We start from the raw sequence: 72,089 nt of genomic DNA on the forward strand, positions 1-72,089 counted from the left end.
TTAATGACAAAAATTACATATCTCAATTAGCCAATTGTCAATAATCTCTCCCTTTGTCATTGATGGCAACAAAATATGGAAAATTGGCTAAGTTACAAAAAAAAACTATCAAAATAAACATTACATCTATTAAAACTTTACAAATATGCTACCCCTTACAATATACTTCATACTACACATGTATCTCTCCCTTTTTCTATCCAATTTTTTTGCTTTCCAATTTTCTTTTTCTATTACTCCCCCTTTGACATCAATGACAAAGGTCTCAAAATGTTAAGATTTTGTTCACAATTGTCAAAACTGCTTGTCCTTGCCTTTATGCTAAAATAATCTTCAAACAATCATCAAAAATAGCATTCAAATTATCCATACCTTTGTTCCATGTTTCTTTGGTAGACTTTGTTGATGTGAGAATTGCACATAATGCATATGATGCAATCTCAATTGCACTTAGATCTGAATACAAAAAGTTTGTATATGTGTCTTTGACCTTGACACATTCTTCTAATTACTTTTCAACAGATGATACCTTCAGATCAATAGATTCTCTAAAAGTAGATGTTCTCTTCAATATCTACTCTTTTCAAACTTCCAATTTCCTAATCTCCCTATGAACACTGACAATTTGACTCTCAATGTCATTAGCTTTACTTGATGGGTGCTAGATTAGGCTGGATAAAGCCTCTAACTCATTCATATTTTCCTCTAATTGACTATCCAAATCCTTAGTTAGTTTGTATGCTAAGGATTACTTAACATACACAAATTTTCATTCCTACTAACACTTTTGAAGTTCTTTGATGCATGTATCAAGGTTGACTAAGTCATTCTTGATATTCTCACAGATGGTGCTAAACAAGTTAAGATAATGAAAAATTAGAGCTTTTTCCTTTGCAATATTCAACACATTTGCAAACTCTTTGTCAAAATATTTTAGTACTTCTTGTGCTCTCAATTCAAGATCTGACTCAGTATGTTGTATTGTCAAAGTATTGTACAATCTATTAGTTGCTTCCATCAATGATCTCTGCAAACTCTTCACTATCTTATTTTTCTTTAGTAGTTTGGATAAGGATGAAATCATATTAGTCTAATCATCATCATCAGTGGCCAAATGAGCAAGAGAGGGTGGAATAGATGAGCTAGATGGTTAAGTCTCATCCTCTCTTTATTTCTTTATTGCTTCCTTTTCTTTCGTCTCTTCCTCTTTTTTCCTTTCCTTTTCCTCTCTCTATTTATTCTCTTCTAATATTTACTTCTCTTCTTCCTCAGATTTATTTTTCTTTTCTTCTTTTATAATTCTCTTATTATTTTCATCTTCCTTTCTTTTTCTTTCATCCTCAAGCAATTTTTGCTTAGCTTCCTCTATCTTTTGCTTTTCTATTTCTATTAGCCTCTTTTCCTCCTCAATTTATTTCAACTTATCTTCAACATCTTTAGTATCAAGTACATTTGGTTTGGAACCACCAAATAGATTGGTATCATCAATGTTGATTGTAACATTGGTTTGATCAATATTTATAGTATCACCACTAACTGATATGTTCACAGTTCTAGGAGCTAGAGGAGTTGCTATTTTTTATTCTAACAACATCTAACTAATGTTTTTTGTTGTCTCCTTCCTCAACTTATCCTTCTCACCAACCATAAATTAGAATAGCCTCAACTTATTTCTCAAGTATGGCGCGAGGATATGTAGCAATCTCTTAATCTCATCTTCATCATCAGTCTTATAGATTGTCCTTAGCATAGACTTTTGAAGTTCATGGTCTTCTTCCCTTGGTAGTGTCTTCTTCTCTATAAGTCTCTCATAGAATTTTTGGTTCACTGCTCCTTTTATATCCTTCATACTTAAATCATTCACAATGATATGTCTTATAGTAGATATATCAAAATTATTATAAAGATAATAAAATTTGTTCATCTAAGCAAATTTTCCTTCATTGGCAATCATTGTGTTAATCTTCTTGATCTTTGACTTCCATGGTTAACAAGCTTTTCTTGTTGTTGTTTAGGTGGAGTCACCTTTACAGCTTACTTGATTTCATGTTCCTTAATCTCTTCATTACTATTGGATTCAATTGTCAACAATGCTTTCTGCTTCTTGCCAAGTCTCAAAGTCATTTGTTTGACTCTCTTAGTCTTTATAGGCACTACTTTAGCTAATCTTTCTAATTTTCTCTTATGTTCATTGAGTTGAACATCAAATACTGTTGCATATGGTATACTCTATCCTAAAGTTGTCTCTGCAACTAAAACTGACAAGGATTGAATGTTTAATACACCTTGTTTAAATGTTTGTCTCACTACCTCATACTCACTTTCTGTCATTCTAGCCTTAGATAATAATTTCTTTATAATTAACTCAAATTTCTTGTGAGATTCCTTTTCCAAGGTTGCTTGATGAGCATGCTATGTGATCTTATCAAATGTACCAAATCTATATTATGTCTTATATTTCTTAGAATTTAACAATAAATCTATGTAGACAACTATTTTATCATCAATTATCTCATAGCTCAAAGGATCCAAAAATGGTTTCCAATGTTCTACTACTTGAATGTATGCATAGTCAATATCACCTAAAATACATATGTCTTTCTTGAACCTATCCATAATTGTAGGTGAGACCCTAAACCTTTATTATCATCTCATTTTGGAATGTTCTCATAATCAAATTTTCATTGTCCAATACCTTGTCTGTTGGGTGTCTTCTTCATACCTCTAATATCTTCTCCATAGTGCATCTATCACTACTCATTATAGATGTTACTAAAAAGTTAGGGAATCTCTTTAGCACATGAAAGAATATGTAATTTATTAATGACTAGAATCTAAATACACCATTCTTTGTCCTCTTAATCTTTTCAAGGTTCTCTAAGAGTTGCATTCTTAGAATTTCACTCAAATTCACTTGTTCTTTCTCAACTCAAATCTTGTAAGCTACATATATAAAACCTGTTGAAACTTAATCTATCTTAGAACTTTCACAAACTAAATAAGCTATTATTCTACTAAGAAATCTCACCTCATCCTAGTTGATGGAGCTGATTACCATAGCCTTCCCATTGCAAACTACCTTAGTGCAATTTTCTACTTTCTTCTTAATCAGTTTCTCTCCTATGGGTACATTGTCTTATTTTCTAAGACTAGTTACCTCATGTATAAGGTTGGCAGAAATATCTACTACATTATCTTGCATCCACAGTTTGCCATCATGAATCCTACTCAATATGATTTGAGTCCATTCATCTATATCTAGTTCATGGTAAAAATGATACTTAAACAAGTCCAATTCACTTAAATGTTCAAATCTAGCCTTCATAGTCATGTCATGGTTAAAGACCAATTCCATATCTTTGTTCATATTTTTTCTACTAATAGACTCAGACTTGAAATTCAAATATTTTTCTACATCTTTTGGATAGACTACATTGTTTGGGGTGATAGACAATGTAGAATTAGGGTTTTCATCACTAGGTTTTATGGAAACTATCTTAAACTTAGGTCTATCCTCATTCTCAACATTGTGAACAACTAATATATCCAGAATTATTATCAACAATATCTTTCATTGAATAAGTATTGCAAAAAAATGATAAAATACCTCTTTTTGAAAATAGGGTTTGCCTTGAAATCACTTTAAAAAGTCACTTTAGAATGATCTTCACTTTGAATGTGAAATAAAATAAATTATGTACTCCATTTATGCATCAACTTGAAACTACATTAATTGTGTACTTTGCAAATATGAAAAAGCTACTATTTGTATTATGTAATTAGATAATTGTCGAGAGTCAACTATCTAATCTTCAATCATCATCTGATGTTTACTATAGCCTCCTTCCATCATGACAAACATCCTAAAAACTTTGCATCATGAAATTCTCTACAAAAATGTATTTTTCATTTTCTATTACAGAATTACCCTTTACTATAATACCAATAACTCTAAAGTTCATCATAACTTGTTTATATGAGCTCCAAATCATAAGCAAGCTTAAGTACCATCTAAACACAACTAGATATACCATTTCCCAACTTTGCTACCTCTAATTTGGTCTCTGACTAAAGTTCTCAAATTCTAATGCTATGAACAAGCTTAATTCAACTTTATTGAATCAAACTCAATAACTAACTTTGATCCTCCTGTCTCATCATCATCTAACTTTTCTTTTGAGATATATGTTCCTTTCACAAATGCTTCATTAAGTTCTTCTCAAAGTTCACTAACAATGTTTCTTTGTTCTTCATTGTTTTTGCTAGTTCCAAAATTGCTTTCCTAGTTCCTTCTATCATTTCTGGAGTTTATTCCATCATTCCTTTTGTTCCTAAAGATTCTTCCATTGTTCCTTCTATCTCCAAATTTTTTTTCATAACTAATATACAGGTGCTTTGCTTCTAGGATTGTGTTGATCATCAGGTGCATGACAATTCCAAGAAATGTTTCCTAAGTTGTTATACTTATAACACATGATTTGTATTCTATCATCATAAGATCTTCTTTCTCTTGATGTCCTTTCACTATATCTTCTTCTATCTATAGGGTTAGTATTTCTAGACATTCTACTATTTCTTCTATCATTATCATACTTGGGTTTCCTATAATCAATTGCATTATGACCCATACCATGACAATTATCACAATAAAAGTCCTTAACATGATTAAATGACTTATTAGTACAATCTATTTTCATATGACCTATTTCATTACATAAAAAGAACTTACCTCTAAATTCATACCTAATTTCCTTGGGAGTCTCCACTTGCTTTGGTTCATCCAAGATTTTAACTTCCTTGATTTGCTCAATTTCTTTAGGTTTCTCAGAAAATTGACTTGACTCAATCTTATCATCAAATTTGTCTTTTTCTTTTGGATCTAATCTAATCTTAGGTTTCTTCATAGACAAGTTAATTAAATGTCCAAGATGAGTCTTGTCATAAGAAGGTCTTTGTATAGACATAGAATCATCAAGCTTTTCTCTCCTAGAATAAATTTTCTCAAGTTGTTGTTTACACTATGTCAATTCATCTTTCACAATAGTATTGTACTTATGGAGTTCTTCATGTGATGCAGGAGCATCCTGGGTGCCTTGTCTTCCTGCTCATTTTTGCTCATTTTGCAGTTGGTTCCAAGTTACTATAGCACTCTTTAGGTGTCGAGTTACTGTAGCACTCTTCAGGTGCCGAGCTACTATTGCACTCTTCAGGTGCCGAGTTACTGGAGAATTCTTTAGGTGTTGAGTTCCTATCACACTCTTTAGGTGCTAAGTTCCTATCACACTCTTCAAGTGCTAAGTTCTTGTCGCACTCTTCAGGTGTCGAGCTCTTGTCACACTCTTCAGGTGCTGAGATCCTGTCGCACTCTTCAGGTGCTGAGTTCCTGTCGCACTCTTCAAGTGTCGAGTTCCTGTCCCACTCTTCAGGTGCCGAGTTACTGTAGCACTCTTTAGGTGTCAAGTTACCCAGTGGATATTGAGTGATCCTTCATGTGTCGAGTTAACCAATGTATGCTGAGTGCTAGTATTTGGATGTGATTTTGTGAGCCGACTTGTGAGATTTATTTCATTTGTGACAATTATGTTAAGATCTTTTCTTGGGATGAGCCCAAACTATTTTCGGGTCGGCCCTCCTCTTATGTAATGTTCTAGAATGTTCTATAAGCCATTTTGGCAAGTATAAATAGAGAGTTTAGGCTTAGAGCTAAGTAAGTTTTTTTTGAGAAGAAGGAAAGTTTTGGAGGGAGCAGAACTGAAAGTGGGAATTTGTTGTTGGATCTTTGAATGTGAATGTATTGTAATTGGCCATAACCAAGAAGGCCTCACAGTTGGGCATGTATGAAGATATTTTGATGAATCAATAGAATTATTTTCCTCTTCTCCTCCTTTGGTTGCTGACCACTTGTGTTTTCTTCCATTGTGTTAACTCTTGTAGGGTGGTTTGGATAGCTAGGTGAGCCTTTGGCCCTGGTTATTCATCTTCTTGCCTACATCAATTGGTATTAGAGCTTGAGGTTCATCCTTGTGGAGATTAGATCGTGTAGGACCCTGATTTGGATTTGGTTGTAGGGTTGCAGATCTACAGATTTGACCTATAACTTGTAGAGGGTTATGATCTTGCACGAACCTGATTTGTAAAGATGGTTCATAGTAGAGGAAATAATGTTGATAATGCTATGATGAAGCAGTAGCACCAAACCATAATCCAGAACTTGAAGAAGACCAAGATGAAGAAAGATTATTGAGAGTATTGTTTAGAGTGAATTCAAAGCTTACTGTAGAAGTTGTTCCTTATGATGGAAAATTGGACACCAATGTTGTAATGGATTGGATCTCTGATATGGAGAAGTTCTTTGAGTATGAAAACACTCATAATAGAAAGGTGAAGATTGCAGTCACTAGGTTGAATGTTTATGCATCTCTCTGGTGGGAACACTTGCAAACTGATAGACAAAGAAGAGGAAAGGAGAAGATCAAAACTTGGTTGAAGATGGTGAACAACGTAAAGAACAAATTCCTTCCTGCTGACTACCAAGTTAGCTTGTTGAGAAAAATGCAAAATTTGAAGCAAAAAGACATGACTGTGAAAGAGCATACTGAGGAATTCTATAGACTAGACATCAGATCTGGACATGTGGATGATGATGTTGAGAAAATTGCAAGGTACATTAATGAATTAAGATCTAGAATACAAGATGAGATAATTTTTGTGAAGCTGGAAAGTGTAGAAGAAGCATATCAATATTCCTTGAAAGCTGAGGAGATCTTGACAAAGAAGCATGAACATAGACAAAGAGGTAGAGGTGGTAGATTCCAAAGAGGCAGAGGTAGATCTTATGGAGAAAGTGGTAGATCTGAAAGTTCTATGCAGGATAAAGGCATATTTGAATGGAGGAATGATGACAAAGGCAAGACTGAATGGAAAAGTGGTAATTCTTACCGAGAAGGCACTAATTCTTACCAAGGAAGAGGTAATTCTTGTTCTAGAGGTGGATTTCATGGTAATTGTTTTAGATGTGGCAAAGAAGGGCATAGATCCTTTGAATGTAGATCTTCTGAAGGTGGGCAGAATAATAGAAATGTTGTGATTCAAGAAGATGATGAGGGTTCACCAAGTGGACCTAAGGCTAGAGAAAATTTGATGGTGAGAAGAACCTTATGTAATAAGGGAGGTAATGAGGAACCTATTTTAAGGAGAAGTCTTTTCAAGACAAGATGTAAGATGGCTGGAAAATGTTGTAAAGTGATCATTGATAGTGGAAGTTCTACAAATCTAGCATTAGAAGAGCTAGTTACAAGGTTGTAGTTGTAGAGGCTGAAACATCCCAAACCTTATCATGTTTCATGGATCAAAGATGAGCATAAGATATTGGTAAGTGAGCAATGCCTTGTGAAGTTCAAAATTGGACATTACTTTGATGAAGTTTTGTGTTATATTATGCCCATGGATTGTTGTCATATTTTGTTGAGTAGACCTTGGCAATATGATAGATATGATGCACATGATAGATATGATGAACATAAATTGAATCAAAGACATATGAAGTGGGTTGAGTATTTGCAAAGTTTTACATTTGTGATCAAGCATAAGAGTAGAGTTACTACCAAAGTTGTTGATGGATTGAGTAGAAGACATTCTTTGTTGACTAAAATGAAGGTAGAAGTTCTTGGTTTTGATGAGATGAAAGAGTTATATGATGATGATCCTAATTTTTCTGAGGTGCGAAGAGAGTGCAGAGCACCAAATCTGATAGATCACATAAGTAAGTATGATGAGTATTTTATTCAAGAAGGTATGTTGTTCAAAGGCATTCAGTTGTGTATTCCTAGAAGTCTTATGAGATTGAATTTGATTAAGGAAGAGCATAGTGGTGGATTAGCTGGACATTTTGGAATTGGTAAGACATTGAGTTTGCTGAAAGAGAAATATTATTGGCCACAAATGCATAAGGATGTTCAAAAATTTGTAAAGAGTTGTGGGGTTTTTCAAGTTGCAAAGGGAGTGAGTCAAAATATGGGTTTGTATACACCTATTACTATTCTTGAGAAACCTTGGACTGATATCAGTATGGATTTTGTTCTTGGATTGCCTAAAACGGTGAAGGGGTATGATTCCATATTTGTTGTAGTGGATAGATTTTCTAAGATGGCTCATTTTATACCATGTAAGAAGAAATCATATGCTGAGCATGTTGCTGAACTTTTCTTTAAAGAGATTGTGAGATTGCATGGATTACCAAGAAGCATTATTTCAGATAGAGACAGTAAGTTTGTTGGTTATTTTTGAAAGACTTTGTGGAAGAAGATGGGTACTGAATTGAAGTTTAGTTCTACATTCCATCCACAAACAGATCGATAGAAAAAGGTTGTGAATAGAAGCTTGGGTAATTTGTTGAGATGTTTAGTTGGGAATAAATCGAGCAATTGGGAGATGGTATTGGCACAAGCTAAATTTGCATATAACAATTCTATGAATAGGAGTACAGGGAAGACACCTTTTGCAAAATTTTTTGGAATGCATCCTAGAGGTATATCAAATTTGAGAGATGTTGTTGGTGAAGAAAAGAAAAGTGCTACAGGAGAAGAATTTGCTGACTTTATGGAGTCCTTGCATAAAGAAGTGAAGTTGAGGTTGGAAAAAAGTAATCAGAAGTGTAAGGAGAATGCTGATCAGTCTAGAAGACACCACAATTTTTAAGTTGGTGATGAGGTGATGGTTCATCTAAAGAAAGGAAGATTCCTAGTTGGAACATATAGCAAGCTGAAGATGACGAAATTTGGACCTTGTAAGATCGTGAAGAAGTTTGGTAGTGGTAATGCTTATGAAGTTGAGTTACCTGATGACATTGATATATCTCCTATATTTAACATTGCTGATTTGTATAAGTATCATGAGTCAAAGGATGAAGTTGTTATACCAGATGATTATCCTAAGAAATAGATTGAGGAAGTTGAACAGATATTGGATCAGAGATTTGGCAAGAGTACAAGAGGAAAAGATTACTATGAATATTTGGTGAAGTGGAAGAACAAACCTATTGAAGATGCTTCATGGATTTCTCAATTTGAGTTGGATTCAGCTCAGGTTAGGACATCTCAATGATTCAGGAGAATCATTTTTTCCAACCCCGGTTGTCTGATGCAGGAGCATCCTGGGTTGCCTTGTCATCCTACTCATTTTTTCTCATTTTGTAGTTGGTGTTGAGTTACTATAGCACTCTTCAGGTGCCAATTTACTATAGCACTCTTCAGGTGCTGAGCTACTGTTGCACTCTTTAGGTGCTGAGTTACTATAGCACTCCTCAGGTGTCGAGTTACTATAGCACTCTTCAGGTGTCGAGTTCCTGTCACACTCTTCAGGTGCCGAGCTCCTGTCGCACTCTTTAGGTGTCGAGCTCCTATCACACTCTTTAGGTGTTGAGCTCCTATAGCACTCTTTAGGTGTTGAGTTCCTATCACACTCTTCAAGTGTCGAGTTACTATAGCACTCTTCAGGTGCCAAGTTAGTATAGCATTTCTTTAGGTGCCATGTTACCCAGTGGATGCCGAGTGATCTTTCATGTGCCAAGTTAACCAGTGTATGCTGAGTGCTAGTATTTGGACGTGATTTTGCAAGCTGACTCACACAATTTATTTCATTCATGATATTTATGTTAAGATATTTTCTTGCGATGAGCCTAGACCGTTCTTGGGTCGGCCCTCCTCTTGTCTAATGTTCTAGAATGTTTTGTAAGCTATTTTGGCAAGTATAAATAGAGAGTTTAGGCTTAGAGCTATGTAAGTTTTTTTTAGAAGAAGGAAAGTTCTGGAGGGAGCAGTACCAAAAGTGTGAATTTGCTGTTGGATCTTTGAATGTGAATGTATTGTAATTTTTCGTAACCCAGAAGACCTCATAGCTGGGCATGTATGAAGATATTTTGATGAATCAATAGAAGTATTTTCCTCTTCTCCTCCTTTGGTTGCTGTCCACTTGTGTTTGCTTCTATTGTGTTAACTCTTGCAGGGTGGTTTGGATAGCTGGGTGAGCCTTTGGCCCTAGTTATTCATCTTCTTGCCTACATCATCATGATCTTTTTTCAATGTTTCAAACTTAGATGTTTTCTTTGCCAAACTTGCTCTCAGATCTGCAATTTTAGTCTTCAAATTCATTTCAAATTTGCTAGGATCACTTCTCAAATTCAACCTTAGATTTCTAATCTTTAATTCATGCTTCAAGATTTTATACTTTGTCTTCAACTTTGAAAAATCATCATCAATAGTTCTAGATTCAGTAGATTCAAGCTTGGATTTCAAATGTTCAATCTTTTCTTTCAACTGAACAATGTATACTTTGGAGTCTTCATATCTATCCTTTAGCTTATCTCTTTCTTTAGTAAGGAGATCAATTTGTTCAAGAGCTTCTTTGAGGTTCTTCATCAACTATTCCATATCCATATGGATCTTACTTAAGTTGTTAAGCCTCTTCAAAGTAACTATGCTCTAATACCAATTGTTAGAAATAGAAATTACTAAGAGGGGGGAGGGAGGTGAATTAGTAATATATAAACTTTAGTCACCAATTGGATAGTATTACTTACTTTAAACCATGCATAAAAAATAAATAAAGTAATGCTGAACAATAATAGTAACAATGCACAAAGATAACTCATAACATCATATTTTGTTAACTAGGGAAACCCCGACCAAGGGAAAACCCCAATGGAAATGATACCCACTAGATAATATATTGATATATATGTTCCTTGTTAGAGGATGGACCCTATTAGGAGTCCATGAAAAAATTCAATATAACAGTCCTTGTTAGGAGACTTTGTATCCCTATTAGGAGTTGTAGTGTAGCATATGCAAGAAGAGCCCACTAACTAGACATGCAATTTCAACTACATGAAAAGCTCACTACTCAATCAAGTCATCTACTATTATTTTCCTTTCTTCACTGATCTTTGATCTTCAACTCAATCTCAGATCACCAAATAGTTCATAAAAAACTTTTCATATATTGCTTTCACAAAAATTCACTCACAAGTTGGTACACTTGATACAATAGCATAATCATGAGCACACACACTTCTTATCATAAGAAGTCCATTGCATAAGTACCATGCTTTTACATAAAATAGTATTAGGTTAGCTAATACCATGATTAATTTTTCCAAGTTAGAGTAAATATCTAGAATGTTGGCCATAATTGGACAAGTAGTTGTTTTGCAATGAAAACAATTATTTTCTTCAATTCTACTGTCCTGCTTCATTAAAACATGACTGACTCTAATTTGTACTATTCATACAAAATTATGAGGTTATACATGTCATTACCAACATGTATACTATCTCCATGTAACTTCACTTGTCATAATATGATGTCTACAACATGTTATAAACAAAACAATACACTGTTGTAAACCAATTTCTATACTTAGACAATTCTCTGATAACCAAACACTAAGTATCTTTATTTCTCAGGTTTCCTATCAACATGTACATCATGTGTTTCCATTAATGACAACAATTACATATCACAATTAGCCAATTGTCAATAGTGGTTACTATTTATTGGAACTTGCTATTTTTTGTAAGTTTTCCATACGAGCTTGAAATATTCTCATTTTCTACAGGAAGGTTCGTTTTAGAAATATAAGCCCCATAAAAATCTTATTAAGTATCAGAGATGTTATTATGAATTTTTGATGGAAAAAAATTTGTAAAAAAATTTGCAAGCTCACCATTGGAGGCCTTAGAGTGACTGAATGCAATCTGAAAACTTGATAAAAGGGCACTAGTGCAATTACGACCCTATAGATCAAGAGCAAGTGTTTTTGAAAAGTGCTTATAATAGTCAATAGGAGAAATGGTTCATGAGTTATGGTCTTCTGAAGTTGGACTACCCAAAATTTTTAAAATAATTGTCAAAGATGTATTTGGTTGACTTTATATATTATGTTAGGGTCTGTTGGCCCTAGGTAATAAGTTTGAGCATCTAGAACCTTCCCAGGAAGCATAAAACTACCTATTTAAGAAAGGCCCAAACATTGGCTAGGGTAGCTTTGGGTAATAGTTCATAGCTTGTCTTGCAAATTATTGTACTAAAGGTACCCATGTGGGTTAGCATATTATACTTATGAATTTTGTAATTCCAAATTTCTAGTGCAAATAAGAAGTCCATTTTTTTTCTTGCATTTGTTGTTGTTTCTTTGTTTCTATTATGAGTTTATGGTAATAAGGGGAGCACCTTGCATCAAGTGGTATCAAAGCTAGAGTTCTTGAGTGTGTGTACAGATGACCGACAATGAGGTAGTTCACACTAGGATCGTGGTTTGGGTTGAGCATGTAGATAGATCATCGATTATGAGGCTATTTGCAATCGGGTTTCAATAGAAGTGTGAAAAATGTCTCCATGAAGAGTGCATGGTAGAAGAGCTATAGGTGTTACACCTGAGAGTTATAGAACCCTCCAAAGATAGATGTAAGAATTGGAAGAACAAATGTGTATAGAAATAAATCTTCCTATAATAAATGAAAGTGATGATGAGGATGAAGTAGAAGAAAATTTTGAAGCAAAGATAGTCCTAAACCCAGAGGAAGAAAGGCTTTTTAGGGCCATCTCCAAGATTGGAAAAAGACCTAAGTTTGAAGTTCCCACATTTTTGGGAAATCTTAAATTAAAGGAACTAATCCATCAGATCAATAAACTAGAGGAGTACTTTGAATATGAAGATATTGAAGATCCTAATAGGGTCAAGTTTGCAAAGGCAAAATTGAAGGGACATCTAAAGATCTAGTAGTAGGAGGTTAGTTGGAATGAAATAGAAAGGGAAAGGAAAAATTTCACTAGATGGGAATGGATGGTAGCTAAACTGAAGTGATAATTCATTCTTATGGATTATGAGATTGATCTGTTGAAGAAAATGCAAGGGTTGAAGTGAGCAGGAAAACCTATTCAAAAGTATACCGAAGAATTCTACCAAGTTCTCATTAGAACTAGCCATGCAAAAATGGATAAGGAGAAAGTCACACATTATCTTAATTTGTTAAGGCCAAGCATTCAGGATGAGATGAGTCTAGTTTGAATGAACATTATTGAGGAGGCATGCTATTTTTCCCTAAGAGTTGAGGAGAAACTAAGCAAGAAGTTTGACAATAAGAATAGTAGAATGTCTTATGGCAGTCATAATGATGATCAAAAAAATAAGGATGAGGCTAGAAGTAGTAGTTAGAACCAAAGGGAAAATAATTCCAGTCATTTCCATGATCAGAACAATAGAGATCAAAGAGGAAGAGGCAAAGGACAAGGATATGGAAGAGGAGGCTTCTATGGGAAATGTTTTCACTACAGAAAAGAAGGGCATAGAGCATTTGAATGTGCCTAGTGCCAAGAAAGGATAGATCAAAGAATAGAAGGCCAAGCTAGAGTTACACATGTTGATGAAAATTTTAGATCCTCATATTTTGAAGATGTTGAAATAGGATTAGTCCTAGTTAACCGAAGAGTCCTATTGAGTGGTGAGAATGAACCTAAGCAAAGAAGGAGCTTTTTTCACACAAGGTGTAGATGTGAATATAAGTATTATGATGTGATCATTAATGGTGGAAATATTAACAAATTTGGTGTTAGAAATTATGGTCACCAAATTGAAGCTAAAGAAGTAGAAACACCTCCATCCATACCATATTGCTTGGGTGCAAGATGACCACAAGGTCATGGTCAATGAGTAGTGCTCAGTGAAGTTCAAGATTGGAAGCTACTAGAATGAGGTACTATGTCATATCATACCTATGGACATATGTCATATGTTGTTGGGTAGGTCATGGTAGTTTGATAGACATGTTGTACATGATGAGTGAGCAAATACCTACACTCTAACTAAGGATAGAGCAAAACATAAGTTGAAGTCAATGAGTAGTGCTTAGTGAAGTTCAAGATTGGAAGCTACTAGGATGAGGTACTATGTCATATCATACCTATGGATATATGTCATATGTTGTTGGGTAGGTCATGGTAGTTTGATAGACATGTTGTACATGATGAGTGAGCAAATACCTACACTCTAACTAAGGATAGAGCAAAACATAAGTTGAAGCAAAACATGTGAATATAAGTATTATGATGTGATCATTAATGGTGGAAATATTAACAAATTTGGTGTTAGAAATGATGGTCACCAAATTGAAGCTAAAGAAGTAGAAACACCTCCATCCATACCATATTGCTTGGGTGCAAGATGACCACAAGGTCATGGTCAATGACTAGTGCTCAGTGAAGTTCAAGATTGGAAGCGACTAGGATGAGGTACTATGTCATATCATACCTATGGACATATGTCATATGTTGTTGGGTAGGTCATGGTAGTTTGATAGACATGTTGTACATGATGAGTGAGTGTAATGTCCCCATTTTAGCAGTTGACCAAGTGTGTGTGCGTTAGCCTTGTTCTACATGGTCCCGAGGGCTAACGAAGGGTTTAATGGGATCTTGGAGTGTTTTGGCCTAGTCATTTCTAGTTTGGGCCAAAACGAAGTTGATTTACTCAGTTTCAGGCATACTTACTATTTTTAGTAAGTCGGCAGGACACAGTGTAGGTCAATTTTGGTGATTGGATTCGATACTCCTCGATGAGAGCTTTCCGATGAGCTATCACTCGCATTATTCAGAGTTCGATTGCTAATACATTTTAATGCCTGAAGTTTTATTAAAGTAACGTCTAATTTAATTGTAAAATATTAAAGTGTTACTTTAATATTTATTTTATGGTGATGTGTACCCAAGGGAGACATAAGGGGTATTTTAATATATGTTTTATATTACACATCTTTTATCCCACATTGCCCATATGAGTTGAGCGGACTCGTGGGAATAGAATAAAAGGAAGCATCTGTGGCTTCATTAGGCAGGTTGAATATGAGAAGAAATTGGTATGTGAGTTGCAGCTCAGTTCTTGGCATTTGAGGACGTCTATCCTCTCTTGTAACATTCTAGATGTCATTCCCTTGGGGTTTGGCCTTTGGAATTCTTTGTTTTTGGCTTCATTATCAGGCAGTTTAGTTGCATTTTCGGCTACAGGCAGATTTGATATTTTGCTCATATCTTCTTCACGACTTGTCCGACGCTTATGCCGCTTGGAGGGAATGGTATTATGAAGGTAGTGGATTGATTGGAGGACAAAGTATTGTAGCAGCAAGTTCGTAAGCATGGGCTGGAGTATTATGACAATATTGCAAAAGTAATTAGTGAGTTGATAAATTTGCCATGTATTTGGTTTTATGAATTCTGAAAATAACATTTTATTAACAGTAGTTCATTTCCACTTTTCATATTATTGTAGTTTCTTTCTTGTTTATGTTGTATGATACCAATTCCATGCACGAAACACAACAAACAAATAAATGTTTGATTTCTAGAGTTATAAGGGGTTTTAAGAAGTTGAATGCAAACTGTTTGACATAATTCCTTTCAGCAATTTGGTTTAGTTTTTTGGGACATCCAAGGGTGTCCATTACAGTGGTATCAAAGCTATAAGTCCTGCCATCCTATGGAGGTCTTATAGGGAATTTGGAACAGCCGGATAGAGGGAAAAAGTAAGTAAAAAACACAGGCTAAGCATTTATGTTTGAGCATGTGACAGGGGTCTTATAATTTCCGCGATACCAGAGCAAGACAAAATAGGATTTCAGACTTGCAAAGCAAACAGTCTAGTACATCCGTGCAGGGGGACATTGAATTCAACCATACAGACACAGAGGAGATATTCTATGATCAGGACAATAATATGGGTGATCGAGATGACAGGAATACAAGATTAGGCGGAGGCAGAAATGCTGGTCCAGATCAGGAGGAGGTATTGTTCCGACAGTTATTGGATACATTAGAGCAGGGGCAGTGTATGCAGTAGGAGCAGAATAGGCGAATGGACATGATGTTGCAACTCATGGCTAGACAGATGGGTGTCAATATTAATCCAGGTGATGCCAACAACAGAAACAATAACAACGAGGGAAACAATAACAACGGGGGAAACAATAACCATGAAGGCCAAGGCAACAACAATGGTCCTGAGAATAACATTAATGGTAATAATGGACACAGCAATAATGGGAATGAGGCTGATAACTTTAGACACGTTGCACGCCTAGCACAGACTGCGAGCTCGAGACCTCTTCTACCCACTTTTCCACCCAGAGATCCGGTTCATCTAGTAAACGAACCGCAGATTATCAAGTTACAGGATCAGTTCAGGAGGGACTGGGAGGCTAGTGGACTAGAGTTTTAGGCGGATATTTCTCTTAGAGATTATATGGACTTGAGGATGAGACACATGCCTAAAGCAGGAGGGAGGAATCAAAACTTTGAGCTGAGGAAGAAAGTTGGAAAACTTTCTTTACCTTATTATGATGCTTCAGGGAAGATGACTGCACGAGCTTGGGTGCAGAAGGTAGATACATACTTGTAGCTAAATCCTATGCCTGAGGAGGAGGCTATCAAGTATGCGGCTATGCACTTGGATGGCATTGCACATGAATGGTGGCATCATGGCATGGTGACTTTGGGGCATAATCAGATTACATCCTATGAGGAATTCACTGAAACATTGATTGGGAGATTTGACATTAAGGATCCCGAGTTACATTTCAAGGAGCTAGCACAGTTAAAACAGTCAGGTTCTGTGGATGCTTACATTGCCGAGTTTCAGCGCTTGTCTGTACTTGTTACTGATATCTCTCCTAGGAGATTGGTGGTGTTATTTTGTGATGGTCTTGCTGATCCATTACGAGGTTGGGTGAAGGGACATGATCCACTCACGTTAGCTGAAGCAACTAAAAAGGCACGAGATTTAGCCCCTTCGGTATACAAAGGAAAAAACCATTCAACAGATTCTTCCTACCGCAAGGACAAAGACAAAAAATCATTTTAGAAAGAGTATAGCAAACCCAAAGAAGGATCAAAAGGACTAGACAATGAAACCTTGAATGAACTTCGAAAGAAGAAGTTGTGCTTCCATTGTAGAGAGCCTTGGGACTTATCTCATAAATGTTCTCTCAAGGCTAAGGCAAATCAAATGGAGTATTTTTCAGCAGAAGAGTCAGAGTCAGAAGGGGAGGATCAGCACTCCGATTCAGATGAGGGTAACACTATAGAGGAGAGCAACATTCCTAAGGATGATAGATCATTGGCACGCTTGACAGGGGCCCAAAAGGCAATCACATTTAAGGTCAGGGGTACTATCCAGGGGCAGAAAGTGATATCTCTTATTGACACTGGGGCTACACATAACTTCATAGATACACAGTTGGTAGCCAGGAGAGGGTTACAAATAGAGGAGCATGATGGGTTTAGAGTTATGGTGGCTAACGGTGATAAGTTATTATGCACTCGGAAGATATCTAATCTTCGCATCAGGTTTGGAGATGGCTACGAGTTGGAGGATGAGTTCTATGTTGTGGACATGGGAGATTATGATGTCATCCCCGGCATGACATGGATGGCTTCACTAGTTGAGTTCACACTCAATCTAGCGAAATTGGAGATGAGATTCTAGCATGAGGGGAGAACTGTGGTACTTAGAGGGCTTTTAGATGGAGGTTGCAGAATAGTGTCCTTGAGGAGAATGCAGAGACTTTTTTGTCATGATGACATAGAGTGGGCGGCAGAGTGCCACATTATGCCAACTTCACCAGAGCCACAAGAAAAGAGTCATCCACTAGATGTCCAGAAGATACTCGATAGACATGCTAAAGTATTTAGCGATATTCCTCATGGGGTTCCTCCTGATAGAGGGATGGAACATGTTATTGAGCTCAAGGAGGGAGCCAAACCAGTTATGATTACTCCCTATCATCATCCTAAGAAACACAAGGATGAGATAGAGAAGGCGATTAAGGATTTGTTGGAGATGGGGCATATCAGGCCCAGTAAGAGCCCTTTTGCTTCAGCAGTAGTATTGGTAAAGAAGAAGGATGGGACGATGCGCATGTGCATCGATTACAGGGCACTGAATAAGAAAACAATTAAAAATAGGTATCCCATTCCTAGGATTGATGAGCTGATTGATGAGTTGCATGGGGCATGCTTCTTCACCAAAATTGATTTGCGATCCGGATACCATCAGATCAGGATGAGAGCAAAGGACATTGAGAAAACAGCCTTCCGATGTCACTATGGCCACTTTGAGTTCATGGTTATGCTATTTGGTCTAACCAATGCACCTACTACATTTCAAAGTTGTATGAACCAGGTATTCAGGAAGCAGCTGAGGAGATTTGTCTTGATCTTCTTTGATGACATCTTGGTCTTCAGTAAGACCTGGGAGGAGCACTTACATCATCTAGAGGAGGTGTTATCTATTCTGGAGAGAGAGTCATTATATGCCAAGGAATCTAAATGTGAGTTTGGCATGACTGAGCTCCTTTACCTGGGGCATATCATTAGTGCAGATGGCGTTCGAGTTGATCTCAAAAAGATTAGAGCTATTGTAGAATGGCCTACTCCCACAAACCTTACACAACTTAAGGGATTCTTTGGTTTATGTGGTTTTTATAGGAGGTTTGTTAAGGGATTCTCATAGATTGCTACACCCTTGACAGATCTTACCAGGAAAGGAGCCTTCGTGTGGACAGGGGCAGCACAGAGGTGTTTTGAGCATTTCAAGCAGGTAATGTCTTCATGTCTAGTTCTAGCTCTATCGGATTTCACGAAGCCTTTTGAGCTTCATTGTGATGCATCTGGTGATGGGATTGGAGCAGTATTGATGCAGGAGAAGCATCCCATTGCATTCGAGAGTAGGAAGCTCCGAGGAGTTGAGAAAAGTTATTCTGTCTATGACCGAGAGATGTTGGCCATAATGCATGCATTGGCCAAATTTTGATCATATTTGGTAGGTGGACATTTTGTGATCAAGACTGATCACAACAGTATTAAATACTTCATGAGCCAGCGTGATCTTAATGACCGGCAACAAAAATGGGTGACTAAATTGTAGGCTTATGACTTTGACATAGAGTTTGTCAAAGGTAAGAAAAATGTGGTGGCTGATGCCTTATCTCGGAGACCTCACTTATGTGCTCTGGCAGAGATTTCAGGAGATTGGAGAGATCGGATTATAGTAGAGTATGTCGGAGATGCTTGGGCTTCTAGATTGATTTCAGGTACCATACAGGATGATCGCTATGAGGTGATAGATGGATTGATTAGAGTTCAGGACAAGGTTTATTTGATTCCATCATCACATTTGAGAGAGGCGATACTGAAGGCATTTCATGATGCACCCTTAGCTGGACATCCAGGGGTCTTCAAGACCTACAGGTAGATCCGAGAGCGGTTTTCATGGAAAGGGCTCAAGGATGATGTTCAGAGGTATGTCAGGGAGTGTGTGGTTTGTCAACAGAATAAGGGAGAACACACATTTCCTGCAGGTTTATTACAGCCCTTGCCCATTCCTGATAGGAAATGGGAAAGTATTTTGATGGACTTCATCACTAGTTTACCACGAGTACAGGGAAGGGATTGCATCTCTGTGGTGGTGGACCGCTTGACGAAGTTTGCTCACTTCATTGCTATTCCGTCCACTTACACAGCAGCACAGGTGGCAAAGCTTTTCTTTAAAGAGATATTCAGGTTACATGGGTTGCCCAGATTCATTGTCAACGACCGGGATAGTAAGTTTATGAGTGTTTTTTGGCAAGAGTTGTTTAGGGTGTGTGGTACAAATATTACACCTAGCACTAGTTATCATCCGCAAACAGATGGGAAAACAGAGATTGTGAATAAATGGGCAGAAGGATATTTGAGGAACTATGTAACTACACAACAAAAGGCTTGGATCAAATGGTTGCATATGGGAGAGTATTGTTATAACACCACTTATCATATGTCCATCAAGATGACTCCTTTCATGGCACTCTATGGTTATGAAGCACCTAGCTTCATGGATTTAGTTTTGGGGGACAGTAGAGTGCCCAAAGCCAAAAACTTATTGTAGGATAGTCAGGACATCCTGAAAGTGCTCAAAGAGAATATACAACAGGCCCAAAATCAACAGAAATTGTATGCTGATCAGCACCGAATAGAGCGCAGCTTCGAGGTAGGGGATATGGTTTACTTGAGGCTACAACCATATAGACAGTCATCGCTCAAGAAGAGCGAAGCTGAAAAGTTGAAACCTAGATTTTATGGTCCATACAGGGTGATTCGCAAAGTGGGAAAAGTCGCCTATGAGCTTGAGCTTCCAGAAGGCAATCGAGTGCACAATGTGTTTCATGTGTCTAGGCTTAAGAAAGCCATTGGTCAGAGTGTAGTGCCTTCTGCAGATTTACCCCCTTTGGATGAGGAGGGGAAGCTTGTGTTAGTACCTGAGGCTATTCTGGATACTAGAGAGAGGAAGCTTAGAAGCAGGATAGTGAAGGAGTATTTGGTCAGATGGAAAGACCTGCCGGAGGAAGATTCTACATGGGAGAGTGAGCAGGTTATTCAGCATGCTGGACTGAGATTGCTTGAGGACAAGAAATTTCAAGGGGGGCAGACTGTAATGTCCCCATTTTAGCAGTTGACCAAGTGTGTGTGCGTTAGCCTTGTTCTACATGGTCCCGAGGGCTAACGAAGGGTTTAATGGGATCTTGGAGTGTTTTGGCCTAGTCATTTCCAGTTTGGGCCAAAATGAAGTTGATTTACTCAGTTTCAGGCATACTTACTATTTTTAGTAAGTCGGCAGGACACAGTGCAGGTCAATTTTGGTGATTGGATTTGATACTCCTCGGTGAGAGCTTTCCGATGAGCTATCACTCGCATTATTCGGAGTTCAATTGCTAATACATTTTAATGCCTAAAGTTTTATTAAAGTAACGTCTAATTTAATTGTAAAATATTAAAGTGTTACTTTAATATTTATTTTATGGTGATGTGTACCCAAGGGAGACATAAGGGGTATTTTAATATATGTTTTATATTACACATCTTTTATCCCACATTGCCCATATGAGTTGAGCGAACCCGTGGGAATAGAATAAAAGGAAGCATCTGTGGCTTCATTAGGCAAGTTGAATATGAGAAGAAATTGGTATGTGAGTTGCAGCTCAGTTCTTGTCATTTGAGGATGTCTATCCTCTCTTGTAACATTCTAGACGTCATTCCCTTGGGGTTTGGCCTTTGGAATTCTTTGTTTTTGGCTTCATTATCAGGCAGTTTAGTTGCATTTTCGGCTACAGGCAGATTTGATATTTTGCTCATATCTTCTTCACGACTTGTCCGACGCTTATGCCGCTTGGAGGGAATGGTATTATGAAGGTAGTGGACTGATTGGAGGACAAATTATTGTAGCAGCAAGTTCGTAAGCATGGGCTAGAGTATTATGACAATATTGCAAAAGTAATTAGTGAGTTGATAAATCTGCCATGTATTTGGTTTTATGAATTCTGAAAATAACATTTTATTAACAATAGTTCATTTCCACTTTGCATATTGTTGTAGTTTCTTTCTTGTTTATGTTGTATGATACCAATTCCATTCACGAAACACAACAAACAAATAAACGTTTGATTTCCAGAGTTATAAGGGGTTTTAAGAAGTTGAATGCAAACTGTTTGACATAATTCCTTTCAGCAATTTGGTTTAGTTTTTTGGGACATCCAAGGGTGTCCATTACAGTGAGCAAATACCTACACTCTAACTAAGGATAGAGCAAAACATAAGTTGAAGCCATTGAAGGATAAAGAAGAAAAGGTATGTAGTGCTACCAAAATATGTTTTGTTGATAGAAAAGAGTTTCTTAAAGGTATGAAGCATGAGCATATGTGTTTTTCTATAATTACTAAAGATAGTAAAGAACAAGTAGAGGAGGTACCTATAGAAGTTGCAAATATATTGGTAGAGTTTTCTAATATTGTATTAGATAATGTACCTAATGGATTGCCTCAAATGAGGAAGGTCAGTCACCAGATGGATTTCATGAGTTGTTGCAGAAGAGGTTGATTCAAGAGAGTCTGATTCCATGTGTTGTACCAACGGTATTAGCATGAAAGAAGAATGGAGAATGGAGAATGTGCATAGATTATCATGCTATCAACAAGATCACAATAAAGTATAGATTTTTATTGCCAAGGATGGATGATATTATGGACTATTTGAGTGGAGCTAAGTATTTCACAAAGATAGATCTTAAGAGTGGGTACCATCAGATTTGTATTAGAGAGGGTGATAAGTGGAAGACTACTTTAAAGACAAGGGAAGGACTATATGAGTGGTTAGTCATGCCTTTTGGGCTAACCAATCCATTGAGCACTTTCATGAGGCTCATGAATGAGGTACTAAAGAAGTTTCTAGGAAATTTTGTCATTGTTTACCTAGATGATATATTGACCTTTAGCAAGACATTAGAGGAGCATTTTATTCATATTCACAAAGTGTTTGATAAATTGAGAGAAGAAAAGTTGTTGATAAACTTGAAGAAGTGTAGTTTTGTAAAGAAGGAGTTGGTGTACCTAGGATTTGTAGTCTTAGTAGAAGGTATGAAAATGGACCTAGAGAAAATGAAGGCTATCCTCGAATAGCTTACTCCAAGGAGTGCAATAGAGGTAATATTTTTTCATGGACTGGCTACATTTTATAGAAATTTCATAAGAGGTTTTAGTAGTATTTGTGGATCCTTGATTGAAATAATAAGAGGAGATATGAAAGAGTTTAGTTGGACTCTAGGAGCAGATAAGAGTTTTAATCTATTGAAACATAAAGTTATTGAGCAACCTATTTTAGCACTTCATAATTTTAACAAGGTGTTTCAAGTAGACTATGATGCTAGTGGTACTACAATAGGAGTTGTTTTGAGCCAAGAAGGTAGACTTGTTACTTATTTTAGTGAGAAGCTAAATGATGCAAAAAGAAAATATTTTGTTTATAATGATGAATTTTAGGCTATAGTTCAAGTATTGAAGAAGTGGAGATATTATCTTGTTCCTAAAGAGTTTGTTTTGTATACTAATCACCAAGTTTTGCAATATTTGAATAGTCAAGGAAAATTAAACCAACAACATTTAAAGTGGGTTGATTTTTTGTAGACTTATACATTTGTATTGAAACACAAGAGTGTGAAGTCTGACAAAGTCATAGATGCTCTTAGTAGAAGACAATTTTTACTAATAGAAATGCAGGTAAAGGTGGTTGGGTTCAAGGAACTCAGTACTCTGTATCTAGATGATCCTAATTTTGGTAAAGTGTACAAGGCTTGTATAGAACTTGTTACACTTGATAGGACAAAGTGGTTGGATTTTATGATCCAAGATAGTATGTTGTTCAAAGGAAGCCTATTGTGCATTCCCAGAGTTTCAATGAGAGAGAATTTCATTAATGTGAAGCATACTGGAGGATTGGTTGGATGTTTTGGCAGAGATAAAACCATAGCTTTGGTTGCTAAAAATTATTACTGGCTACAATTGTAGCAAGATGTGACAAAGTTTATACAAAGTTGTAGAGTATGTCAAATTTACAAAATGAGCAAAGTAGAATATAGGGTTGTATTAGCCATTACCCATACCAAAGAAGCCATAGGAGGATGTTAGCATGGATTTTGTTCTTAGATTATTAGGTACATAGTGTGGGCATGATTCTATTTTGTGGTGGTTGATAAGTTTTCAAAGATGACACATTTTATTCCTTGCAAGAAGACCAATGATGTTGTTCATGTAGCAGAGCTGTTTCTCAGAGAAGTGGTGAGATTACATGCTCTACCAAAGAGTATAGTTTCAAATAGAGATACCAAATTTGTTGAGTATTTTTGGTGTACATTGTGGAAGAAGTTGAAGATATATTTGAAGTTTAGTTCATCACATCATCCATAGACTGATGGACAAATAGAACCTATGAATTGCAATTTGGGAAACTTGTTGAGATGCTTGGTTGGAGATAAACCAAAAGGATAGGATATTATTTTAAATAGGAAGAATTTGCATATAATAATTCTATCAATATGAGTACTGATAAATCACCATTCCAAATTGTATATGGGAGTAGTCCCATAAATTCTTCTGGATTGAGGCAATTGGATAAAGGAGACAAAAGTAGTGTTGAAGTAGAATATTTTGCTAAACATTTGAAGAACATCCATGAGGAGGTGAGGAAGAACATCATAAAGATGAATACATAGTATAAGGCTAAGACAGATATGAAAAGGAGATATAAGGAATTTTAGATTGGAGATTAAGTCATGGTTCATTTGAGAAAGGAGTATTTTCTAGTGGGTACATATAATAAGATGAAGATGAAGAAGTTTGGACATGCAAGATAGTGAAAAGGCATGATTTTGGAAATCTATATGAAGTGGAGTTGCTTGCTGAATTGAATATTTCACCAGTATTTAATATTTTAGATTTGATAGAATATTGTGAAGGAGGTGATGGAGATGAAGTTGCAAAAGCATAGTGGAGTATTCTAGTAGCTAGTTTGGCTACAAAGGAGATTGAGGAGATACTAGATAGTCATGTTGGAAAAAGTACCAGAGATAAAACTTATGACAAATATCTAGTCAAATGGAAAGGGAGGCTAGTTGAGGATTCATCATGGTTAGCAAAGGAGGAGGTTAACCATCTTGGTTTTTCTTTGAACACCTAAGACATTAAAGGGTCACTTTCTTAAATCACCCTGGGTGTCTAATGTAGGAGCATCCTAGGTGTAAGGGCAATCTTGCATCACCCAAAAATATTTTATTTTCAATCTTTTCTATTTTAATAAGGACTAGTAGATAAGGTGGTTACTATTTATGAAAACTTGCTATTTTTAGTAAGTTTTTCATATGAGCTCAAAATGTTCGCATTTTCTATAGGAAGGTTCATTTTAGAGATATAAGCCTACCATAAAAATCTCGTTGCTCCAGCTTAAGTATAGGAGAAGTTATTATAGATTTTTGGTGGAAAAAATTGCAGTAAAATCTTTAAGCTCATTGTTGGAGGTCTTAGAGTACCCAAATGAGGTCTAAAATCTTGATGGAAGGGCACTAGCGTAGTTTTGAGCCTATAGATTAGAAGCTGGTGTTTCTGAAAAGTGGTTATAATAGCCAATTAGAGTGATGATTTGTGAGTTATGGCCTTCCAAAGTTGGGCACCCAAAATTTCTAAAATAATTGTTAAAGATATATTTGGCTAACTCTATATGTTTTGTTAGGGTATGTCAGCCCTAGGTATTAAGTTTGAGCATCTAGAACCTTTCCGGGTGGCATAAAACTGCCTATGTAAGAAAGGCCTAAACATTGGCTAAGATAGCTCTAGGAGATAGTTTGCAACTTGTCTTGCAAATTATTGTACTAAAGGTGCCCATGTGGATTAGCATATTATACTTATGAATTCTATAATTCTACATTTGAGGCACAAATAGAAGTCCATATTTTTTCTCACATTTTCTATTGTTTTTTGTTTCTGTTATGAGTTTATGGTAATAAGGGGAGCACCCTGCATCAAAGTAGAATATCCTTGAGGAGATGCAAAGATATATCTAATCAAGAAGGATCAAGTACTAAAGCCAAAATTGAGATCTAAAATCAACAAAGATAAGTTTACATCAATAATCAAGTCATATCATTGTTACTCTCTAACCATTGTAACAATGAATCAAATCTCATAATAGAGTTGTCTTAGTGAAAAATAGTAACTAGTTGCAATTGGTAGCTTTCCCAAATTGGATTTCCATGTTAATTCTTTGTGTCTCTTGTTTTCATGTTATTTCTTTTATGTCTATGCAACTGAGTTAATTAAGATTAATCACACATAATATCTTAATATTTTCATGTTAAGTATTTCTCGAGTAATAGTTGTTATTATAGTGTTTGCCAAGTTGCAACACATTGATAGTGTTAACTCAGTGCCTATGTGTTAATCGAGTGAGAATAGTTTTAGTGGATTTTATGTTTTGTACTAACATCTAAGGGATCTAGGAGTTATTTTTATAGTAACTGATTCACCCCTCCCCTCTCAACTACTCCTCTTATATTTCCAACATAATCAAGATGGTAGAATAGTGCAAGCTAAATTAGAAGCATCTACTAAGTGATTAGTGTAAACCAAGCACCCAACATCCACTGAGTACAAGAGCTAGCCAAGCGGATAGTGGTGGTTAGGTATTTCTTGTATCACTCAAGTATGACATTGACCTGAGTTACTGCACTAAGCCAACTTGGTGATTATTTTTGGAACTATTCATATTGTAGCTAACCTACATAAAAACTATTTGGATGGATATAAGTATGATAATTTTTTTAATCCAAATTGTAGTATTATTCATTATATCATCATTCAAACATTAGTGAATAGGAAAGGGAAGATTGTCTAGAAGGCTACAAGAATCACAAGGAAAGGAAGAGACTCATCTATCATAGTTAGGTGATCAATTTACTTTAAATGATCTTCACTAGAAACCATAGTTGTATTTTAGAGATTAGTCCACTAATTCATCTGAACAAGAGCATCAGTCCCAAATCCTTTAAGCAGGTGGAGCTAACAATCTTTGTAGAAACTCCTAACATAGTACATAATTAACAATATTGTGTAAATCCTTTCACAAGGTGGACCTAACAGTCCTTATTACTACTAATAGGGTAAGATCACTAGAAGTCATCATTTGTAAGACTTAACCATCCAACTTTATTAGTGCAATAATGCAACATTGTGGATGTCATCCCCACCCTAGTTTTACCTTGCACTTGGAGGGTATATGTGTTACCAAATATTGTGTTATGGTGTGGTTAATTTAATTCTTTAATGTTTCATGTATGCAAGTAGATTAGACAAATAATTAAAGTAGTTCAAGTACAAAAAGTTGAAGTGGTTCTTGATTCACCCACCCACCCCCCCCCCCCACCCCTCAAGCACTTAGTTTGCATTATATTTCCAACACCTACATCACAAGTAGGAAATAGAGAAATGTCTACCCCTATCACTGCATCCCCTACAACCACAACATCACCATAAAATGACACATCCATATGGGTTTACATAGCCACCCCAACACAACCCTCACCCACTACATCAACCCATCTAGACCCATCACCAACACCACATGAATGTCTCACATGTCTTGCTTTGGAGGAATCTACAATAGTCATCATTCCTCATCTAAAGGAGTAGAGGACTTGACAACCATAGATTTCATCTTCCTTAATCCCACCACCCTTCTGCCAACCAAAGTGCACACCATTTCTAGAAACCATAGAAAGAGTCCCAATTTGAACTACCCCCAATGTGATATTGAAATGTGTGACTTTTCTAGTGTTTTGGATATCTAAACCAATAGGGATTATAGCTCTCCTGGGCTACCCCCAATCAATTTCCATGGATGGCCTTCCATATTAATTTTGACCCATAATTCTTCCCTTTTGATAATGGATGTCAAGCCCACATCGCACTTTGGTTCAATGAAATCTTGTGCCACACTTAGAACCTTTGGCTTGGAGTCTACAATTGTTAGGACGAGTGCCAAGAACAATGATGAGTGTTAATTTTTTACCACAACCTCTAGTCAAAAACCCAAAAAATTTCCATAAACAATGACTTCAAAGCTTCTTAGAATAGTTCATCATCATACTAGAAGACATTATGGATGTGAGTTAAAGAGATCAACCCTTCAAACACTGGAATCAAACTGATTATGCTCCGAGAAAAGTCAGTCTCCATTGTTGGTCTCCAACTTGGTGTTCCATAAAGGAGTGGGTGCTAAGATTTTGAAGTTGCATCCAAAGCCTCAAGAAGGAACAAATATCAATAATTACTACACAATGGAAATGAATTTTAAGGTAGTTTGAACATGTCAAAGGTACAAGTAAATGAAGTGATATGTCATACCCACCTTAATATAATTATGGGGTAGATATAAAGGATGGTTTAGCATGGAAGGGGATCTAGAGCACATAGGAAAATGTCTTGGTAATATTCAAAGAGTACCACATTGGCTTCACTTGCTTCAAATTTTGAGAGTTTGTTTGCAGAAAAATTGGCCTCCCTTAAGACATGTAATATACTCTAAAATCCTTGAATTCATCCAAAATGCAATGAATCTACTTGATGTACTTATTCAAGTATCAGACCTTCATTTTCACTTTCACAATACCCCAAAAAATCAGTTGTGGACCTCCCTTTAGATGGATTTTGCATATCCCAATCTTTAGTCTAAGTAATATTACCTGCACTATTGTGAGGCATTCTTCTTGATTATTTGTTCCATCTACAATTTATTTTCTATACATTTCTATAATGATACTGTGCTTTCCTCTAGCCACTTCACCAATGCCTGAGGGGATTGAGTTACCTTTTGATGCACCATGAAATTTATTTTTATATATCCCACTTGTAAAAACTACTACTGCACCTTCCCCTTTATGTTAATGCAAGGATTAGCCCCCCACACTCCCTTCTCCCACCCCCCCTGCATCGCCTCCCCCTTTCCTCCACAACCCCCCCCCACCAAACTCATTAATGGGTCTTTTATAAACCAATTTTTAATAGTAACCTAATAGTGAAAACCTTTCTCACTAATTGAAAATTTTAACAATAGTTTATTATTGACTTTTCAAATATGATTTTAACCAAAGATTTTGATTTGAAATAGTTGCATCAAGAATTTTTTGTTTGATTATTTTTAAAGAGGGTTTTCTAATAAAAATTTCTTCTATTTTTCCTTCAAACCCTAGGTGGTAAAATTCTTTTCTCTTTTCTAAATTTCTATTTTAGATCTATTTAGGAATTTTTCAACAATAAAGATCTACTTTAAATCATAGAGGTTTTCATTTCAAAATAATTTTTCAACTATAATTTCTAAAATATGAGTTCATTTGTTGTAAAGTTTGATAGGACATAGATTTCAACAATAGATCCAATCATGTCAAGCACAAAGTACACAAATAGCTAGAATAGATTTCACAATGGTTTCACAAACCCTACCTTAATCTAATGCTAAATGATTGGCCAATTTGGTGTGTGCTTACAATTCCAAGTTTTCCTAAGCTTTCAATAAACATTTTTCTTCAATTCCAAAATTGTTTCTTCAAACCTATGTAGAGAAATGAACCAATATCCTCTATCAAAGAGCTCTAACCCTTTTTAGGGTTTCTATTCTCTAATTTTACAAAAGTCATTTACTTTATTAAATTTAATCATCTTTATTCTTTTCATCCTATTATGCACACTTCAACCACTTTTAAATTGGAATATTGATTTATTTATCTTTTCCACTTTATTTAATTGTGCATGATTCTTTTCTCTAAAGTGCGTGATTATTATTTTAATTAAATTAATATTTAAAACCCATTAATTAAATGAATAACTAAATTTATTGCTATTAATTAATCAATTTTGATTAAGTAATATTTACTTTTTCAATCCTCAAATTAGACTTTTAATTACATCTTTTAATTAATTGCTCTCATTTAATCAATTTTCAATTAATACAATATCATAAAATTTAACTATTTTCTTTTCAAAATTTTGATTAATTAAATTAACCTCTCTATTGAATAAACATACATAATACTACAAAATTTGCAATGCAATCCAACAAGAAGGTTGACTAAAAATAAAAGTATAAAATCATAATCAAGAGTTAAGTTCTTGAATTCACATCAACTTGATGAATTTAGATAGGTAAAAAGTCATGTGTACTTTTCCTTTGTCTTAGGAAAAAATATGCTCGGGTTTAAAATTTGGACCTGAACATTATCTCTCTCTTTTATCATTAAGATTTTGTGAAAGGGCTCACTCATCATTGAAATTTAGGAAAGTCAATGTTGGTACCTGTAACTTGCATAAAATATGAGCATGTACACATGCGCGCCCGTGTGTGCACGCATGTGTGTGTGTGCGCGCACACGCACACACACACACACAAATACATATATATAACAAAATAGGCAATGACAAAGAGTGGTGCATTGGGTAGATGTTGACTCTTGGGTGACTACAAATTCCTCCCTCAACCATATCAAATATGTCAAACAAAGATAAAATAGAGATGCACACCATACACATGCAAGTATGAGTTAAGTAACAAAGAATTCATATACATCATCCATATAACCATCATCATGAAAAAAACTATAATCACAATGTAAACAAATTTTCAACATCATCATCAAATAAATAACCATAATCAATAGTTACACATCTAATATCTCAAGTATGAAGCAACTCATCATATATATGAATCCAACATGAAATAGTGTCAATCAACTAAGAAACCAAGTACCACTGAATCAATAACATAAATGTACATGGGGGAAATGAATATTCATGAGAACTTGGTGTAAAATGTAGTTAGAATGACTAAGCTAGACCCAATAAACAACTATCAAATAAGTAATCCACAAACATATCATGTTTCCCTAACTACAACTACTAAAATCACTCTTTGACCAACATCTTAGTGACAATTCTAGAATGGGATCATGCTATTTATTCAGATCTGTGAAAGACTATATGAGATCTAATCGGAATGCAAGATATATTAAGATGAGAATATGAAAATTCTTATAGATATATCTATGTATGAGACTAAACAATGCTAAATGATGCTAGATAATGTTTAAATGATGCTAAAATGATGTAAAAACCTCTATAATAATGATGCTAAATAGACTATCAAAAGCTAGCACTGATGTGCCTATAGTAAGGATGCACAAAAGTTAGGTTCTTTGCAATTGATTTTCCCTTATATTTATAGGATCTTAGAAGGGGGTTAGGGTAAAGATCTAGGAGTAAGGGTGAAACTAAAAATATCTCACAACACCCAAAGAAGAAAAGTCTAAAAAACCTGGTTTGTGAGGATAAATAGGGATTTTTAAATCTTTTAAATTCCAAAAAGGGTGGATTTCACTTTTGAGAGGATAATGATTTTATTTGATTTATTAAATGTTGCATTTCTTTTCAACTTTTTTTTAAAATCTTTTTCTATTAAATTTTTCCTTTTATTTTATGAATTGAATTTCATCTTTTAAAGTAATTTTGGTTTTTGAATTTAAAGGAATCACGAGTTTAGGAAATTAATTGATTAATTACTCAAACAACCTGATTTTGTGATTGTTTTGAAAGTCTGTTATTTTCCTCATTTTTCTAATTTTGTCCTTAATCTTCATTGTTTGATTGAAATTCATGTTGTTTAGGTCTTTGCCAATTTTAGGGTGTCTACAAATATTCCTCTTTGAGCTAATATTTGAAGCATATTAGTTAAAAGAGTGTCCCAATTTTGTGATTTTTAAGCCAATTCTTTTATGGTTGAGTAGTTGATCTCGTTGATGTTTTGCTGATTTGAAGTTGATTCAACTTTATTGTTGATGATTTGATGTTTGATCTTGATATTGTGATGTTTGAAATCCTTTGTTTAGAATAGTTTTCTTGGATGCCCCAGATTATTTGATTGATGTTGATGTTTGGATGTGGTAGAACATTTTTATGTTTGAAAAACTTTTGATGCATTGGTTTGATATAGATATATTACCCCCTTGGAAATAAAATTGGAAATTTTGATTTGCAACATATGGAGAGTCCAATTTTATTTCTAAAAAATGACAATGAAAAAGTTTGAAGATGAATTGGGTAGTAGGGATATCATTGAATTTGATGGAAAAATACCCATGTCAAGAAAATACATATTAAGGGATTAAATATGATAAAAGATGTTAGAATAGGTCATAAAATGCCCAAATGAGGGTTAAATAGGTCCAAATTCCCTTTACCCTTTTCATTTTTATACTCCCCTTACACTCTTCTCCATTCAGATTTCTAATCTAGCAAAGATGGTAGTCCCATTTTGAGAGCACAGATTCAAGAGAGGCCATAGATACGAGCATCTAGCCAATTATGGATCCTTGGTAAGTCATCAAGAACCTTTGTGATTTCAAATTTTGTAGGAATTTTTGGATTTTTATGTGATTTTAACCAATCAATGCTTGGATTTCATGTTGTAACATATTTAGAGCTATTTGTAGTGTATTTATATTTGTTTACCACATATTTAGTATGTAATTAGCACATTGATAGTGTGAAATGGCACATTTATATATGCCCTAGGGTAGGAAAATAGCACATAATGTAAAACTATAGCACTTATGCATCTTCAAATAGTGTATCCATTTATTTCACCACATAGGTGAATTACTATAGCGCATACATATCTTAAAATAGTGCATATGATTTTTTTGATGAATTACTCAAGTATGATGACCATAGGCCTATAATGTTGTTGTGCATATGTAATGTGTTAGAGTGCATACATAGGTCACAATAGCACCTTCATTTTTGTTGATAAGTTTGATCAAAATATGCTAAAAATAGCAATAGTTTTAGCACATATGCAATGTTATATAGTGCATACATGTATTATAGTGTATCCATGTAATGTAATAGCACATTTATTTTGTAATAGCACATGTGTTGTTTCATATAGTGCTTATGCATGTTTTAGTATAGTTATAACATGAAATAAAGAATTTGATTAGTAAAATAGTGTTTTTGAGTTTTATAGTGCATTCATGTTTTGTTGTAGCACTTTTCAATAGTAAATAGAGCTTTGAAGATTTAATGGAGGTTTCAATGTCTAGTGTAGGGTTTTTTGAATACCAAAGGTTCTAGATAGGTGAATGGGAACATGATGAGTATTAAATCATAGTCTGATATAGATTTTTGATGTCCAATGGATAATGAGGATGTTGATGTTGACCCATAAACTTGTTCACACTATAACTTAAATAATATAGTAGTGTAAACACAAAGTGATATGTAGGATCAATAACGTATGTTGGATAGATAAAAAAAAGTGCCCACCTTAGCATACAAAGTAGGAAAAACTAGCAAGTCCATCTCAAGATATAGAGTGGGACAAATAACTAGTTCAAGATCAAACTATTAGTTGGATAGCTAGATGTTGACTTAGATTAATGTAGGATAATCACTTGAAATGAAAAATGGATGCCATTGTTTGATTGTTCTGTTAAAAAGGTATGTGGGGGTAAGCTCATGGTGTGCAAATTATATCCATGGCCACTAGAGTCCATTGGTAGGTTGTTAGTAGTTGATCAACAGATCATTGATAGATGTAGATTCTCATATCTTCTCTAGATGCCTTAGTTCTAGGTGAACTGAGGATTATTTGCAACTACGGCCAAGCAGTGGCATTTAGACCACAACACCTTTTATATGCTACTTGGAGAGATGAAAATTACCTTGGAGGATATGTATAGGATTCTCCAGAGCCTAATAGTAGGGGATGTAGTATACTATGACCAAACAGATGCTAGTACAACCTACATAGATTAGTTTGCAGATGATGATATTGGGGATGATGGTATGTCATGGTTTTAGATCCTCTAGTATGATCTCTTACTAGTTGTGCTAGTAGGATTGATAGGAGGATTCCTCCTATCAGATAGGCGAGGATTTGGATTTCTAGTTAGATGGGCCCACATCATTCAAGAGATGATTGATTAACCACAGAGAATTTCATGGGGTAGTTTCACTCTATCCTATTTGTAACATGATTTACATCAGGTGGTGTATTCAGAGGCTACATCACTATCTATTGGCTTGGCACTTTCACAAATATGGACATGGGAGAATATTCCCATCTCTTGGCCCATATGTGTTTGATGACAACCATAGGACATGCCCTTCATGTATATGTATTTAGGTATCATTTTCTAGTCCCATCTAGGCAAGATAGAGTATTGGAGATGCATATTGGATGACATTGATGAGGTTGTGTTGAGGCCCTACCGGTATATAGATCCATGGGTGAAGGATGATGGTGAGATGGTTTATTTCTTTTTTTTGCATTTTTTTTTTGTCAAATCCCTTCAGTGATTGAGAGATTTTGCTTCATGAGGGTAGTTGGATAGTTTGGTTGACAAAAGGGGATGCCATAGTGAGTAGAAAACTATGCATGTATTCATGCAAAGAAGCTAGTATAGGGTCCTAAATTAGAGTATGAGTCATGATAAGAGGATTTTATTTAGATGATAGAGATTCTACAAAGATGGTCTTTGAGGGATGACATGGTCAATGGTTAGATGGAAGAGGGATATGTGTGATGGTTCATAGAACATCCATTTCCTAGTTATATAGATTCAGCTGAGCTAATACCACATAGTGAGGAGTAGTTGAGTGGGAGTGAGGATGATGATGGTGAGGGTGGGTAGGGGAGAGGGAGGGCTAGAGTAAAATTTTGAGGACTAAGAGGGCTAAGTAGGGTTGTGAGGATGCCCTAGCAGAGTGTTCTACCACATTTTCTAATACAGAGACAAATGTTGGTACAAAGGCCAGGGGATGTGGGTGGAGATAGACTTAGAGAGGTCCATGGATGTGGGGGTATTGTGATGGGATCAAGCACATGAGCCATTATGGGTAATGTAGTGTTAGAATATATAATCCACAAATATAATTAAGAGGAGGGGTGAATAAATTATCCAACTAATATCACAATTACTAACCTTATTAAACTTTAACCATATGAGCAATATTATCAGAAACCACAACAAGATACTCATACATAATAACACAAAATATTTTAACTAGGGAAACCCTTGATTAGAGGGAAAACCCTAGTGGAGATGACACCCACAAGATGATGTACTAAAATAAATGTTCCTTGTTAGAGGATGGACCCTATTAAGAGTTCGTGAATACATTCAGTACATATGAGTCCCTATTAGGAGACTTTAAATCCCTATTAGGAGATTCCAACCCTATTAGGAGTTGCAGAAGATAGTTGGATCCATTGCCAAACAACTTCAAGGGCAAGACCAATGAAATCACTATCCAAATGATATTTGTATTATTCCTTGCAGAATAATAGAATTGTACTATATTGTTCCTTCCTACTTCTCTAACATGTCAACTAAGCCTTTTCTTCTTCTAATCTTGTAACTAGATCAAAAATGTTGCATCTAATAATTTCTTGGATTGCTTACTCGCATTCATCAAACACATTTCTTCTTTCACACTTCCTTAATCAATTCACATGCTCCAATCGCATTCCATGCATATTACAAACAAGGAAAACATTTTTCATTTATACCATGTCTTCAAAATAATTCCTTGAGTCAGCTTTGAGGCTTTCTAATTAATTACTATAAGATAATTAATTAATTACAATTACAATAACACTATTGTCTCACAGTCTATACAAAAATTCACATGTGAAATACTAAGGCTTGTGTGCTCACTAATGTCATTGGAGGACCATCCTTCTTCACTTCTTGACTATGCATCTCTTTACTAGATATCATATGTAATATAGAAAACAAACATCAGGGACTTCTTTCTGAATACTCTATCTCTGAATTGCTCTATATAAATTAGGTACAACATCCATACATCTTTGACTTAGACTCTATGCACTTGACTATGTCATTAGGATACAATGTAGAATATGTCTATGATTGCACATCACCAAAAAATTAAACCATTGTCTATATGAATGAGATCTTTGTCTTCTACTCAGTCGATCTTTATAGAAACTATTCAATGTTGACATTAATGACAAAAATAGCCATGAATGCAACATGTTGATACTCTCCAATGCTTAGGATACTCCCTAAATGTAGTATCAACAAAATTCATGCTAACAATCTCCCCCTTTGGCATTGATGGAAACATAGATGAAAAACATCTAAGTTCCAAGAATACCAAATAGTACTTTGTTGCTTCTATTGTCATCTTCTCAAATCCTCTTTATCAAACAAATCTAAAATCCTCTAGATTCTAAGATCAGCATCAACTATCTACATGCTAAATAATTCTCAACATAATAGGTGCATACTCATAATTCTTCTACTTCTTCTGAAAACAATTGTTTACTTCACACCAAACAACTCACAATATATAAGATGTATATTCTTGATTCTTTACATGAGTCTTTTTAAATCTCCCTAAAGAGATATATCTCCCCCATTTCTTAGAGGTTCTTCATCCCCATACCTTAGGATATTTTTTTCATGCATACTCTCCCCCATTGACATCAATGTCAAAGGCCTCAATGTTGCAATATACAAATTGATACATACCAATTGCTAATATGTTGTTCCAAGTCTTCAACCAACTTGAGTGTCCATAGAAATTGTTCACTACCAAATACCAAGAGTCCTCAATGACTTAAAACATCAAAGATACTCCTCCATATAGGAGGCATCAGCATTTAGTCAAGTCTAACGATAGTGCTATGTACCATTGGACTAATGCAATTACTGTATCACCTACTCAAAAGTAGGTAGGGGCATCATCCCAAGCATACATATAAAGTACTCAAATGTATCTTTAGGTAAAGGCTTCAAAAAGATATATGCAATCTGATCTTTAGTACTTAGGTACTATAATCTAATTTCCATTTTTTCTTCTTTATCTCTCAACACATGATACTTATAGATATATGCTCAGTCTTAGAATGCAATACAAGATCCTTAGACATACTCACTATACTTGTGTTATCATAGTAGATGATAAAAGGTTCTTCAAACTTAATTCTAATATACTTCAACATTTTCTTCATCCACATAACTTGATTACAATTATTTTCTAATGCAAGATACTCTACATTATTTACACAATGCAATCTTGCTTCTTGCATAGCCAAGAAACCAATCTTCCTTCAAGAAAGAATGCTCCACCATTGATGCTCTTTTTTTCATCCATATTATCTACCTAATCTGCACTAGTATATGCACATAGAGTGAAATCTCTTGATCTATTATACCAAATTCCATAGTTAGATGTTCCTTTCAAATATTTGAATAGTCTCTTTACTGCTACAAAATGATACTCCTTAGGAATGGCTTGAAATCTAGCTACAATCCCAATTGCATTTTCTATATCTAGTCTAATGTGAGTCAAATATTGCAAACCTCCAATCATGGATCTATACTTCTTCTTCTCTATTGTAGGCATCTCATCTTTGTTAGATAACTTGTGAGCAATTATCATAAGTGTACCAATAGGTTTACAACTTTCCAATCCAAACATTTTCAACAAATATTTCAAGTACTCAGCTTGCCAAATGAAAATACCATCACTATTCTGCATAATCTGTAATCCTAAGAAAAAATTCATTTCTCCTATCATGCTCATTTCAAAATCATTCTTCATCTCTTTAGAAAACATATCACTTGCTTTATCATCAAATCCAAATATGATGTGATCAACAAATATTACTATTATCAACAAACCATTTTCAACTTCTTTCAAATACAAGTTAGTGTCTATCGTACTTTTAGAAAATCCAAGCTTTGCCAAATAACTGCCCAACCTCACATACTAGGTTCTAAGTACTTGCTTTTATCATATAGAGCTATCTTTAATTTGCATACAATGTCCTTGTCTTCTAACAAAGGAAAACCTTCAGGTTGCCCAATATATACCTCTTCTTCAAGTTCTCCATTCAAAAAGGTTGATTTAACATCCATCTAATAAATCACAAACTTCTTATTTGTTGCATAAGCTAGGAACATCCTTGCTACTTTCATTTCTTCTATAGTTGCATATGTCTTCTCATAGTATATGCCTTCTTACCATGAATATCCCTTGCATACAAGTCTATCCTTCTTCCTCAAAAAATTTCCTTTCTCATTCATCTTGTTTTTGAATACCCATTTGATTCCTATCACATTATTTTCTTTATGTCTAGGAACTAACTCCCATGTATCATTCTTCACAATTTTCTCTAATTCTTCCTTCATTGCTTGAATCAGATGATAATCTTTACATGCTTCATTTGTGCTCTTATATTTAACTTGAGATATCAAACATGAATATTCATTTTATATGCTTCTTGTCATCACACATTTTTCTTTTCTTCCAATTATCTTCTCAGGAGGATGATTCTTTGTCAAATTTTTGTTAGGGATAGGAGTTGACATCTCAACTCTTATCTCATCTCTAGGTTTAGATCTATTCTCTCCTCACTGCTCAATAGTTAACACATCACTCTAAAAATCACTATTAGTCTCAAAGAAAACTTATGTATTTTGTCTAACAATTATAGAATTATTTTCTTCCTCATTAGAATTGTAATCTACCATCTTTTCCTTAGTTCCAAACTTTTCATCAATCCTTACATTTTTAACATCTACTCCCAAATATTCTAAAATACTTAACTGGTGGTAAATTATCAAAATCATTACAAGTCCAATATTTAAAGATTTTCTTTCCATCTTTTTCTCTTCTCACAAGAAGGGATATACCTTCCTTAATCTTCTTGTCTTCATCAGATATGTTGCTATTAGAAAAATCTCCATGTGTGCTTACACTCCTTGTTAGATTAGGTCAAATGTTTAGGGCACTAAAAGCTATTTCAACTCTTGCTAGATCTCTAGACTGTCTCAGATCTACTTTTGCATCTTCTAATCTTCCAAGCAATATTTCCTTGGTAAAATCATTAGTGCAAGGTATCAATGGCTAAATCATTTGAGCTACTTGTTTGAATGGTGGTGTCAAAATTTTCAAGATCTTCAATACTACCTCATCTTCTTCCTTAGTTCCACTATGAGACTGAATTCCTACAAGAATTTATGATACTCTACTAATATAACTTCTTATTAATTCATCTTCCATCATCTTAGAATCTTGAAATGTGCATATCTAATTTTCCAATCTAATTCTCTCTGCATGTGTAACACCTTCAAAAGTATATTCTAATTCCTTGCAAATTTCATGAGATGTTTTAATTGACTTTACCTTACTATATTCAATCTTTGGAAGAGATGATAGTAGGGATTCTCTATCTCTCATGTTGCACATGAAAAGATCAATCTCTCCTTTAGTACATTTTTCAAGTTGGTCTTCTTTCACAATCATCCTCCCATGATTTTTTATAATATAATAATCCAGGCCCATGCACAACAAATGAGTCTTCATCTTCTCCTTCCAACTATCATAGTTTTCCCCATCAAACATAGGACTATCCTTAAAGGACCTAAAGCTTTGATACCAATTATTAGAATATATAGTTCACCAACATAACTAAGAGGGGGAGGGGGTGAATCAATTATCCAACTAATATCACAATTTTCACTTTATTAAGATTTAACCATATGAGAAACATATTCATAAACTACAATAAGATACTCATACACAATAACACTAGATATGTTAACTAGGGAACCCCTTGATTAGAGGGAAAAGCCTAGTGGGGATGATACCCACAAGATGATGTATTAATATAAATGTTTCTTATTAGAGGATGGACCTTGTTAAAAGTCTATGAATATATTTAGTACATATGAGTCCTATTAGGAAACTTTGAATCCTTGTTAGGAGATTCCAACCCTATTAGCTAAAGTTGTGGAAGACAGTTGTACCCACTACCCAAATAGATTCAAGGGAAAGACCAATGAACCCATTATCCAAATCATCTTTGTATTATTCCTTGTAGAATAATAGAATTTTACTATACTAATCCTTCCTCTTTCTCTATCATGTCAACTTGAACTCTACCTCTTTTGATATTGTAACCAAATTACAAATTTCACATCTAATAATCCCTTGAATTGCTTACTCACATTCCTCAAACACTCTAATCCTTTTTGCACTTCCTTAATCACTTTGTATTCTCCAATTGAATTCCATGCATATTATAAACAAGGAAAACATCTTTCCTTTATACCATATCTTCAAAAAATTCCTTGAGTCATCCTTGAGGCTTTCCCAATTAATTATAATAAGATAAGTAATTAATTACAATTACAATAGCATTGTTGGCTCATAGCCTATACAAAACTTCACATGTGTAATACCAAGGCTTGCACACTAGTTGATACCAACAGAAGGTCATCTTTTGTCACTACTTAACTGCACATCTCTTTATTGCACCTTAGATGTAATACAAAAAACAAACGTCAGGAATTTCTTTCCTAATAGTCTATCTCTGAATTTCTCTCTATAAATTAGATACAACTTCTGTACATCTTCAGCTTAGACTCTATGCACTTGACCACATCATCAAGACATAGTGTAGAACTTGTTCGTGATTGTGCATCACTAGACAATCAAACCATTGTTTGTATGACTAAGATCTCTTTTTTCTTCTTAGTTAGTATTTACAAAAACCATGCTATGTTCACATCAATAAAAAATTTAGTCATGAATGCAACATGTCAATAATCTCCAATGCTTAGGATACTCCCCCAATGTAGTATCATCAACATTCATGCTACCATGTAGTAGCTAGTGGAACTAGTGGGAGAGGTGTAGACAGTGGTGTAGGGCCTAGTATGAGGGCTGATGATATTGCTCAAGGGAGGAAAACACATCATAGGGTGAGGCTACCAAAGGAGGTATAGTTTATAAGGAAGTAGAGGCATCAAGTATAAAATCCCTCTATATGATCATAGAGCTCCCAACCATGGCCTCATTCATAAATGTCAATAGCTCTAGCATAAATAATGTCTATGTTGGGTGGGTTGTCAAATTTAGGTGCATGTATGAGAGTCATAGAGGTGCATCTTGGAAATGATTGGATCCTAGATCAGTTAGTTGGTGAGTACAATTCAAGTATTCATAGAGTTGATGACACTGAATCCTCCGCCTCCAACTCTACCACCAAGCATAGAGGGTACAACCATGAGTCAAGTAGTCTTAGCCATACCAAGTACATAGGTTATAAGTGCATTAGATCAAGCTTAGAGTGATGGGATGGTTTCCCTAATGATCAGGCACATCTTGATTAGACTCAAATAGATAGTACAGTTGGCCCAAGTGATGAGAAATAGGAATGAGTCATTTTCTCATGTTTTATTTATTTTATATGGTGGTTATCATATGTATCAAAGATGTATGTAGGGTGAGATTTTGATATATGACCATTTAGATCAAGTTTTCTTATTTGTATTATGTTGGACTTTTGAATTTTTGTATCATGGACTTTATATGAATTAGGGTGATATGTAGTGATGTGGTGGATGTTTCATGTGATATGCATTTGGTGTTTAGTATTTATGATGTTCTTGTATGTGGATATAATGTGGATGTCTAATGTGTTTGATGTGTAGATGACTTAATGCTTAGTGTAGAAAAATAATATGTAGTAGAGGAATGGATAATGGATAAATGAAATGGATGGATGAATGAAATGTAATAAAATATGATGATGGAATAGATTAAAATGTAATGGTAATCTAAAGAAATGAAAGTGGATGGAAATGACATGGAAAGGGATGTAGTTTACAGAATTATAAAATGTAATGAAATGATGGAAAATGGATATGGATTATGAAATGATGTGATTAAAGGAAAATGAAATGAAAATGATGTAACATGATGAAATAAAGATTGTTGGATTAAGTAAAACTGAATGTAATGAAATATGATAAAATGAGAAAAAAAATGAAATGATTAAAAATGGATATGAATAAAACAAAAATGTGATATAATGAAAGGATTTAATGAAATGATGTGATTAAATGAAAACAAAATGAAAATGATGTAATATGATGAAATGAAGATGATTGGATTAAGTAAAAATGAATGTAATGAAATATGATAAAATGAAAATGAAATGAAATGATGAATATCATGGAGTGAAAATGAGTTAATGAATATGAATATGAACTAAGTGGCTTATGATGAAATAAAAATGAGATAATGAAATGACAATGAAAGATTTAAGGAAATGAAATGGAAATTTAAAAAAATAGGTGGATAAAAAGAAAATGAAATGATTAAAATGATGGAATAATAATGACATTAAAATGAGTTAATGAAGATGTAATGAAATATAATGGATATAGTTGAATGGAAGGGTAAAAATGGAATGAAACAATAAAGAAAAATAGAATGAAATGGATTAATGTTTGAAATGAAATGATGTAATATGATGAAATGAAGATGAGATAATGAAATTAAAATGAAATGAGTTAGAATGATGAAATAAAATGAGAAGAAAATGAAGTAATGAAATGATTTAAGTAAATGAAAAGAAAAATGAAATGATTAATATGATGGAATGAAAATGAGATAATGGGATGAAAATGAAAAAAAATGAAATGAGGAAGGAAATGATATGAAATGATGTAAGGGGTAGTGGAAAATATGATTGTAATGAGATGAAAGTTTAAGAGATTCAAAGGCCACAAAGAGTTCATGAGGCCTTAATGATGAAAATAATGATTAATGTGAAGTAATGGGTGAATGTGATGTATCTTAATGTAACGATGTGTAATGATAATGAAAATGGAAATGACTTATGGAAATGAGAACATGAACGATGATAAACAATGATGTTGATGAGAGGAAAGTGTAACTTGAACTTTTGAGTTTCAAAGGCCAAAAAATGGTGCTTGGAATAACATAAATGCAATTGAGAGAATGAATATTGTGAGATAATGATGCAATAAAGTGTGACTTAACGTGATGTTGGGTCGGTGGAAAATAATGTCCATGATACTTAAGCAATGAAAACCCATTGTGATGGTGGTATTAATGTCATTTGTTTTTTTTCTTGTCTCAACTTTGCTACCACTCCTTTGGATGATTTTGAGTAATATTCCCCATTTATGTGTCAACTATTGTTTTAAGTGACCCCATATAAAATGCAATCTACATGGATGCAACTAGCTATCACATTTTGAAAAGAGATGCAAATTAAATATCATCATTGAGAAGCTGAAAAAAAATTATATAGTACAATTAACACTAGCTCATCTATGGTGATATAGTATTAGTCTATCATTTTGATCATTGTAAAAAAAATGAATAGTGTACATGGAAAATAGAAACTAGCCACAGTAAACATAACATAGAGATAACCTTAGCACACACACAAATATGAAAGTTTCAAATAATAAATGGCCTTGTGATCAGTAGGAGGAACTTAGAAGTGGACACAAATAATACATAAATCAGAGGATCACTAGATCAAAATAGAGAAAGCAGAAGACAAACAAAATGTTGTAGTTTCACCCCAGACCCTCTAGTCAAGTATGTCATCGAGGTACTAGAAATACATGACAGTGAAAATTATAATATTTTCTAATTATTATGCTAGTATTTTTGTGCAATAGTGGAAATATTATTTCATCTCTATAGATTAAAGATGTTGTATGATTTTTGTAATGAGCTATTGAGTGTAACAATGTCAATTTTGTAGTAGGGTTCATGGTGTTTGCATTGCAAGATGTGTATAAGTGGTAGGTGAGTAGGCACATATTGGCACAATAATGTTAGAGTTTGGCAACAGGTGTGCCTAGTATTCATGTGGTGGCTTGCATAGAGTGAATGCATGATAAGCTAGGAAAAGTGTAATTCTCGTAGAGTAATTGCCATAAATAGATGAGTTATGAGCATGTGAAATGAACCACAATGAAGGAATAATCATCATAGTTATTATACATCCAATTGTTGGAGAGGCGAAGTGTGTATAAGGTTGTTAGTAGGGTAGGCTCACTAGACCAATCACAACAAGAGGTAGATATCGGGGGGGTGAATCATAGAGGATGGATGAGGCAAGAGCGAAGAGCAAAGCATGTCCATTAGATGTCAAGTGAATTGGTGAAGTAGGCTAATCTCCAAGCACCAATTTGTGAGCATGGAAAACTTAGAGTTAGACGGAATCAGTGCAAGCACATCTCGGGGGCTCAAAAGTTAGGGTGGAAGAATCTCCTTTATCATCTTTGTTAATGTTGTTAGGGAGCCTAGGACAACACATGTTATAGGAAGAGTTAGATATTAATCCCATGATGCAGGTAGAAGGAAAACCACTAGGGGTGATAAAAAATTTCCTAAGAATTATCCATGGGAGTGGGGGAGAAATAATCACCAAGGAAGATTGGTGAAAAAAGGAAGTGGAAGATATAGGATGTTAGTGTGGGCAAGGTGACTAGCACACTGAGTCAATTGATTAGCCTCAAGATCCTAATACAAGGGTTGATGAGTGAGGAGATGGGAGTTTTGAGTGTGTTTGAACAAAAGCCAAAGCCTAAGGGTGTGTCACAATGAGAGTGTAAAGTGGAGGAGTTGTAGAAAGTGCTAACCATAGAGAGAGTTTGGGTGGAGAATATAGAACAAGAAGCCACTTTTTTTTGGGCTTGATAGATAAAATGCATGAGGATGGGGTGCAAACAAAAGGTAGACACCTCAAAGTGGTGTTGAATAAAGAATGGGCTCGGGTGCAATCTTTGGAAGTAGAGCTATGGGTGGATAGATCATGAGCAAAAGGAAATGAGGTGAGGGTTCATCTCAAGTGAGCATGAGTGAAAAGATTACATGATGATCTAGGGATGGTACAAGAGGGATTATAGAGTGTTTAGAATGAGCTAGTGCTACTATAAGTACAATAAGATTCTTTTAAGGATGTAGTATCAAAATGAACATGGTATCAATGTAGCTACTAGAGCAGTTGGTGATCAGTGAGGCAAATATGAGGCAATATTAGTAGCATCTTGGTGAAGCTAAAGCTAATGTGGAGCATTGGAAGATGGTGGTCGAATAGATGCAATAGGAGTGTGACGTGGTTGAATAGGAAATTATTACACTAGGTATAAATAAATTGGTGGAGAGTGTGCTTGCAGATATACAAAGGACTATGAAAGTGCATCAAGAAGTTGCATATTGCATGGGGCTATATTATTAGTCAATCCCATTGGAGTAGTGACAAGAGACCTTATAGTATGTGGACAAACAATTTACTCAATTGTTGAATACTCAACTAGGTAGTGGGAAATTCCTAATACCAATGGATGTTGTTTGGGTGTGATGAGCATTAACTCTAGGAGCTTCATCTTCTAGGATATCACCTAGGGAAATGTCCCCAATCCAGAATCCCACGATGCCACCTCCATGAGGAAGGCCATAATGAGTGTCTCACTATGGTTTTATGTTGGTTGTAATTGTATTATTTCCCCCATAATAAATAAAAAATTACTTTTATTGCAGACAAAAGGGTAGTGTCATGCCCAAAATTTATGAGATAAAACACAACCAATTTTATTTTTTTTGAAGGATGGACTAAGGATAGCACATAAGAAGACCCATACTCTATTATGAGTAATGTATCAAACAATGGGATGTCAAGAATGACTTATATCCTTTGATATTATCAGAATGTTACTTTATTCAGTCATTGAATGGGAGATAATTAATTTAGTTATGACGAAGAATTCGCTTTCATTTAGTACCTCAAGTTTCTTGGGAAATTTGGTTAGTTTTCTAACCTTCGTTGGAAGTCCAAGTTATAACTAGAAAATATTATCTTTTTGATTTCACATCTAATCCTTATCAATTTTGTATCCATGTAGTTGAGATAATAGTTTGTGAATTGAAAATATGTCTCTATTTGTTCTAGATGCTCTTATCTCAGGTCGTCTTACTATATGTATATATGTGACCTTACTTGTTAAAACCTTTGTCCGATTTTGATCCAATTTAATAGGATATAGGTATAGCTATTTACTAAAATTCTTATATTTATCCTTTGTTAACTAAATTGGTGTCCTTGGACTAGGTATTTGACAATAACTCATATTCCCAATTACCATAATGTGTTACTTTCTATTCATTCTAGCATTTTAATTTTATTTACTTAATTATCTAATTCTAAAACTAGCTAGGCATGCATGCGTCTAATGTTCTTTTCATACTAACAAGTTTATCAACTTCCTTCTACGAACTTAATACTTGAAGAGTACCCATAATCATTTAGGGAGTTATGATTATGTTTTCAATATATTTAATTATTTATAATTTCAAATCTCATTAAAAAGATATTAATGTTTTTCTATATGTCCAATTAATCCTATCATTACCAAATTTCTACATACCCAACTAAAATAAAGCATTACAATCATTAACTTAACATTAATAAAAACATTTCCCACATAACCTAATATCAAACTTATAAAAATGAAACAATCCTATTTACCTACTAACTTCCCACCATTCTTCCTAATACTCCTATACATTTATCCTACCTAACTACTATCCTACACAACTCACTTTCTTCTTTACTCCCTAATCTCATTTGACGTGCTTATTCATCCAATAACACTGGACCCTAAATGTGGTCAAATCTGCATGACTTCTTTCAAAGCATCAATTTGAAAAGTTTGAAGTAAGACAAGACAATCAGGAGGTATCCTTGCTTCTAGGGAGGCGTTAATACAAGTGATTATGACATGGGGATTCTCCCAAGGCATGATGGCAATTTGTGATGGGGAAGAGCATTTACATAAACATTTAAACACACAATACTAGTTTTACCTTTTCCCAAAAAGATGGCGCCTAAGAGGAGAGCATTGCATTTTTAAGCAACATAACCATATGCCAAACAAGGGATAGTACACATGCTTGGAAACTTTGACAGTCGTGGGACCCATGTCCTCTAATCTTGTGCTGGCATTATGCTTCCATTCCTAGTTAACCTTTATCCAAGGCGCCTAGGGATCAAGGGCATTCTGACTATGTCAGGGTGACATTTAATCATTCATCAAACTCTTTTTTTTTTGGTGTCATTGCCTAGGTTGAATGTGTGCGTGGACCCCTGCCCCTATCACACTAAGTACTTGTACTTCTCTAATTTATAGCACCTAGGTAGTCCTTCTTATTATTTTATTATTATTATGTTTTACCTTCATTTCCTTACCGTCCTTATTGCTTTAATAGAATGAATGTTCTTGGGTTTCCTTATTAGGTCTATGAGTAGTTACCTAGACCTTCCATCATATTGACTTGAAATAATCTTATTAAATATGTGTATATATTTTATTTTGTTTTGTTTCTTGTGGAATAGTGACACAATGGTCACGGGATTTTTATGAGACTTTACTTGCTAATTCTTATGGGTTGGGGGTTTATTTTTATTATTTTGTTTGGCTCTTATCTCTTATAGCATATGTATTGATTTTTGCAAGATTCTAAGTATATTCTTCCTGAATAAAATATAGGTCTGTATTAGGAGAACTCATTCCTTTTCATCTTCATACAAATTCCAGAGAATAAAAGGTGTAGTTACAGGAAGACTTTTACTCCAAGTTTAATGCTTGTTTCTCTTTTCTCATTTTAGGAGGCCATGTCCGTGAGTTGTAAATGACCAGATTTGACTTCCTTACTATTTTTTCTTAATTTGCAAATTTGATATTTCTTCTTCATCTAAGGACCTAGTAGGACTTGAAAACAAATAAATTGATTTACCATGCATATACAATGTTCCATTAACAATATAATGCTTTCTTGTGATAACATAGGATTTTACAAGCCCATCACTTATGCTTCAAATTGAGACAACTATATCAGGGAAAAAAAAACTTCCTCACAATAATCTATGAAATGTTTCTAATAAGAAAGAATGTCTCATTACTTAACTTCTTTAGAATTACATCAAATCTCTAATTGCAAAACTTACAATGACTTTTGCTAAATCTACCTTGCATAATGTTACAAGGATTATCCTATATAAAGTCTTGGAGAAGATTGACTTTAACTAACAAGAAAAGTTATGTGCAAAAACTTGTGCATTAGATTTCAACATGTCTTCCTTCACAATAATTTTTTTCATACAACAACAAATTTCCATACAAGAACAACAGTATAAAATTTTCTAATTGATTTCACAATCACAACTAAATACAATAGGAAGTAGCTTTCTTTTCTTTTAACAACATTACCAACTGACATATTCCTTCTACAATTATCCAATGGAACAATGATGCCAAGGTATTCTACTCTTCCATAACTCATGATCATATCTTGACAAGGAACATACATATACAACATTTTTCATTATTTCCTCAACATATACATTAGGTAACAATGATACAATCTCCTTTCATCATAATGAGACAACACGAGACCTTTCAAAATCATACGAAACATGATCATTGAAGGACATGAACACTGAGTAACATGAACACTGATCATCATGATCATTGAGAACATGAACAAGCTAGTGAATCCTCCTTCACAAGGGAGGAGCAAAATGTCAAGTTTTCTCATCTAAACATCAATCTGCAAGGTGATCATACCAAGCCATCTCCATTGCTCCCTTGGGCACAAATCTGCAAATGCATCACAAAGAAACAACAAGGACCATGGGTGCTTTCCACCCAACCATAGGCCTCCAAAGAGACCACCCCCGCGCTAGGGGAACAAGGCTCAAATCGGGTTTCAGACATACATCACAAAATTTTGCATGAAGACACAACACAAAACATAATCAACACCCTCCCATGACTTGCACAATGATTCACCATTGGAATCATAAAACGTTGGGTGAAGGTGGGCTCTTCAAGGAGGAGATATTCATAATTATCATATTGCCAATACATTTTGCCTCTCAAGGCCACTACAACATAAACAACATATTACCACTGCATTTCCTCTCAACGCCTTCAAAACAACCATCTTCTTCTCATCCACCAAACCTCCTTGTTCCTCCCAAACAACAAGATTCATGGCCATGAAGGAGCCCATGCTCCATAATAACAACCTCTTCATGAGGTAAAAACAAAATTTTCTTTCTCACCTGCAATTTCAAGCCCAACTTATGCCCTTCACCCAAGGCTTCTCTGCCCTCCCAAGGGTGAGTGAAGCCTTCACACCCATAATCACAATCAACACTCACATTCAAACAAGAACAACAACAAAACAAAACCAAGAAAGGATCTCCAAAAGCACAAAACACATTCACTTTCCATTCCAACAAAAACAAAACCAAGAAGGTGAACCGAGAAATTTACAAGAACATCACACATTCTCACATTGTCACAATACATAATCAATGCTCATAATGCAACAAGAACACCACACTTTCACACAATACCAAAAAATCCATATCACAAGATTTACAATGCAAATGCATACTGTATTAATGAACTCTCACACTTGCAAATTTGTTTAACCATGCTAAAAGCAAGAAATGAGAAAGAAACAAGTTTTGAGACACCAACCTTGATCCACACTATGGTAAGGATAGTTGTAGTAGAGCTCCCTTAATCTCCCTCCAAAACCTAACAGTCTCTAAAATTAGAGAGTGGGTAGACACCCCCACTAGTTTGGCCAAGACCCTCTAATAAAGCCTTCTCACTAACTTATTTTAGCAAAAACACTAAGCCACTACTTCTTACAAACTTGTCTCCTCCAACTTTTCTATTTTTGACTAAGTGGGAACATGGATATGACAACTCCAAATTCGAATTGATGGAAGAATGCATGGGTAAAGGGGCTCCCTAGGCTATCTAGGCACTCACATGATCAAAAATAGGTCCCTAACATGATGTACTATCATATGGGTAACTTATTTTCACCTAAAAGACACTTAGGGACCACCTAATGACCCCTAAAAACCCTAGCCAAGTCGAAATTCGAATTTCCTTTGATTGAGACTCCTCATGGCATTTTTTTCCTATGTGAGGTTAACTTGGGTACAACATTGGGGTTAGGTTTAGGTTAGGTTACTTCTTGCCAAACCTTGAATGACATGGCATCTCTACATGGACAACACAAGTGTCAAATGACACACACAAAACAACACATTACATTAAAAGTGACTTAACTCCAATAATGCATGAACTAAGCTATTACACACATATAAATTCACATATACGAAATAAAACACATTACAATGAGGTTTGAATCTTTTCCACTGATTCAACCTTGGCTATGTCATGTTTTTAGTAGTTTGAGCCTTAATTCCCCTTTAAACCCATGGTCAAATTCCTGCACACTAAACTCAAGCATCAGTAGTCCACGAAAATCATGTAAACAATAAGTACATAAGTGAAATAATCACTATCTCATTCAACATTAGACTTGCATATATTTCATCATCTCAAATTAACTTTTCCTTTCTTAATCATTTCAAATATAGCCTTCAAAATATTAAAATATCAAAACTTACATATCACATTCAACATTTTAGTTCCATACTTCATTCTTTTTAATTAAATTACTTTTTCTAATAATTTCCATTTAAAATGCTCAAAATACTATAACATCACACTTTACTTATCATAACATGGTCAATTTAATAATTTGAATAGCTTCATAGTCTATTTTTATCATTGCGACAAGATGTTGAATCCACAGCCATTGAATCCATAGGTATGCGGGTTAGGTCTCAATGCATAACAAAATTTATCTTTTTACTCTAATTTCCACTTTAAACATTACATTCTTACATTACAAGCATTTCTACCATTCAATTTCTATTAAAGCAATGTCAATAGCTTAAAACATGAGTAGAATCATTAAATGCATCAATTAAGTCATAATATGCAGAGGTAATTGCAGATCATCAAAATGCAGATATCTAAATGACATAACCCTAAGGTCTCAAAAGTGTATAAATACATAGGATTAAAATCACCGTAATGCAATTATCTCATTGGTACTATGATGGATCGGGTGAGGCCTCACAGGTAGTGTGTGTTCTTTGTGTGTCTCTATACAATGTTGTTGAAAGTGTTTGATTATTTTTTTGGTATTTGTGAGAGTTTTTAATTTTTTGTCTTTTTGTTGAGATTATGACTTTTTGGTGTTTTAGAAGTTGATTTGGATGTTTTTGGTATTTTTAAATATATTTTGAATGTTTTTGGTATTTTTGTTGAGATTTTGATTTTTTTGGTATGTTTGAGGATAAATGAACAAGAACAAGATGGAAAGTTGTCAAAATTGAAAAAAAAATGCATAGACAAGGGACATATAGATGAAGACTACCCTTTACTTATGTGTTATAAATGATTATTTCTTTGAATGAAAGATGTGTGCAAACTTGTGCAACATTTAGAAAGTTGAAGTGCACTAGATTGAAAAAGTAGGAAGTGCTAACTCACGAATTCTAAGAAAAAATTGTTTTCATAAATTATGTGTATATTAATAGCCTTTGCAAACAAGTTAGAGCCAAGATCAAGACGAGTGGTCCTCTCTTTCCAAATAGGGAAATAGTAATCATTTTCTAGTTGTGGGTCGAGATGTACATGTTTGGGGTTGGTAAAGAAGGTAATCATGGCTTTTATAAAGGTGGAGGAAGGCAAGAAAAAGATGTTTCAAGCTTAAAAAGGTGTTTTGGCCTTGGAAAAAGGTTGTGGAGGGCTAAAAAAGGTGCTATGGGGCTCAAAAAGGGCACTTTGGGCCTAAAAAGATGTTGAGGACCTGAAAAGGTGCTATAGAGCCCTAAATAGGGTGTCATGGTTGTGAAAAAGGCTCTATGGGCCTAAAAAGGTACTGGAGGCCTAAAAAGGGCAATTGAAATTAATGTAGCATCTCAAACTCAATGATTATTTATTTTGAGGCTCTACTGCTTCCAAAGGTCAAGAGTTTGACCCTTGTGACACTTAGCCTCTTGCTTTGCTTCATGCAATTGGGAAGTAGGCCAACCTTGTAGGTTGCTAGCAACATTAATGTTGTGTGTACAAAATGGTGGCGTATATGAATGGTGATGAAAGATTGTGACAGATCTCTATAGCAATTCAAGGGATGCCCAATTTTTCAAACCTACAAGGCTATTCGAGTTCATAGAAATGGAGTGTGGGGTCATAAGGTCTTTTTATGATAGCATTGATATATTTGTGGAAGCATATTGATCAATCATGCCCTCTACAACATAAATTAGTCCAAAAATCCTTCTTGAGTTACATAAAAGAATAGAAGGATGTGAAGTGGGACATAGGTAAGTGTCTTCTAATATCTACATTATGCCAAATTCTACCAAGCTCAGAGATATGTTTCAAGACATAATGACATTGTTTCTTAAACTCTTGTATTGACATCTTTGTCAAGAGATAATGGGACAAGGATTCTACCATAAAATGTTTAAATATGTTTCAATGTAGGGCCTCACCATTGATTTCATATAAAACTAGTTGATGTACACAAACCTATCCCAAAGGAGTAATAATTATAGACAAACACCAGCTTGAGATAAAATCAATGGATCATTGGATTGAAATATATAAAAATAAAATGTACAAAATGATTTTATTTTTTTAAAAAAATAATTATGTTTTTTTTTTTTTGGTGTTTTGATTTTATTTTTTAATCTTTTTAATGTTATTTATTATTTTTGATGTTTTTGACTATTTTTTATTAAGTTGGCATGTAGATAGTGGGAAGGGGAAGGATGTGAGGTTTGTTAGAATGTTGGGACCAAATGGGACAGGCAGGGAAGCTAAAAGGGATATTTAGGACCACATGGGTATTTATGGAGGCTAAAAATACATTTTTGGGACTACATGGGTATCTATGGAAACTTAAATGATCTTTTGGGACCACATGGGTATTTATGGAGGCTAAAATTAAATTTTTGGACCACATGTGTAATCATGGAGGCCAAAATAGATTTTGGGACCACAAAGGAGCCATGATATGTTTTACAAGTTTGAGATGTGCACTAGTCTTCTTGTAATCCATGCCTGTGGTATGTTAAAGCATAATTTGACTCCATTTTCCCTTTGAGCGAGTGCCTTCTTTCTTATTGGTTGTCTCTTTTGTAAGCTATTTCTAATATTGTGAAATCACTAATCTAAGATCCATAGCTATTTCTCAATTGGATATATGTATAATTAATTCTAAGTCAGCAACCCTTGTCCCTTTTTCCTATCTTCTATTAATTGTGCTAGGTGGTGATATAGAAAGTAATGGAATGGCCATAAAGAAGAAACTTTGGTGTGAGACACACAAAATGAATAGTTTAATGTAGTCTCTTTTGTTTTATTTTTCACAATGAAGGACTTATGTTGTTTAGGGAAAGCTCAAAGGTGCTATCTCTGACTTCTTTTATACAAATTTTTTTCTAAAAAATTTCTAGTTATTTTTGATATATTTGATATATGTGGCAGTCATTCAAGGATCTATACATAGAACCCTTTGAGATGGATGTTGTTAAGGAGTTGTACTAGCTATTCTCCATCACAATCAGCAAGCTTGTAGGTTATAGTCTAGAAATATCATGTAATGATGTAAGGGCCAATCTAGTTGGCTTTCCTCTTCCCTTTCTTTTCTCTATTATCCTAATTTTTATGGTTATCTTAGAGGACTAGATCACACGTGGTCTCACTTTCTTGTTATAGTGTCTAGATAACCTATTCTGATATAGTTTAAGTTGTTTTTGGGTTGTGCACTGATGTTCCTTTAGGAATTCCAATTGTTCTAAGCAGGAAAGTCTTCATCTATCATGACATCATTTAGGGTGACTCTTAAGAATCAAATTTCAACCACTAAAGGGAGAATTACATTATTGCCTTAGACCAAATAAAAGTGGATTTCCTAGTAGGCATTTGAACACTCATCCTATAGGCCCAAAGTGCAGGATTTAATTGTAAATTCATGTCCTAACCAATGTTATTGATTGTTCTTCTAAGGATAATAAATTAAAGAGGAATAGTGAATGATATGAAACTTTTCACAAAGCTCATCAATTATTTGGTTTTTAAACTATAAAGCATTATCTGTTAGGATGGCATGAGGTATGTTGAACCAAAAAAGTTAAGGATGAAGAGGGAAATGAATTGGCATTTGTGAGAAGGACTGTCTTGACCTATTTGTTGATGTATTATGTTTTTGTAAGAATCTATTTATGGCCACTAGAGGATTGTGGATGAATCATGTTTATTAAGTAAAAACTCCACTCATAAAAAGGCTATGGTATGGTCAATGGATTAAGTTCCTAAGCTAGTACATGAATGAGGTTACCATAAATATGACACTTCTTACAAGTTTTGACATAATCAATAAAATCATTTTCTATGGTGGGCCAAAATAGCCCATCCTAAGTATTTTTTTAGCTAGAGTGAAGCCACTAGAATATGACCCACAAATGCTCACATGAACCTCTTGTAGAGTAGCTCTAGACTCATCATTTTCTAGACATCTAATAAAAGTTTCATCTAAATTTTTTTGATACAATGTTTCAAAAAGCAACATGTAATGTGAGGCTTATTGGATAAAGTTTTATTTCTAGTTTTTGGATAGATTAGTGGGCATAAGGTTATCTCATAAGTAGGTGGAAATGGGATTAGACCAAGGAGAGTTTGGAGTTTCTAGGAACCAAATGATGTAGGATTCAAGTTGAGTGAATGTAGGTTGAACCACTTCCTCTATTAAGAATTAATAGCATTCATGTTGGTCAGGTGGCTAGAGAAAAGAGGCCAAAGTAGCCATAAAATCAATTTTCCTATTCTTGTTTCTAGGAATCTTCTCAAAGATGATCTAAACAAAGCATTCTTTGAGAGTGTTAGCCATATATTTGTAAGGAAAAAAAATTTCATCTTTAGTCTCATATGTGTTATTTACCTTATTGATGACCAAATGAGAGTCTCCATAGAAATCTATTGCCATTAACTTCCATTCTAGTGCTAGTTTGAGGCCAAGAACCAATGCTTCATATTCCACCATGTTATTAGTGCATGGGAACAAAATTTTGTATGACTTTGGAATGGTGACACCTAAAGGTGTGATGATTAGAACACTGTCTAAGCCATGATGTGTATAAGAATAATCAAAGTAAAGCTTCTATGTGAATGGTTGTATAAGGAGAATATTCCCATTTGGAAAATCTTCTAAAATAGGATTCAAGTCCTCTAAGGGTGTATCTACTAATATATCTACAATAGCATTTCCTTTGATAGCCTTCCTATCAGAATATTTTATATCAAACTCCCTCAAGATTATTATCCACTTGGCTCCTTCCTGTTAATTTTGTTTTTCTCAAAAGGTACTTTAGACGGTCTATCTTAGCTATGAGTTTTACTTTATGCATTAAAAGGTAATGGCATATTTTTTGGGAACATAAAACTACTGCCAAACATGCCTTCTCAATGAAATTCTAATTGAGATCATAATTGACCAAAGTTTCACTAATCTAGAAGATGGATCATTCTTTTCCTTGGTCATTTTCTTGTGCCAATAGGGCTCCTATTGATTTATCACTAAGGGAGATATAAAACAACAAAGTTTTGTGTTGAGTAGGAGGCACCAAGATGGGTGGATTCATTAAGTAGTTCTTGAGGAGGTTTAAATCTTCTTGACAATAACTATCCCATTTGAAGACTACATCTTTGTGGAGGAGGTGAGTAAAGGGAACACATTTTTTGGCCAACTGAGAAATAAATCTTCTAATGGACTAAATTCTTCCTTGGAGGGAACATAGTTGACCTAGATCCTTAGCAGGCTTCATGTTAATAATACCTTGTACCTTTTCTAGGTCTACTTCTATCACTTGTACGAAGACAATGTTACCCAAGATTCTCCCAAATTGCACCCCAAAGGCACACTTCTTAGGCCAAACTTTAAAAGCTTCAAGATAGGTAAATATTTTTCCAAGTATTAGAAGGTGGTCTTGTTCGGTATGAGATTTGGCTAAAATGTCATCCACATAGTCCTCCATGAATGTATTCATCATGTAATGGAATATGGTTGTCATGGATCTTTGATATGTGGCCCCTATGTTTTTGAAAGAAAAGGGAATCACTTTCCAATAGAATGTTCCCCATGCACAAGTGAAGTATGTATTCTCTTGATCTTTAGGTTCTATATGTATTTGGTTGTAACCTAAGAATCCATCGATGAGAGAGAACATGGAATGTCCAACTATTAAATCAATGATGACATCTATATTGGCAAGTGAGAAGTCATATTTTAGACATGCCTTATTAACATCATAGAAATCAATACAACCTATATGCTTCCATCATTTTTTGAAAATGTTGTTATATTTGAAATCCAATAAGCATATTCCAATGGTGTTATAAAGTTTCTTTGGAGTAGTTTCTCCAACTCTGATTTTACTAATAGTGATATGTGTGGATGCATCTTTCTAAGCTTTTTTTTTACTAGTTTATCCTCTAGGGATTATTAAGATGATGGAGAATAAAATTAGGATCTAAACTAGACATTTCTAAATAGGACCATGCAAAATGTATTTGTCTTTCCTTGAAGAAGTGAATGAATTCACCCCTTTCTTCTACTGTTAGTGACTAAGCCAGATGAATAATCATGGATTCTATGTTTTTCCCATTGTTAACCTTTTTTATTGGCTTGATCAAAATGGATGACCTCTATTCTAAATATTTAGGTAAAGTATCAATTATCTCATTTTTGGGTACCATATTTGGGTTTTCACCCTCGGATGTGCCACCTCTAATTTCTTGTATTTTTACATTTAGACCTACCATAATGTGGTTTGAGTCATTAAATCTCTAATATGTTTGATTTTTTCTCATGTGACTAAGATAGTCAATATTTTACCTATTCATATATGCTTTCCTTGATTTTATTTTTGGAGATGGTTCACCTACATTGAGGTAGATAAAATGTCTCTATTAGTGTCAAAATTAGGGATGTCATGAGGCTCGGTTGTCTCCTAGCTAATAAGCTCAGGATGGATCAAGGGTAATGACTCAAGGTATGGATATGATTTGGCTAGATTCAAATACATTAGCTCATTTGTATACATTATATAATATAGGTCTATGACATGTGCTTCCTCTAAACTATCTAGCAAACTAGGGTCTTCGAGCTTCTCACTATCCTTAGTTTAAACTTTTGTTAAAAGAAATTCATAAAAAGGGTCTAGAATTATAATTCATTTTTAGTTTCACTATCCTTATGTGTCATAAAATCATGTGTCCATTGAATGGGCATGTCATTTATCTAAACTTCTTGTGGAAGGTCACATGGTTGTTCTACACTTGTTTCTAGACCATCATGGTGTAAAATATCTCTTTGCAGTGAAGTGGAATCTAAGCTAGAAGAAGATTCTTGTTCTGTAATGATTTTCTAAGTGGAAATGTGAATCACATCACATTCTTTATCATGGGTATATTTCTCAAATAATGAATCAAGTTCCCACTTGGTGGAGACATCATCATCCTTATTGTTAATAGTATTCAAGAGTGGATCTTTTGTGGGGTGGATATCAAGGAAGGATAGGTGTAGATTGTCTAGATTGGATGGCCCCTAATCTATGGCATCTTTAAAAATCAAGGTGGAGGAGGATGGACCCCTATGCTTAGGTCATGTCTTATCAAGATGTGGTGGCATAGGATAGGATGGTAAATCTTCATGTTCTTCCTCTAAATATCCTACCCCTATCTTAAGTTTTCTTAGCCTAAAATGTGCTTTCAATGGTTCAACAATGCATGTGCCTCTTCCCAAAGGAATTTCACCTAGGTAGCCCATTTTTTTTATTAACTCATAACCTTTACCAAAAAAGTGAAGGAAATATCAATATTTTGTATCCTCTTTCTTTCCTCTTCTTTTATTCTTGGAGATATACCATTGCCTTTGACAAAGTTTTTATTATAGGGTTGAGGAAGATCAATTGAATTCAATCTACCATGATACTTAGGATATTTTGGTAGGTCAAATAAAGAAACTAGGTACTCTCTCATCCCTTTATGCTGAAACTTGCATTTTCATTCAAAACCTTCATTAATTAGACAACTCATTTCTCCATAATTTTTGTGGTAGTAGTCTTTTTTTGGGAGAGGTGATGGGATTGGGGAACTAAAAAAAGCCACTTTCTCTTCTCCCTTAGTCAATGTAGAAGAGTGGCTATTGTCTTGAGTTGTGGAGGCTGAAGCCTCTACTAGCATAGACTAGTCGGTGTTGCTTGTGATTATGAGGATTCCTTCCCTATTATGAGGAACAAGGGAGTTTGAATATTGTGTGTGATTCTGGTCCTCAAGTTGGTTATCTCTTCACTCAAATATTAAAACTTCAAACATTGATCCTAAGTAGAAGAAACAACTTGCATGTCATGGATCCACAATTTTCCTAATAAGATGTTGTAGGTTAACTTCAAGTTTACAACTTGACAAAAAAATTCATTCACAATTAGACCAACCCATATTGGAAAGATTATTGTTCGCTTCTCAATTAGATCAATAACATGGTTTACAAACACAACTCGTGGATTGGACATCCAAAATGAGCAGTTATCTTTCTAATAGAGAAGGTTCATTTAAATTGTCAACCCGAGGACATATAATTGAAACAAGTTTGCATAGTATATGCACTATAAAAATCTCTAAGTTATTCTATAATTCCAAAATATGAACTACAAAAATTCTAGAAATAAATCTAAGTACAAAGTAATGGCTACAGGAAATTGCATAGTAATGGTTGTACGAACTGTATATTATCTAATCTGTCTATATCTCTATGTATGTCTGCATCTATCTCAAATTCTTTAAATAATTTCAAATATATAATCTTTGAAGCTATAAAATTAATCTAACAAATGTCTCATCATTTCTTTAGACAAGGAAGAGACTTATTACAAAACTAATGACTAAGTGTGCTGATTTATCTTCCACATTTTCAGCATTACACTTAAGCGCATAGTTCTCATTTATTATTTTTAATTATATCAAACCCTTTTACCATATTTTGTTCCTCATTTTTCTCTTTCTAGATCATTTTGAAACTCTGAATTTCATTAAGAAATATGGAAGTTACGGTCATTTTACTAAAAGTGGTTTTATGCTGCTAGAAAACATGCCATCTTTTCCTCAATAAACTTCTAATCCATGGTGCTCATTAACTATTCTGAACCAATTCAAATGCTCAAAAAAAAAATTGTGCCTCATTTTCAGCTTTCTAAATCCATAAGACATTCTTAATTTCATAATAATTGAGTAAGATATGCCTACTTTTCTAGAACTAACTTTTGACATTTTCTTCATTTCCTACAATTGTTGATTATTGACAAGTGTCAACTTGCTTCTCCTTCTTTCCAACTACATGAATAACTCAAATACCTCATATACAACATTTTAATCACCTCAAGATAATTATAATTTAATAATAACCACTTATGATAATAAATCATCACAATTTAGCATTAACTAGCTACACATACAAATGCTAATCAATAAATCATTTATCATAGTTAATGCTTCATAAATCAAGTTCATGTATGGAAATGGGTTAGAAATATAGTGAAACCATGGGGTAAAGTGTTATAATAAAAGGATATAAATATGACATTTTATAGGCTCATCAATGACCATCCCTTTAGAGGATCTTTCCTTATCATCGTAAGCCTTGATTGTGATTTCTTTCTTAGGGTCAACAATGTCTTCTGTGTATCCTAGTACTCTTACCAAGTTTAGGGTGCAAATGTTTAAACTGACCCCTTCATTAACTTATGCTCTCTATACTCTATTTCTATGCACAAAGACTTCAAATGTAAAGGAAAATTTTGGGGATGGGAAAAGGACATGTCATCTTCTTTAGAGATGGATATATAGTGGGGTGCAATGAGTTTTCTTACCATACATTGGAACCTATTGACATCTAGATCATTGGGCAATAGGTCTTTTATTAGGATCTCTTTTTGTTCTGAAGATATTTGTAACAACTCAAAAATGGAGATATGAGCAAGGGTTTTCAATATATAATTGACCAAACTATATTTGGAAATGGCAAAGCTTGTGGTTGCTTGATTTGAACTAGTGGTATCCCTTGGCAAGAGTACTTTAGAGGCTTGACCTTGGGTGATGGCATTCAAATGCTATTTTTTTATTTTTCTTTGACAACTATAACATTGGCAACATCATCAAATTTTGATAGCATGTTCATTGTGTTATTAAATTATGGATATAATTGACATTTTCATTGAAAGGTTTATTTTCATTGAAAGGTTTATTTTGGTTATTTTTGGAAGACTCTCCCTTTTCATGGCTCATGAAGTGGTTTTTGAATAAATCATGGTCTTCATTGGTATGAAGATTGTGGACTTCAATGATCTCATCATCAATTAGTTTTTGGATAGCTCCCTTAATGAAAAAAGAGATATTGGTGAGATGATTGACTTTGATGATAAGCACACAAAAATAAATTGTTCCACCATGAAGGTTTGACTTGTGGTTCATAGGGCTTAACTTCTAGTAGTTTGATAAGCTCATCAACCAAGAGTGTTTACAAAGTTCTCTCATATATCTCACTTATAGGAGTGTATACTCTCATTGGGTTGGTATAATTATACCCTATTATAGGAAGGGCTTGATTGTAGGCTACTTTATTATTATAAGTATTTTGCATAGGTGAAGTAGTCATGTTTTGTCAATAGAATACGCAAATATTTCCTTGTCATTGTGTATTTTGGAAAGTAGGCACGTTAGTGTTATTGACATTGGAAGAATGTTGATTTTGGGATGGATAAAGCTATGGTTTAATGTTGTTTGCATCTACCACTCCATCATTTTCCATGTTTATGTTATTATTTCTCCACCAAGATCTCAGTTTATCATTTGATTGATTGGATGCATTATTTTGTTGTGAGGAGCTATTAGAAAAACCCTTTCCATCCTTTGATATTTTAATGATATCATTATTCAACAAGATTTCTTCTACTTTGGCTGCATTTTCCAACATGGTTTTGAATTCTTTAGGACCTTGAAAATGCATCCAATAGTTCATGGATTTAGAGAGGCTATTGACAAATATTCAATTTTTTCCTTGTCTATGATGTCATGATCATACTTGGTGAAGGTATGTCACCATATTTTTAGGAATTTTTTGAAAGATTCTCTTGGAAGTTTCTTCGTGTTGCATAACTATATCATGGTAACCTCTCTTTCAATGTTTTAGGTTTATTGTGCGATAAAAATATAAGCTAATTGATCAAATGATCAAATATTTGAGGAGAGTTTAGAAAACCACTCCATGGCTTACCCCTCCCCTCAAATGCCTAGGAAATAGATGCATGTGGTAGGTTGTATCATGCAAAAATTCCATACTTAGTGTGTAGAATTGATGGAGATGATCTCCATGGTTCGATGTACCAAAGTACTAGTCATATTTTGGAATTTCCATATTTTGAGGAAATGGTGTCAAGATGACACTTCTATCAAATGGGAGAAGGAATATCTTTTCTAAACTAAATTCGACTAGTTGGACTTTCCCTCTTTTCATCTTTTCAATTTCTATTTGTAAATCTTGGAGTTTCTAGGTAATGACCTCTAAGGGTGAATCCTCTTGATCCTTCTTGAGGTTAGATATATCAAAATTGCTAGGTAATTTTGCACCTTGTGCTAATTATAATAGATAGCACCCCTTATGTCTCTATAATAGTTTATCCATTATGTCGACAAGCTCTAGATTCTATCAAAATTCTTTGATTCTTGACTCAATACTATTCTTGCTCCAAAGTTGAGGTGTGCCCATTTGGTTAACTAGTTTTGAATTGTATTATTCTAATGGGGGTGATTCTTCATCAATGGTAGCTAACAAGTAGTCAATGGGTAGTGTAGGACCAATGGTGTTTGACATTTGTGCAGATTTTGTAGACTTCTTCACTATTCTTTCACTTAGTCACATGACCACTCTTTTTAGTTCTTTTTCCTTAGCAATTATATTGGTACAGTTGCATGAGATGTGAATGGAAACCCTTTGATCCTTCAACATTTTCATAATGTGTGGATAAATTTTAGACTAAATTATAGTAAAGTATCAAGCTATCTTACAAATTTTTCCAACAATACCAAAGGTTATGAATGTTTGGCCATAAGATTCAACTCCATGAAGTTAGGGGGTAGAAGTATATGTGTGTCATTTGAATTTGACTAATGTATGAGGCTAGATCGATGATGTTTGTTGAATAAAAAACCTAGGTAGGATTGTTTAAATGGCTCAAATGCTAGAAAATTTATTTCTTTATTTTGAAGGTATTGGTCATGTGTAAAGTTCCTTAGACTTGCAAAATGTTAATAGAGAAAAAGGGTATTCAGATGTGCTCCTAGGTTCATGATATTATGTGTCTGAGTAGCCAATGTCTTGCAAATTATCTCAAAATCACTATAGGAATAGTTATATGTGTTACTTTGTGACTTAAGTGCATTATGGTTGCCTTTACCAAGTGGATTTATACAAGATGGATGTGTTGTTTTAGATGCATATACGTTATTTCACTCTCCAAATGTATTATTACATTGTTCGTATACATTTCTTCATATTTTAAATGTGTTGTAAAAGAGAATAAATGCACTATTTTATATTCAAAATTCACTATAAAAGAGAATTAATATGTTGTTTCAAGTTGTATATGCCTTATTCCCAAATATACAATAGTGCTTTTGGCCAAATTAGAATCTGTTTGGAGTCTTGTCTGAATTTGATTGAAAGTTTTACAATTTTAAGTTCTTTATCTTATCCCAAAACAAGCATATTCAATCATAGCAATAGTAAAAATGAAATATTCCAAGCATAAACCTAGAATGTAAAATGGCTCCCTAACAATATTTTTTTTAAGGTTGGTGACTACAAGGTTTTGGTATTACTCTTTGAAAGAGATCTTCCCACCATCATAGAGAAGGTTTGGTGCAATCTCTTTTGAGACTACTAGAGGAAGGCTATATTTTGAACATAATTGTCTTGCATTCCACTAAGAATATAATTTGGAAGGATTTCTCTCTCACTAGCCCCACTAAGGAAAATCTTGAGAGGTATGCCTTTCTATGGCCATTTAATCTACTTATGAAAGAACAAGAAAGATAAAAATTAGAAATAGGTTTGGGAGTCTGAACACCCTATAAGAGTGAGAGCATATCCCTACTGTCTTGACTTCTAAAACACAATAGACATAACCCATTCAGTTCTAGAGCCTTTAATATATGGAAAGCAACAAGCTCTTAATTAAGCTAGGTGTTTTGTTCATTTCCTAGCTAATCCTCATAAAAAGACTAGGCATTTTTGGCATTCTGATTCACTCCTAGCAATAAAGAGCATAGGCCTAATACTAAGTTTAAGATTTGAAATAGCTTTATCTAGCTTAAAATAGATTAAGAAATGGAAATTTTATAGTTTGAGTACTAGATGCCAAGAGGGTTAAGGCTTACCTAATTCAAAGCTAGCAAAAAGGCTAGGTACATTTTTGAGTTTTCTGCACTCCTTTTTCATAATTTTGATGATCTAGAAGCTCTTGTTAAGCTCATAAGAGAACTATAAGCACCCAAAAACCAAACTTTCAATTTAGATATGGAAATTTTTAGATTTGATCAAATGTGTTACATAGATACTCATAAGTACTATATAATAAATTAGATGCACTATAGAATCTTGTAAATGCGCTAGGGAATCTTGTAAATGTGTTATAAAATCCTATAAATTTCTTTAGAAAGATATATATGTGTTCCAAAATACTTCAAAATTTGTGCTAAAATAATTCAAAAGTGCTAAAACTATGTTCAAAAGCATTGAAATGTTAGAAAGATCCCAAATCTAGTATTTGGGAGTTTAGAAGTGTCTTTGAACAATTTCTATTTATGTTGTGAGTCTTCCCAAAAACTACTAAGCCTACAATAAGTTAGATTTGTGCAAGAAATGAGAGTAACACATAGATCTACAAAGAAAGTCAAAGATTATTATCAAAATTTAAATGAGAATGAGGCTTTAAAATAAAATTCCCACAATGGGTGCCATTTTGTACACAGGAGAAACACATATTCATGAGACCTCAGTGTGAACTACAACTAGAATAGTAATGAACTATAATTAGAATAGTAATGAACTAAATATCAAATAAGAAATCCAAAATAACTCATGTTTCCCTAACTACAACTGCTAAAATCACTCTCATACCAACATCTCAATGATAGTTTTAGAATGAGATTATGCTATTTATGTAAATCTATGAAAGACTATATGAGATCTAACATGAATGCAAGCTATATCAAGATGAGAACATGAAAATGCTTATAGATACGTCTATGTATGAAACTAAAAAATGCTAAATGATGCTAGATAATGCTTAAATGATGCAAAAACCTCTGTAATAATGACACAAAATAGATTATCAAATGCTAGCTCTAATATGCCTATAGTAAGGATACATAAAATTTGGGTCCTTTGCTCTTGATTTTTCGTTCAATTTATAGGATTTTAGACGGGGGTTGGGTAAAAGATCTAGGATTTACCTTTTACTAGGGGTAAGGGTAAAACTAAAAAAAGGGGGAAAAGTCCAATGAACTTGGTTTGTGAGGATAAATAAGGATTTTCAATTCTTTTAAATTCCAATAAGGGTAGATTTTTCTTTTGAGAGGATAATGATTTTAATTGATTAATTAAATGCTGCATTTCTTTTCAACTTTTGTCTTTATCTTTTTCCTTTTTATTTTATTATTTAATTTTATGAATTGAATTTCCTCTTTGAAAGTGATTTTGGTTTATGAATTTAAAGGAATCAAGAGTTTATGCAATTAATTGATTAATTATTCAAATAACTTGATGTTGCGATTATTTTGAAAGTCCATTATTTTCCATGTTTCTCTAATTTTGTCCTTAATCTTTGTTGTTTTATTGAATGTATTGCCCCACCTAGAGATCCTTGAAAAAAGGATGAATAAAAGCCAATTTTTTTTTTAACAAGCATGTAATTAAACAACATCAACATGCAATCAATCATAAGATTCAAATGGAAGACTTAACCAACCAATCTAGGCAACCAACGAATCTCCAAGTATCATTACTTACTAACACTTCCAAAACAAACTATGAAAGTTTATCCAAATAAGAAACCAAAGATCTCTGACCTATCGAGACCTAGGAAGGGGTGCATCCAAAGAGGGTACCCAAAACACTCTTTGACTCTCAACCAACAAGTCTAGAGATACCTATTATTTGGCTGAGAAGGTTTTTACAAAGATATCAGGTGATACTTTTCCACTATCATATGACATTTCATAGTACTACCAAGTGATACTTTTCTAGTACCACACAATACTTCTTATAACTATTGAGTGATACTTTCAAGGATCATGTGATAGATTTTACTATTACCGTGTGATACTTTATCAATGTTGCACAAAAGAACTTATAACTATTGTGTGATACTCTCAAGTATCACATGATATTTCTCCTTAAGGCATGTGATACTTTTCTAATATTGCCCAATATTGAGCCACTATCACACAAGATTGCATAAAAACAACCAGACAAACAATCAAAGGGGAAAAAGAGTTAGAACCTCCACACTAGGGGTACCAGATCCACAATAATCAAGGCGTGAACACTCAAACAAATGTAACATAACTAAGTATGCTGAAAAGGATGAATCAAACATCTAATCACCTAATTCATATAATCTAGTAACCATGCAGAGAAGTAAAATTGCAAAAACAAACATTAGAATAAATAAAGTATCTCTATGAACTTTAATAACATAAATCACATGGAAACATACTCTGAAGATATAGAGAACCAAGTGAGCATCCAGCTCTAGAATTGAACAAGGAGAAAGGCCAACTCTATATGCTAGTCCCCAATAGTGGTAAAGGTAGCTACACCTCCCAACCACATGGAACCCATAGGCCCACTCCTACCATGCTGATGGAGATAGTGATCCAACCTTAAATACATACAAGACAATCATCCAAGGCTAACACTCATGTCAAATAGTACAGAGGACTAAACCCAAGGTAATGAGACAATATAGTACAATAGGTCTTGTTTAGACACTCCATTAGCCTGCTATGTAGGGACTCTAGTGGAGATTAAGTCACATGGCATCACAAATCCCAAGCTAAATATCATGTAGAAACACTCCCCAAGGAGGCCATCACATCATGCCTTGGGATATACCATTATTCATGTACCCTTGGATCACCATTAAGTACTCACATTTTAATTATCTTAGATTTATTACCCAGTAATTTATTTATTTATCTCTTATTTAGAAACTTATTCATGCCAACCCTTTGGGAGAAGGACACCAAGGTTATGAGAGAAGCCCCTTCACTATCTACCCTACATACCCATGCTCATCAAATGATGAGTGGCTATAGGAAATGCATATTCTCAACCCAAACCTAATGAACATAACTCCACTGATCACAAACAAGAGATTAGGCCTTGTAAGCACCCAAAAAATGCATGTGTATGTTCTTATGTGTGGTACACCAACAACACAAAGATCATAAAATCAAGGGCGGAATGAGAACACAAGCAAAATGACTCTTAAACAATACAAGATTAGGAGTATGGAAGTGACATGCATCCCAATACAAACATAAAATGTAACAATCGTCAAATTTACATCCTACAGATAATCTAAATCCATGACCAACACAATATGAAGAAAACTAGAGAAAAGTGGGTGACACAAATCGAGACAAAAACCTCAAAAACCCAATGTGTATGAAAATCAATGAAAATAAAACACATTCTACCCTTGGGTAAATGAGCCACAAAAATACAATATAAATTGAATTTGAACTGTGTGTGCAAAAATAGCAAGCATAATGGTGAAAATCCTTCAAAACCCCATCTTGAAAAATAGGGAAATGCTCATACCTACCCAACCGAATGCAACTAACACTAAAAAATTGAGGGTAAAACTAGTTATCAACCTCCTAACAAATGGCTACCAAAAGTGGAATTTGAAATGGAGCTTAAATAGTAAAATAGGAGATCCCTACTTGACAGTCGAAAGTGCAAATACAAGAATCTAAATAGTAAAATAGAAACCTTGCAAAAATTGCCAAAAATCATGGTAATCCAAGGTCTCCCCAAGCTGGATCCAATGATACCAATCTGATGGCAATCCAATGCTCATATCTCCTTCAGTGAATAGAAAATTATTTCCTCTTGAAGATGATTTAGAATTTTCTCTCAATTTTCCATTTCAAAAAGTGAGAAGTGAGGAATAAAATTCTTTTTTGGATATATATTCACTTTTTGAGTGAATAAAGGATTAGGGTAATTAACCAAGTCACCTAATTAAAATCCTTAATTAGCTACTAGTAAAATTTGACTCATTTTTTGACAAAAATTGGTCAAATTTTTTACTCATGTTGGTCTAATTTTTGACTAATTGGTTTGTCACTATTTTTACCATCAAAATTTCAACCAAAGCTTGTAGGTGTCAGAATTGTGATGATTTATTTAGTTGAAATTGAACTCTTTTATCATTGTATCCTGGTGCACACATTGGTTGAAATTGCCAACAAGATTAGTCAAAAGTTCCAGTAGTGTTGGTCAATGCATTGGTCAAAATGTCAAAAAATATTTGGTCAAAATTACCACCAAGATTGTATTGAAAAAAATTAGCCAGTTGTGTATTATCTTTGATGTTACACAAAATGTCATATTTTTACCAGTTAGTGTATGCCAAGATCATTTAGGCAATGAAGACAATTTCCTATATCTGTTGAGCATTCTAGTGTTTGCCTAGTTCAGAAGTCAATTTATGTCAATATCAGTTAGGCGTCGAAGAGAAGTAAGAAGTTGAGTGTTAATTAAGCTCACTTGGTTAATGAAGGAAACTTGGATGGAACTAGTGCTAACTAAGCTCACTTAGTTACCAAAATATGATGTAGTGTTAACCAAGTTCACTTAGTTAACACAAGAAAAAAATTTATGAGTTAGTGTCTACTGAGTAGGGTTGGGTAATGGAAGATTTTCTCGTTTTGGCATATTGACCTTAATTAATTCATTTGTTGGTTCTTGCCAATTAATAAGATGAATATTAATTATTCTAAGATGTATTCAAGCTGACTTGACAATATACAAGATATATGTACAAGGTCAAGTTGAGGATTAAAAGTGTGCAAGAGTATGGAAGAATAGAAGATGCTAAGAGGAAGCAAATTAGAAGGATAAGTAGAATATCCTTATGGAGTTACAAAGATACATTGAATTGGGAAGGATCAAGTATTCAAGCCAAAATTGAGATCTATAATCAATAACACAATTACATTAGAAATCAAGTCATTTCATTGTTACTCTCTAACCATTGTAGCAGTGAACTAAGTCTCTTAACAGAGTTGGCTTAACAGCTATTTATAAATCCTCTAACAAGGTGGCATTTCTAGATTGAAGTGTCTAAAGACCTCTACCAAGGCCACTCCTAACATGGTGATTAAATCCTCTAATAGGGTCACACCTAATAGTGTATTTTGTAACCTTTGATAGGGTTGGTTCCTAATAGGGCTCACTTCAAAAGAGTGAAAATTAGTAACTAGTTGCAATTGGTGGTTTTCCCAAATTGGGTTCCCACGTCAAATCTTGGTGTCTCTTATGTTCTTGATATTTATTTTATGTGTATGAAAATAAGATAAGAAAGTTTAATCATAGATAATATCTTAAAATTTTCATGTTAAGTATTTTCTAAGTAACAATTGTGGTTTCAATGGTTACTGAGTTACAACATATTGTTAGTATTAACTAAGTGCTTATGTGTTAACCAAGTTGCAGTAGTTTCGTTAGAGCTTATGTTTTGTATTGATATCTAAGAGATTTGGGATTTATTTTAGTGGTAACTTATTCATCCCTACCCACTCAATTACTCCTTTCATATTTCCAATAGATTGGTCAAAAGTTTCACCGGTTTTGGTTGATGCATTGGCCAAAATATCGATAAATCTTTGGTCAAAATTACCACCAAGATTGGTTGAAAGTTCCACCAATGTTGGTTAATGCATTGGTGTAAATTTTGACAAACTTGTTTTGTTTAAAAAAAATTGACTAACTATAGTGGCTTTGCAAATATTATAAAATGGACTTCCTTGCACCCTCACAATAGTTAGGGCCTAACTATTATTTAACCATGTGAGGTTGCAAGATAGTTGTCTTTTCCTTATATCCACTTTGCAACTTCTAGGCATGAAATCCTTGAATGTCATGTGAAAATGTGATCACTATTTTGATGACTGTCATCCTTGATTTCATGGCCTCATGACTAAAAATTGTAACTGTGCATAAATCCATGTAAAGCTACAAAGACCATTAACTATTTCATATTTCTTTTTTCACAACTTTGCTACCTAAAAATTGTCTCAAATCTCCTTAACCATGATATTGTGATAACTTCCTAAAGCCAATTGTTTTATGGCATCACAACTTCATGACTTCATTTCTTCATTGACTATGTAGACCTACAAACTACAAAGGCAACTTTCAACCATTGATTGTTCCATCATGACTACTTTTTATTTATTTCCATTGACTACTACAAAATGGTGATAACTATTAGACTAACTTCTATTGCACCATCACAACTTAGGTTCTTAACTCAGTAAATAATCTTGTAATGGTGCAAATAATGACTACATAGATACATAGCCTTGACTAGGGTTTGCACTTAACTCTTTGTGATAGTAAAAATGATGCATTCCATATCATCACCATCTTGACCCCAGGTTAACCTTGATCACTTGTGATGGTGTGAAATGGACTGCTCTAGTTAGCTTTGTTGCTATCGTAACTTAAACTCTAAAGCTCATTTTGATGGAATATATCAATCAAAAACAGTCTACATCTATCAAATGGATACTCCTTCAAAAACTTATTGCCTTATCTTTCAACTAACCCTTGTGATGATGTAACTAAGTGGATGTTAGCCCAAATGGATGTGAAGTTGCACTAAACTATGTTTCACTTTCACAACTTCCCTCATGATTAGGACATAGACTTGAGTGACTAGGAAATGAAGGGGCATTTTGCATTGCCACAACTTGAAACCCTTCATATGATGTGAAGGAAAATAGATCTAGGGATATAAAATATTGGACCTTGAATGAGTAGAATATGTCAAAGGTAAACCAGAATAAAATTGATTAAATTGACACACAAAATAGAGGGAACCCACCATGCTTGATATAATATTCATAAAATGATCTACTTGCTATAGAGGTCTACTAATAAAAATATTCATGTGCTTCTTCAATATTGTCTGCATACACAAGTCCAAATGTAATTGTACCTTGATCATTTCCGTCTCATACCCTTGCAAATAAAACCACTTCAACTAGGGAATATAATCCCCAATATTAACACACTCATGATACACAAAAGGCTCCTCAATTGTCTTGGAAATAATCTCTTTTGACTTTCACACATGTAACAAATCCTACCACAATAAGAGGCCATGCCATTGTCCATCTCAAACCTCTAATTTTCTTTGTAAATGATATGGAAAGTACATTGGGTTACAAAACTTATATAATCACACCAATAAAAATTGTGTCTTGGGCATTTTCAAACATCTAAGCATCTTTATTATTGGAAGATAATTGGAAAATTTTCAAATATTATATTTAATTTATCTATCATCCTCTATATCTTCAGCAATCAAGATCCTCACATTGTTTTGGCCTAGTTTTTTTTCTTTTAAGATTTTGCAAAATTATAATGAAAAACTAGCTTGTATGTTGCAATTAGGGTTTGAAATTTTCCTAACTATCTTTAGCCTAGGAAATATCCTAAGTATGGTGCCTTATTTCCCTTTTGTGCCCTAGGTTTCTAAAAAGAACTAGGTAGACATTGTTTGAATTTTAAAGAAATGTGTGGGAATTTCCAAAAAACCCTTGAATTCCTTTTATTGGCTTCCTTTTATAATTTTTTCCCGCTTACCTTTTAAATTTTATTGCATTGCCCTACCCTAGTTCCTAACTAGTTATTAACCCAAGGTCCTATCATAATCTTTTGTCTTACATGGGTTACCTTTTATGTTTTTCTTGATCTTCCTTAATATAAAGGTTCCTCATTATGTCATTATGGCAAGAAGAGGATATTTTAATTCATGTGACATAATGATAGGAGGACATGTGGAAGTCATGGGTTAGTTCCTTTTGCAACTAATGGAGTTTTTAGATGAGGCAATAGGTGTCTAGTTATTATTAGTTGCTTTGTGAGGTAGGCCAAGTTTGTGACTTATTTGATCAGTCATATATCTACAAATGAATCTAGGGCTTTTACTATTTTGTTATGAAAAGATGTGTGATATTTAACTAAGCCATACAATGACATAATGAAGAGTATAATAGGTGGGACCTCTTGTTTAGAGTCATGCATAGTAATCAACAGAGACATGGAGAACCATAGATCTCAGATTAGATCTGTGGCTATCATTTTTTTGCTATATAAAGATAAATGTTTTTTAATCTTAGCAACATAATGACAAGGAAAGAGGTGTCTTGTTGGGCCCATCACATTTTACTATGTAGTATTCTCTCAACCATTAGATTAAAGTATTGATAAAAGGCTATTGTTATATCACTAACCCAAGGTGTATGGATGGCCCGTTATCAAGCAAGATTGAATTTTGTTTCCCGATTACTAGATACATCGAAGATCTAAGGTTGTCATTACGTTGCTAGTTGGAACTACTTGACCTTTAATTATAGTGATATAATAAGAGGATGACATGTGTCTTATAACATGTGACTATTACATGGAGAATGCCAACAACGTAGGTAGGTTCCAAGTGTCAAGATTGAATTAGTTTGACTTCTAGATCAGAGATTTGAAGCTAAACAAAGTATGAGTTGTATCTTGATCATTAAATTTTTGTGAATGAATGGCCCTATTTCAAATTTATAAGAAGCCATGCCACTCTATGCTCTGTAACACATTTATGGGAATTAAAAGCTTCTTGTGTGAATTGATATGAATATTTCAATAGAGAAAATAATAAATTTCACTCTGTAAAGAGATTGTTGAGAAATTGGAGTGTGGCACCCACAAGAAGTAGTTATTGTGATGTGTTGGGTTGCAAGTTTTTATGTATCAATGATCTACTATAATGATCAGAGACAAATTGAAGAAGCCAAGTAAATTTTTTCAACACTTGCAAGTATAATTCTAGTATCCTATCATTGTTATTCATAATGCCTCCAAAAAAGGGTTTCTTTGGGTAGAAGGATTATGCTAATAGAAATATTCATGACAATTTTTGGAACAATTAAATCAATCCACTAATGATGCCCCACAAATAAAAAATGTAATCCCTATAAAATTTAGGTTAAAAATAGCAAATGGTTTTTATGATAGGGGAGATTGGACCCAAGATGCGATGATACCTAAGACTGGGTTCAAATTTGTTCAAAAAGTGGTTCTCTAAAAGATAATTATTTGCTACTCATGGCAACGTTTGGAATTTTGACCTAGGAAAGCTTGTAGCCCTAAGGGTTTTTGTGGACTTTGACCTCCCCACTATTGTAGCCCAAAATTATGATCTCATAACTCAAATGGTAAGAGGAATAAATGGGGAGTGCCTAATAAAATTATTACTGAAGAAATCCAAGGAGTTTTTTGGAATGGATCTTGTTGACACAAAAGCTTGCACCCTAGCCTAAGGAAATACTTCTCAAGAAGCCTCATGTAACATGGAAAGAATATCGAAAGTGTGGGACTTTGTAACTTTAGATTGAGTCTCCAAAGAAGGTTGGCTTC

Source organism: Cupressus sempervirens, chromosome 7 (assembly GCF_028749045.1).
Source record: "Cupressus sempervirens isolate cs-2001-9-10 chromosome 7, ASM2874904v1, whole genome shotgun sequence".
NCBI lineage: Eukaryota > Viridiplantae > Streptophyta > Pinopsida > Cupressales > Cupressaceae > Cupressus > Cupressus sempervirens.